Source organism: Syngnathoides biaculeatus, chromosome 3, assembly GCF_019802595.1.
Source record: "Syngnathoides biaculeatus isolate LvHL_M chromosome 3, ASM1980259v1, whole genome shotgun sequence".
Lineage (NCBI taxonomy): Eukaryota > Metazoa > Chordata > Actinopteri > Syngnathiformes > Syngnathidae > Syngnathoides > Syngnathoides biaculeatus.
The window spans coordinates 28707112-28779200 of NC_084642.1; the positions used below are offsets into that span (position 1 = coordinate 28707112).

The 72089-nt window shown below is 42.0% G+C and overlaps 1 protein-coding gene across 1 annotated transcript; it reads right to left on the minus strand.

The window, feature by feature from the left end:
* Positions 1 to 1422: 1422 nt before the first annotated feature.
* Positions 1423 to 51588, minus strand: kcnq1.1 (potassium voltage-gated channel, KQT-like subfamily, member 1.1). The gene is given in 17 exon segments (XM_061815173.1): positions 1423 to 7861; positions 8716 to 8771; positions 8876 to 8922; positions 9045 to 9139; positions 9258 to 9333; positions 16698 to 16824; positions 23100 to 23220; positions 23653 to 23766; positions 26255 to 26350; positions 26590 to 26700; positions 28403 to 28525; positions 34076 to 34172; positions 35117 to 35195; positions 35639 to 35765; positions 41822 to 41912; positions 51130 to 51388; positions 51391 to 51588. Coding segments are annotated over 17 exon segments (1869 nt in total). The 5' UTR covers positions 51446 to 51588; the 3' UTR covers positions 1423 to 7666.
* Positions 51589 to 72089: the final 20501 nt, after the last annotated feature.

Below are 72089 nucleotides of genomic sequence, written 5' to 3' on the forward strand. Positions count from 1 at the left end.
CGGCACCTCTTCGCTTTTGCACCGAAACGGGCATGGAAGTAGCACAAGCCTGTGCCAGCACGGCCGTCGGTGCCGAAGGGGCCCCTGCTGGATGCCACCCCCGCGCCCGAAGGTGAGTAACTGCGCGTCGTGGCCAGCGTCTCAGGGGAGAAGCGCTGGGTTGCCAGGAAAAAACGGTCGGCCTCCTCGGCCAGGGCCCGGGGCTCAGTGGCAGTACTGTTCGCGAGCGCCGTCTGAACATGCGGTGGCATATGCCTGAGAAACAGTTCCATGAAAATGAAATTGGGCTCTTCCGTGCCCAGCAGGTTTAGCATCGTTTCCATGAGTTCGGAAGGTTTGCTGTCCCCCAGTCCATTAATAGCCAACAGACGTCGGGCACGTTCCGGCCGTGAAAGCTCAAAAACCTTGAGAAGGTGAGCCTTGATCCCAGCATACTTATCTCGGGCCGGGGGAGAGGTGATGAAGTTCACTGCTCTGGCCGCCGTTGAGCTCCCGAGTGCTGAAACAACGTGGTAGTAACGCGTGGAATCATCTGAGATCCCGCGGAGGGCGAACTGAGCCTCAGTCTGTGCGAACCACGCTGCCGCGGACGTCTCCCAAAACTCCGGCAATTTGAGGATGGCGGTTGCCATGTTCGTTTCAGTCTCGAAAACGCCGGGACTGACGTCGGGGTCACCAGTGTAGCGCCGGAGAAAAGGAGTCGGAGGAGGAGTGTCGGACACAGGAACAGAACTTGCTTTATTGTTCGACATCACCAAACTACTCGCATAACGGCGGGAACTCTGTTAACCTTTCCTCCGGAAGCGCAAAAACAAAAACAGTCCGTGCGGAACCCCGCACCCCAACTCGAGGTTCCGCGGGTGAATTATGTAAACACCACATTACAATCGTTAGCGTAGCATGTTTGTTGCTACTGCACCAAAGATGAGAAACAACTGCCCGTGAGTTTGTTTAAACTTAAACCAAGAAAAAAAATGACGACCAGAATGGCTAGTTGTGCAGATGCTTTAAAAAGAAATGTCATCACTCGTGCCGATGACGCCGCCAATCCGGAAATAGTGCCGCAGTCCGAAACAACGATAGCTCATCTAAATGGCTTCAGGTGGGTATAAAAACAACGTGAGCTCAAACTACGTAATACGAGCGTCATGGGCACATTAGAAAAAAAAAAAAAACGGAAGAGCGCACACAATTGAAATGGTCGTTTTTTTTTTTTTAATGTGCACATTACCCTTGTTTCGACGTAGTTTGAGCTCACGTTGTTTTGATACCCACATGAAGCCATTTAGGCGAGCTATCGTTGTTTCGGACTGCGGCACTATTTCCGGGTCTCAGGTGGGCGAGAGGCTTCGCTGTGGAACCAAAACTCTTGGGATTCAAAAAATGTTTCCCCACAAATGCTATGGATGGCACAGAAGATGACATGCTGTGGGAGCAAAATAGGATCAGTGTTCATGAATTCAGGAGGCATCAGAACTGGACCAAGTCACCAAAGGTAGCTACGATGGATATTTTTCAGATTGGAGATGAGCCAGATGTTGCTTTTGAAGTCTTGGCCAAGGATGTGTAATGTAGAGGATAAAGCGCACAACACACGAATGTTTTATACACAAATATTGAATCCAAAAAATGTTTCAGTCAAACAGTGTTAAATATTTATTAAAGACTGTAATATATGTGTTATCAACAGTATTAATAAAATGTTATGCCATCATTGAGCATTTATTTTAGTTAGTTGAGGGATTCTGTTCTGACAATTACAGGGACCAGGTCAACTGCGTCATATGGCCTGTGCCGAGATTATATTACGGCTACATCAGCACGTGCACAATGATTATTATTAATGATTGTTGTCAAGACAAATTTGGAAAAACAAACATAAGTACAAACCTAACAAAATATAAATATTAAAAATATAAAATATAAATACAGATAATTCCCAATATTTTGAGCATATGGACAGCAGTAAATTGGTGGTGCGCATTGTACATTGGTAGAAGGGTTTTCCTGATTTTTTAGGTCAACTTTGGGGGTGCACATTATACTTTACATTATACCTGAGAAATTACGGTAATTAGAATTTGACAGAAAATAGATACAACATCATGTTAAGTTTTTTTTTTTAATTATTTGGGGGATGAGGTCACAAGGCTCTGTGTTAGCAAGGGCCCAGGGGGGATAAGATTCACCTAGAGTTCCTAAAGGCTCTGGATGTTGTGAGTCTGTCCTGATTGCATGTCTCTGCAACATCACGTGGATTATGGGGACAGTGGCTCTTGATTGACAGACTGGGGTGTTGGTCCCCCTTCTTAAAAAAGGGAGACCAGAGGGTGTGTTCAAACTACAGGGGGAGTACACTCCTAAGCCCATATGGTAAGGTCTATTAAGGGGTGCTGGAGAGGAGTGTCCATTGGGAAGTCCAAACTAGGTCAAAAGGAGAAGCACTCCGTTTACCATTCGATTTAAATTTCTACCCTCACCTATGGCCATGAGCTATGGGTCATGACCAAAAGGATAAGATCCCGGATACAAGTGGCCAAAATGAGTTTCCTCGGCAGGGTGTCCAGGCTCTCCCTTAAGGATAGGGGTGAAAAGCTCGGTCATCCGGGGGTGGTCAGAGTAGAACCGCTGCTCCTCTACATTGAGAGGAGCAAAATGAGATGGCTGGGGCATCAAATTCAGATGGTCCTGGACGCCTCTCTGGTGAGGTGTTCTGGGCACATCCCACTGGTAGGAGACCCCATGGATGACCCCAGACACGCTCGAGAGACTGCATCTCTTGGCTGGCCTGGGAATGCCTCAATATCTCAAGCTGGATGAAGTGGGTAGGGAAAGGAAAGTCTGGGTGTCTCTGCTCAAGCAACTGCCTCCGTAACCCGAACTCAGATAAGCAGTAGAAGATTGAGAGCTGGATAGAAATACATGGGAGATTTGACATCGGCCCTTAATTGCAAAAAGTCTCAGAATATAAGTTGGGTCTTATGAGTAAGGGTCAAATAAGTGCTGTCTTGAAACCTGCAGATACAACGTAAGAGGAGAGTGATACATTTGTAATATTTTAATTTAAATTTAAGTTCTTAATGTTTAAAACATTATAGCCAGTAGAAAGCAAGAACACACAGCCTTCCAAGACTGATGAAAAATATCTATCAGTGCCAATAAATACGACTCAGCCTTGTAACTGTCTGGATTTCATTGTAACCTGTTATTGTTTATACTCACCCAGTATTTTTCTGTATTTCTCATATGCACAACAGTGACAGTGGGATTAATGATGAGTTCATGAATGATTGGCAGTACCTTACAACTGTGAGCACTTTGATTTAAAAATTGCTCGAAATATTTTTATCCATGTTTCTGTCATCACACCTACACCTTGAGTTCCTCTGCTCTTATTATAAAAACACTAGAACCACTGGCAAAGTTTAGCGTCTGGAACAGGAGAGCAGGAATACAAAGATCAGAGAAAAAGAGAGTAAGCAAACGGTGCGTTTGTCTCATCAAAAAACTGAGGAAGAACCTCATCATTGTAGAGCTAAAAGATTGGCTTTATTTTTACCCTGTTAAAACCAAAATAACATTCTTATTCTGTGCATAACCCTTCATCATACGGACTTTTTGTAAAATGTAGGTGGCCTTTGCTGCACAGACATTGAGTTGTTCTGTGGCAGTAGTACTACGTACCCAGAGAGACCTTGGGTAAGTCCGTGAAACCACAGTCAAATTCATTGTGGTAATTCAACATTCAAATATTGTTTTACTACATATTCTTGATCTAATCAATTTTGTTTTTACTTAGTTGTGAAACTTACATAGTTGTTGGTCATTTGATTCCTTTATTATATACTTCTAATAAATGCACCCTTACAGGGGGCACAAGGAACTGCAAACTGTAGGACGCATCCAAAGATTGGTTTTTAGGAGAAAGGTGCTGGTGGATGGGGGTGTGTTGGATGACTGTACTGGTGGGGGTGTAAGATTAAGAAGATAAAAGCAGAGCAGTGAACCATGCGGTGGAAGCTGAGTAAGGAGTATGTTGTGCAGATTTTCAGGAAGAGGTGGGACAGTCTCTCTGTGGACAGAAGGAGCTTCTGCTACAGAGGAAATTGATCAGAGGCAAGAAAGTACTTGGTGTATCTTCTGGCAGGAAAGAAGAGGTGACAACTTGGTCGTGGAACCTCTAAGTACAGGAAATCATACAAGGACAGGTTAGCTAAGAAGAAGTGGTACACTGAAAGGATTGAGGATAGTAGACGAGAATCCTGTACATGGAGATGGGTTGTAGGATCAAGGAAGAGGTCGCAAAGGCGAAACAAGGCATTTGATGACATACGCCAGGTTGGGAAGGGGACAAAGATCACTGGATAGAGATGGGAAGGATGTGCATCAGATTAAGGTAATTAAGGATGGAGATGGAAATATGTTGACTGTTGACACAAGTGTGTTCGATATATAGAAAAAATACTACGAGGCTTTGATGAATGAGGAAAATCAGACAGAAGGAAGAGTAGAAGAGGCAAATGTGGTTGACCAGAAAGTAGGAATGATGAGTAAGGGGGAAGTTAGAAATTCATTAAAGAAGATGAAAAATGGAAAGACACTTGGCCCTGGTGACAATTGCAAAGAGGTATGGAAGCATCTTGGGGAGGTGGCTTCATAGCTTTTCACTAGGTTGTTCAACAGAATTCTAGCAAGCGATAAGATGCCCAAGTGATGGTGGAAAATTGTGCTGATTTCCCTTTTTAAGAAACAACAGTCATGTCCATAGCTGTGGGCGCTAAAGAGAAATAAAGTTAATGAGCAACACTCAAGTTATTGGAAATAGTAGTAGAGGCTAGACTCAGGACTGATGTGGGTGTTTGCAAGCAACAGTATGATTTCATGCCTAGAAAGAGTACCACAGATGCATTATTTGCCCTGAGGATGTGAACAGAAAAGTACAGAGAGGATCAGAAGGAGCTACATCGTGTCTTTGTAGCTATAGGCAAAGCATATGACAGAGCACCCTAAGAACTGTTGTACTGCGTTTGAAAGTTAGTGTGGCATCATTCGCCAATCATCCGTTCAGAACAATTAATCTTTTTAGTAAATGAACTGAATAGAATCCGTTTATGAAATAATCTGTTCTTTTTTTGCTCGGCCACCGCCTGCCACTGTGAGGCGGGCAAGTCGCCTGGGAGTGGGTACGAAACTGGTGAAGCGTTCTGTCACTCACGTCCTAATTTTAAACAGCCAGCGCGCATTCAGGGCCGGGTCATCATCAACCATCCGGTCATGTGATTTTCAATTTGCCAGCATTACCACTTGCTTTGGTTAATGAAGAATGAGAAGCCAACGTCAGACAGCACCATGCAGATGGGGAAGAGACTTTTTATCTCATTTTAAATGATTTATCTTTTTGTTTTAAAAAAGGCATTTAGTCATGTAAAGCACATTGTGTTGCCTCGTTGTATGAAATGCGCTTTACAAATAAATTTGCTTTGCTAGTCAGCAATAAATACACATACAAATTCCCTCTGTGCCTCTCGTGTGATTATTAAAGCCTTTTTTATTTTATAATAATAATAATAAGAAGAACAATAATGCATTAAATATAACACTGAAAGACACTTTCCACTAATCAGAAAACAACAATAATGTGAATGAGGAGGAAGCCCAGGTGGGAGGCTGTTGAGAGACTCGCTGGATGTAAGCGGAAGGATGTTTGGTAGCCGACCTCACTGCATCTTCTTTTCTTTTTGGGTTGTCCCGTTAATCATCGAAGTCTGCGCTCTCGAACCTTGTCTCCAAAACATCCAACTTTGGCTGTCCCTCTAATGAGCTCATTTCTAATCCTATCCAACCTGCTCACTCCGAGCGAGAACCTCAGCATCTTCATTTCTGCCACCTCCAGTTCTGCTTCCTGTTGTTTCTTCAGTGCCACCGTCTCTAATCCATACATCATTGCCCCCCTCACCACTGTTTTATAAACGTTGCCCGTCATCCTAATGGATACTCTTCTGTCACATACAACACCAGACACGTTCCGCCAACTGTTCCATCCCACTTGGACCCAGTTCTTCACTTCCTTACCACACTCACCATTGCTCTGGATTGTTGCCCCCAAGTATTTGAAGTCGTCCACCCTCGCTATCTCATCACCCTGGAGCTTCACTCTTCCTCCTCCGCCCCTCACATTCATGCACATATCTTCTGTTTTACTTCGGCTAATCTTCATTCCTCTCCTTTCTAGTGCGTGCCTCCATCTTTCTAATTGCTCCTCCGCCTGTTCCCTGCTATCACTGTTTATCACAATATCATCTGTGAACATCATGGTCCAATGGGATTCCAGTCTAACCTCATCTGTCAGCCTATCCATTACCGCAGCAAACAGGAAGGGGCTCAGAGCTGATCCCTAATGCAATCCCACCTTCACCTTAAATTCTTCTGTTTCGCCTATGGCACACCACACAACTGTTCTGCTGCCCTCATACTTGTCCTGTACTATTCTAACATATTTCTTCGCCACACTAGACATACAGTACCACAGTTCCTCTCTTGGTACTCTGTCATAGGCTGGCTGTTTCAGAACTTGCTGAGCGAGAGAAATAGGTAGGTGATAATTTAGATGACTTTTATTTTTTATTTCCCCGCTTCCTTTACAATTCATGACGACAACAATGTATAGTCCTCTGGTGAAAGTGAACATCAGGGATGGATCATGAATAGAATGAGGAAACTGCTAAATGATTTTATGAAAAAGAACTGAGCAATTCGGTGAAAGCATCTTTTGAAAGAACTGATTCTAGTGAATCAGGACAATCAAAAAAACTGCCATGCTCATCATTAGCGGAAGTTTGGAGTGACAGAGAAGTATGTTAGAATCATACGGGACAAGATTATTTCACATAATCCTGGTATTTTATTTTGTTTATCTAATTTACGAGTTGTTCAATACTGTGAAAAGCTGGAATCCCTGGCCCAAAGGGTACAAAATTCTGGTTAAAATTAAAAGTGGAAAGAGAAGTTGTTGACAAAGCCAGGAAGTACTTGATCAGTTGGATCATGAAAGAGGGAACACCTATTCACCATTTAAAAAGGTCTTTATTATTCTATATTTCATGAGACTAAAAGTCTATATCGGGTTTCCTTCCCTTGTTAGTGTCACATTAAAAAAAAGCTCTTTCATCTTGTTTAAATCAAGTTTATACGTTGTCCTGCCTCTTGCTCTCTTTCTCTCTCTCTCTCTCACTCTCTCCTTCTCTCTCCCTCTCCCCCACCTTCTCTGTTTAAATTTCTGGTCAGTGTTTATATATCAATACAGTGTGTATATGTGTATATTAGTCTTGTTCAGAATTTTTTTTAGTGGGTGGGGGACATTTTTAGGTAACGTAATGTACACTGGAATTATGCTTTATAGTTCCAACGCTTTCCATATATTATTATTTTTTTGTCCTATCATTAAGGTAGGTCATTGAACAAATGAAAGAAGTTAGTATTGTAAAAAAAATATCTCCTGAACAGCGATACAGATCCATGTATAGATACAGTTTTGATACACGATTGAGTTACAAGATGATAGATAGATAGATAGATAGATAGATAGATAGATAGATAGATAGATAGATAGATAGATAGATAGATAGATAGATAGATAGATAGATAGATAGATAGATAGATAGATAGATCAGGTACTATTCTTTGATTTTGTTGGCAGCTGCTCATAGCTTGGGAAACCATCCTGACTGCAGTTGACATTGCCAGTGTGGCAAGGCTGTGGATTCAGTCTTCCTTGACGCTCACTCCTACTGTCATCCCTCTGATCTGGCAGAATACTGAGAGCGTTTGCAATGCGGTTCAGCATCAGATCCATTTGTGAGATCTATGAAGTGAACGCGAATCATTGTTAATAAATCCAACAATTTTATACGAAAGTCTACAGCTCCAGTGTATCCAGTAATGTGCTGCTAGATTTCTCACCTGCTCAAAGCTTTGTCATCACACAATCCCAAACCCTCATTTATCTTCCGTAGCTCCAAATCAAGATAGACAGATTCACATAGTTCACAAACTTCACCAAATGAAAAAACGACTTTGTTACATACAGTTTTTTTAGTCTCCCAACAATCTTGGCATGGCAGTAGAAGGTCCAGAAATTTGTGGGATTTCTCGTGCTGCATAATCATCATCAAATATGCAACCACATTCCACAAAGGATTGCAAAGCTTCTGTGCATTGTGGCTGGTTGGAGTCATTTTGAGCTCGCAGTAACCACGGTGAATGTGAACATTACTGTGCCTGGAAAGGCTGCACTGCACAGTGATTTGCTGGTGAACCCACTGTTATTCCACCATCATAAATTGTGTTTTCACAATTATTATATTCCTGCATGGGATAGAATTTAGTTTTGTGTTGTTTTTGTCTATAAGTAAATGGATGGTGTACAAAAGTTATAGTCATGCAGAGTTCAGCTCAGCCTTATTGAGATTTCAGGTTTGAAAAAATGGATGAGTGGATGTATGGTCGCATTAAATTCGGATGACGTTGAATTTTGACAATGTGAAAAGACACCAGAACTACATTTCACATTGTCCTTTGAGTTAATTTTGAGGAGATTATGCAGCAAGAATACATGCTGAGTGTGGGTGCATGTGTGAGATTGTGAATGGGTTTAAAAACTGCTGGTAAAGGAAAGTAAAAGAAGTCAAACTTTTGCCAAAAATGACACAAGCCTACCTTGTCCTCCATTTGCATGAGTCGGGAGCCAATAGAATCGCTTCTCTTGTCTTTAACTTGATATAAAAACAGGAAGAGCAGTGAAAGGAAATGTGTTTTGCTATTTCTGCTCCAACAGTTAATAAAATGTATTTGAAGAAACTGTTAAGCGGTGAATTACCTGTTTCTGTCTGGAATAAAGTTAGCATCCCTAATGACTGGTCAAGTCTGGAGACATTTGAAAACTAATCAGATATTCAACAATGGCTAATCTCAAATATTCCTCATGTGGCGGATTTGTGAGATTGTCCTTCATTCATCATTATAAAGGCTGCCAAAGTGACAATCACCTTCTCTGCAGCTCCTTGATCTGCACCATTAGGTTGAGGTGACCTTGGGTGTATTGTTCAATCACATCTCGGACTTCATATGGTTTACGAGCTTGCTATTAGGATAAAAACAATAGATTTTCATTGATATGAAAATATCATCTGAAACATTTTCTTCAAACTATTTAACACACAAATGCAAATGTTTTTCATGACACAAAATAACTTACTGACCTGGAATTTGCTCTTCGCCACATAATAGCGCATTTTCTGGATCACACGGATGGCTCGTCTGTGAGACTCGGATAGTCTATAAAATTAATTTCACATCAAAACTGTGTCAAGTTTTTCATGTTGAAAAAAAAGCAATAAACCAACCATATCGGATTCATCAATAAAAACATGTTACAATTGCTATTGCCATTGTCTAACGTACACAAATTTGTATATGTACAGTGCATTTAGGTAGCAAAAAGGGAAACAGGTGATTTTTCTGGTTCAAGAATCTGTAAGTTGTTATGGCCTCCACTTTTTCATTAGAAATGTGGTAATTTAAAGGTGCATAGGAATAAATTAGACACATATAGTATGACTATAACAATGAATACAATCGCAATTGGTCAACCAGGAAACCCACCATGATAGTGACGTTAAGGTGGTGCAAAACAAATAAAAAAAAACAATAAAAAAAAGGTAAAATAAAATATCAGTACTTCCGTTTTACCACCGGTATGCATAGGGCAAATCGTTTGACAATATGCCGGTTTTATTGACATCCTCACCCACACAAAAAAGAGACATTCTACCACATTTAGCTGCAGTTATTATGACGAACTACTCCTTTCCATAATGGCTCGTTATATAAACAAAATAATGGTTCACTGGAAGGAAGGGGGCTGCATGGTGGAGCAGCTGGAAAGTGTTGGCCTCACAGTTCTGAGGTCCCGAGTTCAATCCCGCACCCGCCTGTGTGGAGTTTTCATATTCTCCATGTGCCTGCGTGGGACTCTTGTTTTCTCCCACATCTCAAAATCATGCAATTAATTAATTGGACACTGTAAATTGCCCTTATGTGTGATTGTGAGTGCGGCTGTTTGTCTCGATGTGCCCTGCGATTGGCTGGCAATTAGTTCAGGGTGTACCCCGCCTCCTGCCAGTTGACAGCTGGGATTTGCTCCAGCACTCCCCGTGACCCTCGTGAGGAAATAGCGACTATGAAAATGTTTGGATGGATGGATGGATGGATGGATGGATGGAAGGAAGGGCATTGTGTATTTTATATTAGGGCCTTCTTTTGTCTTAATCTAGAAATGCAGTCAGATACCAAACTTAATATAAGATTAAGTCAGGAATGCTTTGTATACTTGTACAGTTTAAAATAACGTTGAAGACGCAATTGGGAAAAAAAAAAATCACGATTCTGTATCTATTGTAACAGACATGCATCTGGTACAATGACCCCCAATCCCAATCCCTCACCAGGAGAGACAATAATGGTGATGTGATGTCTGATTTATAACACAAGGATGCTAAATGGATTACCAGAAAGAGATCATTAAATGTAGAGACCAGAAATCCAGATTTCTCACTTGATCTCTAAATAAACCAAACCAAAATACCTGGGATCCCAGTAACCAGAAGACCCCCTGTCTCTGCAGGGCTCGAGATAAAAACCCCAAAATTTTAAAGTCCGCTAGACGCACATGCCAAGATAAAAGTTCAAAGGACAATTTTTCCTTTGTAATGCAACTCAAGTCCTCTGGGACAATCGATGGAGCCCATTGACATGAACTGGCGGTGGATTCTCTGCAAATGGCGACAATACTTGAGAACACCTTCACTAAATGTCAGTTTGAATTTTGTGGGATATTAACAATTTTGCATGAAAGGTTCCACAGCCTACCAACACACTAATGTCACTAGTGATTATATTTCTCCTAATTTGAATGTCTGATAGTTAAATTTGTTTGCAAGCCTAATATGCTCATGTTTATCTCAAACCTAACACAGAAATGGGATACAAATAAACGGACGAAGCTCTGTGGGTTTCTTGCTGACTACATGGCTAAGAACTCCAATGGAAGCGTTCCGGCCACCCTGCACTTAGAGTGTGTCCTTTTTTCCCTTCTTTTCTTCAAACTAAATGAGCTGTTTTATAAATGGGTATAAATACAGTTAATATTTCAACTGATCTGTAAGTATCAGCGGTAAATTAAAACAGATTCATAATGTTCTTCATATTGCACAAATTTTTGTGACGACATCTGTTATTGCTTGTGATTTGAAACAAGATTTGAAAGAAGATAATCAATAAATGTGAAAAATTCCCCAAATGTAGTTGTCATGATGTGAAGCCCCCCCGAAAAGGTAAAATGATTGAATTCCTGTAATTTGTTGCATGTCAGGCCACGGATATACTGGTTTGGCTCAGAGAGATGAAAATGGGGTGAATGTGGCTAAAATGAAAGAACTGAAATGAGTTTGATACCTTCGGTCTCTGACAACGGATTTGGAACTTGGAAGCACATTAATTCTTCTCAGCTCGTGAAAGCTACTTGCCCAAGATGAGTAAAGTAAACCAAGCTGGCTTGGTAAATTTGGATTAAATGTGAAATGTTTCAATTATTTATTTTTTTGTCTATTTATTTACAATGAAGTGTTTTCTTTCTGGTCAGAATGGTGGCGCAATTGGTTAGAGCATCAGCCTCACTGTTCTGAGTACTGGAGCTCGAATCTCCCCCCCCCCAGCATGTTCTCCCCATGCTTGTGTGGGTTTTCTCCAGGCACTCTGGTTTCCTTCTACATCCCAAAAACGTGCATTGATCGGAGATTCGAAACTGCCCTGAGGGATGATTGTGAATGTCACTGGTTGTTTGTCTACATGTGGCCTGAGATTAGCTGGACTGGTCTAGAGTGTATCTCGTCTCCTGCCTGAAGATACCTGGGATAGGTTCCAGCCCCACCTCAGATAATGGATGTTTTTTTCTGTATTGGGTGTTTTTGTTTTTGGGTGTAAAATTCCTCCAAATAATGTTTTACTCTAGTGCTTCAATATAATGGACAAACACCTGTAACAGACAACCCCCTGCTCCAATTGGTTCATTATATCGAGGTTCCTCTGTATACCTATTTACAGGTCGTGGAAATTTCTGGCTGGCATGAACAAAGACAAGCTGCTTCTGCTCATTGTGGATGAGAGAAACATCCGTGCTCATGAAGCTGTTCGTGCAGTCTTGAGCCCTCTTCATAATCGTTGATACGGCGACAGCGCTGACGTAACTGGGGCTATCGCGTACATAGTTTTTATTTATACTGAAGAGCAACTAACGTGTGCAGTTTTGAAAATGTGCTGTAGTTCTTCTCCAAGTTAGCGGTGTCACTACAGCTGGTATTGGCTAGGACACCATAGGATGGTATTTCCTCAGCATTTTTTGTTCATTTCCAGTAGCCGTTTTTACTTTCCTTTCCGTAACAAGGACAAAAGCAACAATAACTGTGTAACAGTGTCTGCTTGAACAAATGGACCTAAATGACTGGATGATACATTTAATTATGCTGCAAAATTGATCAAGAACACGGTAACATAGGTGGTATGTGTATCAGGGAAGAACGGTGCGTATGTCATCACAGCATGTGATTAAAACAGACCCAGCATAAATGATGATCTCTGCAGCTTTGTCTCCGCAGCAACTTTTTTTGATGTGTGGGCAACAAGGGACACAGACGTGCTGGGCGGGGCAATACGTAAGTCACATGATGCAAAGCTGTCGTTGTAGACTATAAAGTGGCCTTGACAGTCTGCTAAATTGCTGGAAAAAAATTCATGCAAACCTGCATTTGTCCGAGAATGTCAAATGTAGAACACACACTTGCATATACCCACAACAAAGAAGGACAGACCCTTTAAGAAGTCGTCGTCCAAAAATGTTGCACTGTAAATACATTATTTTGCAAAGATATTCGTACAAACACACACACACACACACACACACACACACATACACACACACACACACACACACACACAGACACTTAGAGGAACCTGACAATAAATAGCGTGCCAATAGTTTCTGTAATCGTAACTTGACTGTGTAGTGACATTGGCCTGGTTGCCACTGCAACCCGCACACCCGCACCAACAACTTGATGAATTGCCTTATCCCAAGCCACCCTGCTTAGAATGCCGCCTACTGGGGGATGCCTGGTGCCTGTCAGGTGCATGTCTGCTGGACCTTAAACTAATTAGCGGCTGCCTTTCAAATTTGGATTCCAGTCATCAAAGACCCTTGTGATTAGCAGAACTGAGGGTTGGACCCTCTCAACCACTAGTAACATTACTGGTGTGCAGATGACACCTACTGGAATTTGGGAGCTGAAGCAACATGTGGACTCATTTGAAGTTTCTTTGACTGAAGATAAATGTCCATTTTTATATTTCACAAACTCTGCAGAAACATTGCAAATGTATGCCTTGGCATCTGTACCATTGTGTCAGATGTGCAGGTCAAGCAGTAAGATTTTGAGAGCTGTTTGTCTTGATTTAAAACCAAAAAATATAAAGCATTGAACAGAACCATGAGCAGTTAATTTGCCAAGTTTGAACAGTCATTATACTGAATTTGCTTGATCTATGAGTAGGAGTACAAAGTTGTCAGAATTTTATATGAATATATGATTTTTGCACCACTTTTTCCAGCTAGATTGTAGAGCCAGGACTGAGTCGATGGGTGAGGTCTTCTCAGGTTTCCCCGTCTCTTGGGCATGCCTCCTGGGTATTTAACCCTTGACTCCTACCACATCTCACTCTTTTGTGTCCAGTTTCTCAGTAGTTCTTACTGGCTAATGTCTCCAGCTACGGGGTGGCTTCGCCCAACCTCTTTTCATTTGGCCTTTGGTGCTCTCACGTGCACTAGCAACCGCTGGACCAAGACTCTGCCATTGCCCAAGGAAAGAAGCCAGCCATGTGGCTTTGATCAGTTTTCCGAGCTGTGACCTGTTGGCGGAGCCTCAGTAAGCAACTGCCGAAACCCTACTGGTCACCCACTCAGGCTGGCCGCAAGTTCAATTAGCAGGATAGTTACGGGCACCCCATGAGACTGGCAGAGAAAGCCCATTCTTAGGGACATCGGATATAACAATTCAATAAAAGAAGAGGAGCCAGGTGAACTATATACAGTAGTTTGGAATCAGGTAACCCCAAGGGCCCCGTTTTCCTGATAATGTGCAGGGCAATGCAGTCAATGCCCCATGGAATGAATAGCACTAAGCACAGCAAACAACAACTTAATTAAATTTAATGCAAAACCAATACACGCTACAATGGAATTTATTTTTTACCATCAAAAGCAATTTTTCCATTGTTGCTGGTGGTGTTACATAGAAGGAAAGCACAATTCAGATATTTGAGATGACTTAAACAAAAAAAAAAATACATTTTAAAAAGTCAAAGTCACTGATGTGCAAATCACATCACAAAATAGGCCCATTTTCTACTGTTGGTTACTAAGAAACAGAATAAGGTAGGGAATCTTATCTAGCGCAGGAAGAGTCTAATTTGTGATTTGGTGGTCTTTGTTTTTACACAGGGCTAACCCTGGTCAAAAACATTCTGTGGGCCTTTAAAGGCCAGTCAAAATAGTCTAAATCCGCTGGTGCTCAAGAAGTCTTTTGTGAAGATGGCTCACATTGAAAGAGTTACAGTTGAAATAGAAAATTTGAATTCATGTGGCACACACATGAATTCACAGGTGTTGGTTAAATACTTTTAAGATCAGCAGGAAAAAAAAATGATGGATAGTTTCAGATTTTGGCTCCAAGTAATTCCAGCTCCGCATCATTACCCCACAATTTAGGTAGGAAATCCCATGGGTCAAAACTGTAGCCCCATTTGTTTCAATTAGTCTAGGCGCTTACATTATGGTGCAGTTGCTTAACAGTCATTTCCTCTGAATAGACTCAGTTGCTCATTGTTCAAGTGCTTCAGCTTTCTCACGAAAGTGCCACTTTCCTTAATAATCATTTCAAAGCAATGCTCATCTGATGACTATCTCATGCATCTCAATTATAGATACTAAATATACTCTATTAACACACAGAATGAAATGTGATTTAATACAAATACACATAAAAAAAACTTGGCAGTCTTTTTATTGTAATCAAGAGTTACGGCTCTTTGGGAGTGCAACTTAAAGACGAAATCCAGTGCTTGGCCTAAGGTGGGCAGGGAGCTGAGCTTCGACATCCGGGGAGGCCTTTAGCCGCACTTCAGCGGCGGCGGAAGCCTTTAGCCTAGCTTTGGCGTCCGGGGCTAACAGCCTCCGCCGCCTGGAAGCTTGGCTTGCGGCCCGCAGCCGGACCTCACTCGTCAGACTCAGCATCCTTCCCGTCCGATGAACCATCCGCGGATGCCGGCCCGGGCCTTTGTTTACGCACTTTTGTCACGCATAGGCCTCCGAGTAGTCAGACTCCACGTCCTTCCGCCCGAAGAACCATCTGAATATTCAACATTAATTACAGCCACAGGTTCAAATTTGTATGGAAGTATTCCTCCGTCTTCCCGATCAACCGATACTGCTATTTCTTCATCAGATGAGGAAAAATACGAGAAATCGGTGCTGGGCATAAATGGTGCCAATTGTGCAGCGCTGATGCAGTCTCTTCGCAGATATTCTGCATTGCGCGCAACAACAAAAAAAATCCATAGCAGATTGAAAGTATAACTTACAGCTATTCAGTTTGTGGCATTTTGATATGTGATTCAATGAGTGAGGGATGACTGATTGTTACGTCTAATGCCATAATTCACATACGTACTGTAAAAAATGAAAAGAAGCCTCTGGTTTCTTTCAGGCAGCACATGGAACTTTCTCTAGCAACAGCCGCTGCTCCGCCACACTTACTTTTTCATAGTTTACCATAGACCCGCCCCCCCATCCTCGCTCTTAAAGACGTACACTCATAATTACAAATGTTACAGTTCTTACGCAGCCCATTAATGTGTTTTATAGTGACAGCGTCCACCACCGCTGCTTTAGTTCCCATCACAACGTAGAGCAAAGACGAGCTAGACATGCTGCTTATGTTTACTTTCGATATTAGAGATTTTCTCTTTTTGAGTGGGAAAGGTCTGGTCTGAAGCCAAAGTAGAAAGTGCAGGATGAGATGGTGTGTAATTTTAAAATTCCACCTTGGTACAGCCTGATCCAAGATGAAAACACAGACAATACAGTGCACAAAAGGCTAACTGTGTATTTTAAATATACATATTTATATGCAGTATAATATATCACATAACATTAATAATAACATTGGGAGCGAGAGGGTGGCTGCTTGAAAAGTAGATCTTGGGGTGAAAAAGTCTGGGCACCCCTGGTCTAGATATATACTTAAATTTATAATGTGTGAATATATTTACATATATGCCCCTGTGTAAAAGTCAGGGGTGTGAGGGGAGGAGGTTTGTGATCGTAGTGAGTGTGGAGACTACCTTCATCACTGTAACAACTAGTTGCAATCTCAAAATATTTCTCTGAAGTGAAACTCAAAATATCCCCCTCCATTCCAAAGCCAGAGTCCTTATGGTTGAGGCCATGTCACACTTCAGAATGCTCTTTTCCACGTTCTCATGGAATCTCTGTAACATGGCAATTGCAGAGTGATTGAGGCTAAACTCACTGGGATATGGAGGTAGCTGCAGTCAGTGAACTGTGTCGCTCTGACTCCTGTTCCAGGTCATCCGGAAGATTGCAATTCCTCTTATGGCCATTGGGAGGATGACTATCCAGAAGGGCCGGACCTTCATCTAGAAATAAACACCGCGTTGTAAACTAAACTTTATTATTGATTGCTTATATAGGGATTACGTCACCAGAAGAGACCATGGTGGGCCTCTAAGGTGTGACACTGAACATTTTCAAACAGCCTGTTTGGAATGGTAATGGTTGTCACAGACAACTGCTGGATGTACCTTAGACCTCTTTATTTTTGTTCAATTTATGACAACACAAGTAATGACAAAGATTATTTGAATAAACGTGAAAATTCACCTTTAAAAAGTACATTAACAGAATTGGCAAATAAGGATTGTCAAAAAAAGAGCACAGTGGTGATTAGGATGATCATAGTTCTAGCTAATGTTTTTTGTTGTGAAGCTGAAAATAGTGCTGTCATGTCACCCTCGGCTCATCTGTAATTGTCTAATCTGTTTACTAGGAATTTAAGCGAGTAGAACATTAGCAGGTTCCTTTCATCTGGGGCTGCATGTTCTCTGCTATAATTTGGACAGCGGATGCCTTTTCAAGCAGACAAGATTGAGCTAATACCGCGATGATTATGCCTGCGGCACAAGAGAGTGGCAATTTTAGACAAAAAAAAGAGAAATCTCTTACTTTTGCTGTGAAAGATACATTTGCAAGAATAACTGTTGTGAAGCCTCTGTGTGATTTGTATTTTTTTTTTTTTTTATGTGAATATACAAACAGAGAAATATGAGTGACGGTCCATGACCACTTCCCTGACGAGGGCTTGTGTCGTGTGGGTTGCAGGTTTGATACCTTCTTTGAATCAAGCCTACAAAATTGGATATGAGAACACTGATTGATGGAGTGATTCCTGTTTGTTTTCCTGAGCATTGCCAATGTGCCCTTAAAAAAAACAAACACTGCTGAGTGAATGAATGCCATGGATCTGTACAATTGTGTGGAATGTGTGTTTAAAAAAAAAAAGGCCAAATCTTACAGCATTGTTGTGCATTGCTACCTTCAATTTAGTTTTAAGTCACCATAAAATAAAGAGTACAATAAATGGCTGCTCAAATCTCATTATAACAAATTATGGTGACAAGAATGTGTTGTAAGAGTATTTCCTAACATGGGTTGATTGTGGTTAGAGACCGATTGTTAATAACAATAAAAGAGACAAGATGTGTAAGATGTGTCCCATAACAGCAGGTCACTGCCTCCTTCCAAAGGAAGACATCACGCTAAACCATGACAGGGTTCATACTCAGTCTGACCAAAAAAATTTAAGGGCTTTTTAGGGCCATTCTTAGGGGCTGACACGAAAAATTTAGGGCTGACACAGAAAAAATTTAGGGCCGACACGAAAAATTTAGGGCCATCGTGGGAAATCAAGAGTAAAGAAAAAAGACTCACCCAATGGTACCATCTTGGTTCATCAAAGGTTCCAGTACCTCAGTACCTGTGACAGTGATCACCTGTCGCCCCTTGTGGTAGTTCTCATTGATATGACCATTGTCAACGTCTTCACATAACAGTATACAGAAAAACAGATTCTAACTACAATTGCAACTATATCCACAAATGTGTTCTACTGATGTCTGTCTCAGCACCCCTACTCTAGCTCCTTGAGCCTACCCAGTGCCTCCTCTATTTGTTGCTGCAGAGGTGCCAAAGTGCCTCTCTTGTCCATTGCTCTGCCTCTGAGTGCATTGGCCTCGGTGATAAACCTCAGATTCCTCTTTTCTTCTGCCTCCTCACACAGCCTGTCAGCCTTCTCAATAAGTGAAGATATGTCAGTCTCTATTCTGGCTTTTTTGGCTTTGAGGCAGTAGAGATAAAAAGTCGGCAGCGATGCCAAATGTAGCCAGGTACGAAGTCTTCCTTTCCCCACATTGGTAGTTTTTAGCAATGTCACTGTCAGGAACATGACTGCAAACACTTTCAAATTATTTTCACAACATTTGTAACTGTAATGGCTGCAGATCACTTTTAAAGTCCACACGATCTCTGCCTTTAACGAGTCCATCTTCGTGTATTGAACTACGTTCATAAAGCCTGACTTCTGGCTGGACAACTGTAGGTGCGCATTAGGGATCGCAACCGGTTACAAATAACCGGTTGTCACCGGTTTTCGTGTTTTTTTTTTTAAACCGAAACCGTAATCGGATTTTCGAAATCAGTTAAAATTTCCAATCATTTCTTCCGGTTCCAGTACTCCACATTGCGCTATTTTTTCAACATCATTTCCACTTTTTTCCAAGTTTCGCTGTTAGATTAAAGTTGGACTCAAAAGAACATTCAGTTAAATCAAAGAAACATCAAACATGGCATCGAGGAAACGCTCGGTATACTTTCATGCCCTTTCTGAAAGTCCGAAAGAAGAATGTCAACATTAAAACATTTTTACAAAAAAAATAAAAATTTAACTTACACGAGTGCGTTGTTGAAAGCCACATTCAACAAGCTTGTTTGTCAATATTGTATACAAACTACCCCATTACTGCGGAGTAAATTAACGATGGATGGTGTAGCGCCGGAGAAAAGGAGTCGGAGGCGGAGTGTCGGACACAGGAACAAAACTTGTTTTATTGGCAAACATCAAAACACTACTCGCATAACGGGGGGAACTCTGTGAACTCGTCACTCCGGAAGAGCAACAACAAAAACAGTCCGCACCCCAACTCAAGGTCCCGTGGGTGAATTATGTAAACACCACTATGGTACCGGTTTTAAAACCGGTTAATCGGTTTTTTGCTACAACTGTTCGGTTAAAACCGGTTATGAAAGTAACCGTTTTTTTGCGATCCCGAGTGCGCATGCACTGCTAGTACCACTGCCTGAAGTTGATGCTTCACTATCTTGATATTTTAGAAAGAGATTCATACCAACGGAAGATGAGAGAGTCTTCGCCAAATCAGTGTGTCTCCTGTTTTTCCGGTGCGACTCCAGCGCTTTGACGCCCATCTTTTCAAGCTGGTAACTCTGCTTGCACAGATGGCAGTAAAACATGCCGATCTTTTGGATCTCGACGAACCCAGCTCCCAAACTCCTTACTTTCAACCCAAGCTTCTTGAAAAATGCACTTCCCCGTGATACAAGTTGGATCGATGAAAGAACTATGATACGTCGTAACGAAGACAAAGTGAAATGCCTACTCATGGAAACAATGGAATATTGACAAGCTGTCAACACGGTGACTTCCGTTGACAATTTCCGGCTGATTTGGACTCCAGACGGATTGTTATTTTTTTTTTACATAAAAGATTAATTTATTTTTTAGGGAGAATTTTGGCGGTAGAGGTCCTCCCTTTGATATTTATTTAATTTAAGGCCTTTTTAGGGGCTTGACCGGTTTTCGCGGATTTTAAGGACTTTTAGGAGCCCCTAATGCACCTTCGAAAATTTAGGGGTTTTTAGGGACTTTTAGGGCCGCGTGCGAACCCTGATGGAGACAAATATGAAGACAAAGGATTAAAAGATAGTTGAAAGGAAATCAGTCATCAAAATGAATGAATGATAAAATAAATCCTCCATGCAAAAATGTGCTGTGCTTCCTTTCCTTTTCAGTACTATTTGTCATGCTCCTGGCTTCCTGCCCAGGCTGGGCGTGGCCAGCCAATTAGTCAGCGCACACCTGCACCTTGTCCCGGCTGATTACTCTCAGTATATATAGGACCTGGGGGACAACTAGTCCTCCGCCAGATCGTTGCTCTTGATGCCTCGTTCCCGCACTCCCGTTTGCCTGACTTCTGCTCTCCGTGTACAGACCCATGCCTGTCCCTTGTCTACCCTCGTAAGCCTGCCGTTACTATTACCTTTGCTTGTTTGGACTGTCTGCCTGATCCCTGACCTTGGACCGAATAAAGGTTACCTCTGTACTGCCCGCTTGTCTCTGGAGTTATGCATTTGGGTCCGCCCTCGAGCCCTGTTTGTGACAGAACGATCTGGCCGTAACATGGACCCAGTAGACTCAGAAGTTATCCGTCGCTCCCTGCAAGTCCAGGGCAGATGCCGGGTGGAGCAGGAGGCTGCTCTCCAGGTAACCAACCAGAGGCTCCATGAGATCTGGCTTAAGCCGTGGCGAGCCTCCCAGGCTAGCGCGGCTGCCACGCCAACGGTGGCCACTCCGCTGGTGCTACCAGTTCCGCCCGCACCGTTCGCCACGGAGCTCCCTTGTACCAGTGTAAACCCGCTCTCCCGACCGCAACCATTCTCAGGCGACTCAGGGAACGTCAAGCCTTTCCTCGCTCAGTGCGATCTCCATTTCGAACTCCCTCCTTTGCTCATCGCGTTGGCCCACAAGGTCGACCAGCGACTGGTAATGCAGGGGCAACTTGCCGCGATGACCGAAGGAGAGAGGGAGGGTTCCAGTCCAACCGCTGCCCGGTCGTCCACGCTGCCCTCCACGGCTGAACCCATGCAGGTGGAGGGTCTCGACAGGCCAGGGGAGGAGCGTCTGCGCCGTCGACGGGAGGGTCGATGTTTCTACTGCGGGCGCCTGGGACACTTGATCGCCCACTGCCCGGTTCGACTAAAGCACCCCGACATCAGGATCTCCACGCCAGTGACTGTGCGGTATAACGCGGCGGAGTCAGGGAGGTCACTTCTTCACCTCACTTTGGGAACGGACTCCCGTTCATGCACTGTGACTGCGTTCATTGATTCCGGGTCGGATGCAAACTTGATAAATCCTTGCGTGGTCGAGGCGTTGGGGGCAACCACCTTCCCCACGCAACGGCACAAAGATTGGGCCACAGGTCAGATCAAGACATGGGGAGAGGACTGTTGCAGACGTTGTTTCGCTGTCCAGGAAAACGGGAAGATTCAAGTCACGCCGGTTTGGCGAACACAGGTTAATGTTAATTACGTGCACACATGGCAAATCCTAAACTCTGTCACATTGAGCAATCAAAGATTTGTAGGTGGTTGGGTTGTTGTGTGTTGTATGGATTGTACTCAAAAGTTCAGAGACTATTCATTCTAATGTATCATCCCCTTCTGATATTGCTTTATTTTCTTCTTTGAACAGTATCCATTAATGGCCTAAGGCATTAATGGTAGGTAATATTATTTTTGCACAGCATTTCAAAGTATCCTTTCAATGTGCAAAATAATGAAAGCATCAAGGAAAAAATGATGACACTCCATAGTAAGTTTCTTTCGCCTTGTCCTGTGAGGGGTCGCCACAGTGTGTCATCTCAGATGAACGCACATATTTGTTTGGCACAATTTTTACGCCGGATGCCCTTCCTGATGCAACCCTTCTCAGGAGCATTAATTCGAAACGTCCAGCATGACAAGAAATAAATACATACATTTAGCGTTCAACTCAGGCGACACTCTGTGGTGACCCCTAATGGGACAAGCCGAAAGGAAAAAAAAGATTTAGTATAAAATATTGACAAAGGGTGATAAAAGTGAAAAGCCTCATCAAACCGTTTTTCATCACCATGGACCTTTTTGATTGACTGTATTTTCCTTCCATCGACTGTTCCGAGGGGGCATGGTGGGGAGTGGTAAGGACGCTTCAAAGTTTTGAGATTCGGCATTCAAATCGAAGTTTTGCCTTCCTATGTGGAGCTGGCATGTTCACCCTGTGATTTGGTGAGTTTTCTCTGGGTCCCTCGGCTTCCTGCTGCATTCAAAAAGTAAACTGTCCTGAGGTGCGATGTTTATCTATATGTGCGCTGTTTAGAGCAGTTTTAGTTCAAGGTGTACCTTGACCAAAATTAGCTGTAACAGGCTCCAGCTCATTTCTGACCCAAGTGGGGATACGTGGTGTTGGAAATGGATTCTTAAAGGTTCTTAGGGTTCTTAAGATAAAGCATCTGTGTGTATGATTGATGAGAAAGTACATCGGTACTAAAACATATTTTTCCCATCTAATTATGAGTCACTCTTATAATCATGAAAAATAGCTACTGCATCACTTGACATGCACAGCAGACCAGATGCTTGGATAAAAATTAGTCATTATTTATTTTATTTTATCTCACATACTGTATGTAAGCCGACATGTTTGTTACATGCAGGGTGCACAACCTACATTCTTGCTCAGCTGTTATTGAAATGATGCCTACGTAATTTGGTTTGGTTCTTATCATCACATTCTTCATCATATACCGAAAGGACTTTTGAAGGTTCCGTCGCGCTATCACTTGTTCTGATGCGGCAATGTCCTCGTTTATGTGTGATGTAGAGAAAACCAAAACACATTTGGTGTGTTTGCACAGTTTGGATCCAAATGGATATGATATTCAGAAGAATGAGTAATCATGACTCACAATTTACACTGGACTGACACAATTTTGGGAACACATGGTCTTATCTGCCTTACCAAGGTCGACATTGCTGCTGGCATCAGAGCTGCTCAAAAAGTTGTTGCTCTCACTGTCGAACGCAGAGATACAAGGAACTGTGAGAAAATTTGAAGTGATGTGCTTGTTCAACTTCTTCGCCTGTCAATAAAACATAAACATCTCAGCTAACGAAAAAAGAAATGTCCTAAGCAAATAGTAAAGTCTCTTTATGTGACATGTGCATGCACCCATTCCAATGCCATTGGGTGCTATATTTTCTTAAGTAGTTATGGCATTTAAATTATTAAAATAACAGCTAAAATTTCAAATTTTAAACAAATCACACTAGCACGTCTGCCTTCCTGTATGAAGTTTGCATTTTTTTCCCTGCATCAATTTTTATAAACTCAGTAGGAATCCTGATAATTTTTTTGGGGGAAAATTACAACATCTTAGATGATCAAAGATTACATTATATTATATTATATTACAGATTCTCACAATTACTTGCAAGTGATCCACTTCTGGCTAAGTCCAAACTAACCGCGATCACATTTCTTTAAAGACCTTTAGCCATGTACAAGCACCAACCGATTCCTTGGGCGTTGGGGTCAATAGTGAGGAGTTAGTGTTGGATCTCTTTGTCAAGAACATCTTAAATGTGGCTGAATCACAGTTTTCCACTGCTAACCATCTCCATGATGTCTGTAGAGTAGAGAGACGAGAAATATGATGGTTCAGATAGTACTTGTTGTACAAGGGAGAGTCAAGGTCACCAATGTCCCCCCTAAATTTTTATGTGTCTGAGCAACACAGCCCCCTCTGAGCAACATTATACATGTGTCATCCATTGAAGTTACATGTCTTATTAAAAAAAAACAGATTACAGTATTTACATTCCCATTAGGACACTTTTATTGAAGTTTTTGGAAACTTACAGTGAAAATGCCAACAAAAAATTGTTCTTTTAACTACACAAAAAATACATTGCTATCCAAACCAAAACAACTATAAATTATGAATTTGAAAGCCCGCTTCCAAATTTATTTCATTTATTTAATTGGGGGGATTCACAATCATATCCCCATCTGTTGTTCTTGGTGTAAAAGTGAATTATTGCTTGCACAATATTCTTTTGGAGCGAGATGGTGACAGCTGAATTATGCTCCAAAAGTTTTATGAACGTTATTTTTTTTACTTGTATCTGAAATACAAGAACTAGCTTTTTGTGCAGTGGATTCTTTGGTTTCAGCCATTATGAAAATATGCCAAGGTGGAACTTTAACATTACTAATTGATTGATAAATTTTTCCATTATATTGACTGACTGAATTAAAAAAATCAGAAGCATAACTTTTGCTATGTCAGGTTTCTGGTATACTTGGGTACTCTGCCATGTGGTGGTGAATTTGTTGAACTGATAAAGCAGAGATGCATTCCTGGTGATGGCTAGCAGCAACACTGTCGATAGAATTTTAACCTGCTCTGGGTTCGATTTGTTTACCAGTGCCAGCGCTCCATCAACGAAGTACTGATCCTGATTCCCAGCTGACATCTGCGTATAATTCCAATTGACTCCTCCGTAACTTAACCACGCCCCCTGAAGTGACGTCACGCCACGTGCGCTGACGTAAGACAAACAGTAAAAATGGCAAATACAATACAATACATTCTGAACTGAGACAGACTCCATGCTTTTGATTTCATTCAAATCAACGATATATTATAGATTCTAAATACAATACATTCTTAACTGAGAGAGACGCCATGCTTCTGATTTCATTCAATCATTCACACGTAGCAATGTTATGCGAGCGGAGAACGTCTCATTCATTTATACGAGACGTGGATTAAAAATCAAATTTAGGGCATATCTTCGTGCAAACACAGTCTGGTTAAGCTTCTGGCCGCGAGCCACCAATAAATCAATACGTTTGTGCAGTCCGATCATCGCTAAATATCGCTCAACAAAGAATAAGTGTGTCAATCATTCACACGTAGCAGTGTTATGCTAGCGATGAACGTCTCATTCATTTATACGAGACGTGGATTAAAAATCAAATTTAGGGCATATCTTCGTGCAAACACAGTCTGGTTAAGCTTCTGGCCGCGAGCCAGCAAGAAATCAATACGTTTGTGCAGTCCGATCATCGCTAAGTATCGCTCAACAAAGAATAAGTGTGTCAATCGTTCACACGCAGCAGTGTTATGCTAGCGAAGAACTTCGAATTCATTTATACGAGACATGTATTGAAAATCAAATATAGGGCATACCTTCGTGCAAACATATGTGTTCCGGTTGATATTAGATGGATTTAGTTGATGATGCGGTCTTCCACAAAGTTTGATCCATCGAAGCCATTTTTCGTACTGGGTCTTCGGTTTTGGAAAGGGTACGAATCGAACTCCACCAACTAGCCTTTCAGGATACCTGTCGTCACTATTGCAAAGTCCGTGACTACACCTCTTAACCATATTTTTTGTTAAATAACCCAAATACGCGATAAAACGCTAGCTAAACCTATACTGGACCATTCAATGTTGTCAGAGAAAATGGCGGGAGCAAAAACGGGCTTTGGTCTATGCAGATCTCTGGCCTCTGATTGGTCAGTGACGCGGAATATCCACGGAGGGGTTAATTGCTTTCAAATGACTTGTGCAGAACGTGACACTTGGGGTAGCCCACAAGTAGCGTGTCTCAATCGTCTTCGCTCTACTACGCCCAGAGACTGATCTAAAAAAAAAAAGATGGATGGCTCATTGGCCACCAAAAATGAAGTGGCCATCAATCGACATACTGCTCGATCTGTATGGACTATCCAGTCTTTTTTTTTAGATCAGTGCACCCAGACCGCTTTGCCAACTCAACACCAGTGGTGGGCGGTGCATAAGAGCACTATCATTGTAAACATTGTTTGGTGGGCTGCGTATATAAGTATGTGAATTTGACGCAGCCAGTCACCCCTCACTCATTATATCACTTTGCAAAATGGCACAATCAGTTGTATGTTACATTATACTTTTAATTCAGTTTATTTTTTCAGCTTTTTTTTTTGTGCGCAACGCAGAATATCTGGGCAGAGCCCAATCAGCAGTACGTAATTGCGCATCTGAGCAGTTTAGAGGGAACATTGACGGTCATCGTATATAACGACAAATAAGACTGGCTCAATCATATTTTATGACCAAATACCTGAATGAGACGAGCAGCAGCAGGAATTTGTCTCTTAAAATGTTTCCGTCTTTGTTTCTGCTGAACCTCCAGTGCAAAGCCTGAGCCTAAAATTCCCTGTAAAGTAAATCATAATTCAGTGAAGTCCAGCAGCAGACAGCTGGGCTGCAACCTGGCCAAAAACAGTTCAGCCATGGTAATAAACATTTGTCTCATAAATAATTAGCTCATCAAAAAAGTAGTGAAACTTAATTGACAATTTTATTGAATATAACCCTTTGTCAAGAACAGGTATGAACCCTAGAACCAGAGAGCAGACGTTAGAGCTTTGTATTGTAATGCCTGCTTGCACTTACTGCAGGGAGTGCAAAGAAGCATATGGCAAAGACAGAGAAACAAGATGCGATGATCTTTCCAAGCCACGTCTGAGGTACGAGGTCTCCATAACCAATGGTCGTCAATGTTATCTTTGACAAACACATGGGATTGGAAGGAAATTAACCATAGGAATGAAACTATAACATAAAGAAAAATATGATCAAATCAATTGGGGAAAAAAAATCTTCTACACCATCAGCACTGCTAGGTTTGCTTATTTCACTTTCACTCCCAACGAGATGTGCCCAAAGTTTGTTATCAAATGTGTAGTGACTCTGACCCAGGTGCCAGAAGCTCTCCCCCACCTTCATAAATTGCCTTCCTCGAAGCTGCCTCCTGTCAGATGGTCTTTGTGGATCCTAAATTATTAACATCTACCCTCAAAGTCCGGACTGCCAAGCATTAAAGGCCCCAGAGGTGCCACTAATCCGGAGGAGAAAGCTGATGAGACATTAAACTGACCTAATTAGTAAGATACCCGTCAAATCTTGATTCCTGGAAGAGGGACATAAGGCGTAACCCATTGCTGTTGAGAGGAACTGCAAATTTGCCAGTAACGCTTATTAACTGAACAGAAAACTCCATTCCATTTTCCAAGCTGCTTATCCTCACAAAGGTCACAGGAGCGCTGGTGCCTATCCCAGCTAATGTCGGGTAAAAGGCAGACTAGATCTTGAACTGGTTGCCCGTCAGTTGCAGGGCACATATCAACACCACTGAGCAGGAATCCACCCCTGGCTGCCCCCACCAAAGTCAAGCGTGTGTAGAACTACACTATCAGTGACACTGAACAGGAAATAATTGGCTTTAATATTTCATGGATTCTGCAGAAATATTCCAAATGTATGCCCTGATGTCAGTGTGTCAGTCTTGAGCTTTTTAATTTTTTTCTGAGTAACTATGAGATTTGGGAAATCTTTGGGTTGATTTTGACTGAAAGCAACGTAACGTGATTTTGAAGAGTGAGCACCGAATCTGTCACGACCAAAGTTAAAGTTATTCTTTGCTTGAGAGAAACTATGTTTGGAATGTTTTACTTCATGATATTAAATCTACATAATTCAAATTCTACATGAGAGCAAGCCTGATGGGCGTGGTCTCGTCTCCCAGTTGCCCGTCCTCTATTTGGATACACCCTCTGCATATTTAAACACTGACTCGCTTTTTTTCTCTCATTCTTGCTGTTGGGGCTTGTTTATGTTCTCCTCCGGTCCTTCTACCAGCATGCTATCCCTCTTCTTTTCCCGTCTCCGTGTATCTCAGGTGCTGAGAGAAATACCACCGAATCAGTGGCGTAGGTCACACAATGCAATGCTTGCTAAAGGGATGGACACCAGTGCCTAAAATTTCTGTGTAAAACTTCTGAGGATAGGGGTTCAAATCCTGTCCCCACCTGTGTAGAGTTTTCATGTTCTCCCCATGCCAGTGTGGGTTTACTCCAGTTTCCTCCCACATCCCAAAAACATGCATTAATTGGAGACTTTAAATTTTAAAATTAAATCTCCCCGATGATAGCTGGGATTGGCTCCAGCACTCCCATGACCCTGGTGAGGATAAGCAGCTCGGAAAACGAATGAAAAAAAGCAAACTAACTATTTCAAAATTAAGTATGCAGCACATATGTTTTCCAGCATGTGATTTAAACATTTAGAATAACTAACTCCAACTGCTAAACTCGTCAGACCTCTACTGACGTGACCTGATTTTGGCACACAATTTTTCAACAATTTTAAAATATATTACGACCAAAACGACTTGACATAATGATGACATATTCTGACATATTCTTACCACTCCCCACCACAGGGAATCAGCATAGGTTTCGAAGTTGTTGCTTTCTCTTTCTGCCAGGTAGACAAAGTATGAGGCGAAGATTAGGCTAAGAAAGCCAATATAAAGAGTTGTGATCAGTTCCTGAAATACACACACAAAAAGACACAGATTGTTTGGAAAGCATTCATTTGCCCTAACCCGAGTCCAATGACACAACCACCAGTTAGTAGAGAAAAACAAGACACTGAGAGCTATGCTTGATATTGTTATACAGTATTTGGTCTCATTAGATTAATATTAGCAAATAATAAATGTGTATATAGTGTAGCGTATACAATCATGCATGCACATATCTATTAATACACAGGTTTTTGCCAACTTGTGCAGCAGTGGGAAGGCCCTTTCTGAACAAAAGCAATATTCTTTTCAACAATTTAAATCCTTTTTTTATTAAAATCTCTTAATTTTTTGACCAATTTGGATATTCTTGAAAAGTGCTGAATGAGTCTGGTGTTGGGATGAACCGCAGCACAAAGACAGCCCTCCTAAAAATCTGAAATGAGTTTGCATGTTCAAAAACATTCAACATTAATTGGACACTCTAAATTGCCCCGAGGTGTGATTGTGAGTTCGGCTGTTTGTCTCTGTGTGCCTTGTGATTGGCTGGCAACCAGTTCAGGGTGACCCTGCCTCCCGCCCATTGATAGCTTGGATAGGCTCCAGCACTCCCGGGACCCTTGTGAGGATAAGCCAATCAGAAAATTGATGGGTAGTTATGTGGGGTCTTAGTGCTACCTTTATACCGCATACCATACTATTCTTCTAAACAGACAAACACCAGCTTGGCCTTGCTGGTACTTTCCATAAATGGTTCTTATCCTGTTATCCTACCTTACTGACAGGACTTTTATGGTATCTTTGGATACATGCTATTCAAAAATTCATTAAATAATGTGGTGTGCTGCAGGGATCAATTTTAGCCCCACTTCGATTAAATTTGTGTATGATTCCTCTTGGCGGTGTCATCAAGAGGCATGGAGTGAAATTCCACAGTGTGATTGTCTCCCACATCTTCATGCAGCCCTATGGGGGCACAATTCCTGTGCGTCCTGTAGCCCGGTCCAGAGCTCAGATGAATACAGAGGGTTGCGTCAGGAAGACCATCCAGCGTAAAACTGTACCAGACAAATATTGGATGAGTCATGACCTGGGTTTATGACGCCCAACCCCGGCACCGCTAACCTGCAGGGCATCTCTGGAAATTTAGATACTGTGGGTTGAAGACAAAGAAGAGGAGGAACCTGGATTCGTCGGCAGAAGAAGAAGAGGAATGCACAGAGCATACAACTGTGTGTAGGGACTTTCAATGTTGTGACTATGACAGGAAAAGCTCAGGAGTTGGTTGACATGATGATTAGGAGAAAGTTGATATATTGTGCATCCAAGAGACCAGGTGGAAAGGTAGTAAGGCTAGAAGTTTAGGAGCAGGGTTTAAATTACTTTACCATGGAGTAGACGGGAAGAGAAATGGAATTGGGGTTATTTTAAAGGAACAGCTGGCTAAGAATATCTTGGAGGTTAAAAGAGGATTAGATCGAGTGATGAGGCTGAAATTTGAAATTGAGAGTGTCATGTATAACGTGATTAGCAGCTATGCCCCATTGGTAGGATGTGACCTAGAGGTGAAAGAGATATTCTGGAAGGAACTAGATGAAGTAGTTCTGAGCATCCCAGACATAGAGAGAGTTGTGATTGGTGCAGATTGTCATGGACATTTTGGTGATGGAAACCGGGGCAATGAAGAAGTAATGGGTAAATATGGCATCCAGGGAAGGAACTTTGTGGGTCTGATGGTGGTGGACTTTGCAAAAAGGATGGAAATCGCTATAGTGAACACTTTTTTTCAGAATAGGCAGGAAGATAGAATGACCTACAAAAGCGGAGGTAGAAGCACGCAAGTCGATTATATTTTGTACAGACGATGTAATCTGAAGGAGGTTACTGACTGTAAGGTTGTGGTGGGGGAGAGTGTAGCTCGACACTATAGAATGGTGGTGTGTAGGATAACTCTGAAGGTGGGCAGGAAGATTAAGAAGACAAAGGTGGAGCACAGAACCATGTGATGGAATCTGAGAAAGGAAGACTATTGTGCGGACTTTTGCAAAGAGGTGAAACAGGCTCTCGATGGATGGGAGGAGCTCCTGGAAGACTGGTTTACTACAGCCAAGGTGATCAGTGAAACAGGCAGGAGAGTACTTTGTGTGTTGTCTGGTAGGAAAGGGGAGAAGAAGACCTGGTGGTGGAACCCCAAAATACAGGAAGTCATACAATAAAGAGATTAGCAAAGAAGAAGTGGGATACTGAGAGGACTGAGAAAGAAATACATTGAGATGCGACATAGGGCAAAGGTAGAGGTGGCGTAGGGTAAACAAGAAGCATATGACAACATGTACACAAGGTTGGACATGAAAGAAGGAGAAAAGGATCTCTACAGGTTATCCAGACAGATGGATAGAGATGGGAACGATGTGCAGCAGGTAGCGGTGATTAAGGATAGAGATGGAAATGTGTTGACTGGTGCCAGTAGTGATCTAAATAGATGGAAAGAATACTTTGAGAAGTTAATGAATGAAGGAAATGAGAGACTAGGAAGAGTAGAAGAGACAAGTGTGAAGATCCAGGATGTGGCAATGATTGTTCGGGGGAAATTAGAAAGGATGAAAAATGGAAAGGCAGTTGTTCCTGATGACATAGCTGTGGAGGTTTGGAAGCAATTTGGAGAGGTGGCTGTGGAATTTTTGACCAAATTTATTCAACAGAAGACTAGCGGGGGAGAAGATGCCTGAAGAATGGAGGAAAAGTGTGCTAATTCCCATTTTTAAGAACAAAGTCGATGTTCAGACCTGTGGTAACTATAGAGGAATAAAGTTGATGAGCCACACAATGAAGTTATGGGAAGGATTAGTGGAGGCTAGACTCAGGACAGAAGTAAGTATCTGCGAGCAACACTATGGTTTCATGCCTAGAAAGAGTACCACAGATGCATTTTTTGCCTTGAGGATGCTCGTGGAAAAGTACAGAGAAGGTCAGAAGGAGCTACTTTGTGTCTTTGTGGAAGTAGAGAAAGCCAATGAGAGAGTACCAAGAGAGGAAGTCTGGTACTGCATGCGTAAGTCTGGTGTGGTGGAGAAATATGTTAGAATAGTACAGGACATGTACAACGGCAGCAGAACAGTGGTGAGGTGTGCCGTAGGTGTGACGGAAGAATTTAAGGTGGAGGTGAAACTGCATAAGGGATCAGCTCTGAGCTCCTTCCTGTTTGCTGTTTATGCGCGTGAATGATAGGGGTAGAGGGGAAAGAGTTAGGCTCCAGGAAAAGGAAGTGAAGAAATGGGTCCAAGCAGGTTGGAACAACTGGTGGAAGGTTTCTGGTGTGCTATGTGACAGAAGAGTCTCTGCTAGGATGAATGGCAAAGTTTATAAAACAGTGGTGAGGCCAGCCATGATGTATGGTTTAGAGACAGTGGCACTGAAGAGACAACAGGAAGCAGAAATGGAGGTTGCACAAATATAGATGTTGAGGTTCTATCTAGGAGTGAGGAGGATGGATAAGATTAGAAATGAGTTCATTGGAGGGACAACTGAAGTTGGATGTTTTGGAGACAAGGTTCGAGAGAGCAGACTTCAATGGTTTGAACATGTTCAGAGGCAAAAGAGTGAGTATATTGGTAGAAGAGTGCTGTGGATGGAGCTGCCAGGCAAAAGAGCGAGAGGAAGACCAAAGAGAAGGTTTATGGATGTGGTGAGGGAAGACATGAGGGCAGTTGGAGTTAGAGAGAAAGATGCAGGAGATAGGCTTAGATGGAAAAAGATGACACGCTGTGGTGACCCCTAACCAGACAAGCCGAAAGGAAAAGAAGAAGATTCTTGTACTGTTCTGCTGTCCTGGAAATCAGATAATTTCCTTCAACTTTCCCAGGACTAAACTGAAGCTTTAGTTAATTGCCCTAATACCCTACAAGAGAAACTTACAACTATATACTGTATCTCGAATCATAGGTCCTTACGCAAAGGGAGCATTTCAAACTCCCTCGTTGGAAAAAGGAAAGGAAAGGAAAAGGCTAACAGATCTACCGGAGAGGTTCAACATGGATGTCACAATACTAAATCGTATCAAATTTGACTGCATCCAAAATCTGACCAAAGTGGAGGCAATAGATTTAGAGTGGTTTATTTGGGTTTTCCTATGTATGGGTAAGGACATCTAAGGCAAGATGGTGGCTTTCGGGACAAGGAGTGTGCAGGAAGTGGGAGCGTTAGCAAGTGGAAGAGCTACACAACGTGGCGTTCACTGAACACTGGGTTTTATATCGATAGGTATGTTTTTGTGCGTTCATCCATCCAGTTTTAATATCACTTATCCTCACAAGGGTCCTGGGCATGCTGGCGTCTATCCCAGTTATCTTTAGAGAGTGGGGGGTACGCGTTGAACAGATCCAAACTACCTGTATTCACACTTGCTGGCAATTTAGAGTATTCAATCAACCTATTGTGCATATTAATGGGATGTGGGAGGAAACCAGAGTGCCTGGAAAAAAAACACGCAGTAACAGGAAACACATGCAAACTCCACACACGCTCGGCTGGGTTTGAATCCCAGTCTTCAAAACTCTGAGGCAGATGTGCTAACCAGTCGTTCACCATCTTGTCTGTTTTTTTTTTTTTTTTGTATGTTTAGGATTATTATCTTTCAGCGAGCTGCAGTGGACCATGGCCAAGGTCCTGCCTCATGGGGTTCTCAGTCGCCATATGTGGCTCCCTTTACGCCACTGCACCTGGGCTCCTTGACTGTGTTCTGTGGCTGCAGTCTGCTTTTGGTGCAGATGGCTCCCTGAGATGGCGTTTCTCACTTTGCATCTCTGTGGCCTGCCGTAGGTCGTTGCATTATTATCATTATTATTTTTGAACTGCGTGTGGGTGTTTGCAAGCACATGTATGTACTGTATCTGTGTGGACGAGTGGGAAGAGGGGATTGATTTTAACTATGTAAAGCGCTTTGAGATGTACAGTCTATATGTATGTATGAAAAGTCCTTTATATGATTGCTTGATTAAATAAAGTTTCGACAACTGAATTTTGTCAAGGAAAGGAAATAAATAATCCTTCTGTGCATTGGCTATATGTCCATTTCATGTTAGAAACACTAAATATGGACTGTATTTATACACTATAGTCATTATTGTCCTTTTTGCATATTATATTTGCAACAATGAGTAGTCATGTCTCAAAAAGAGTGAGACAGAGTGGCAGTGAAAGCACACTTTCTTTTTTTAATTACTTCAATCAGTGGCAGTACTTGACCAGCCTTATTCACGAGTAATTCAGCACAGCCTAGACTTTGAAAAGTAAAACTAGTGTGTTAATAAGGGCAGGTAATCATAGTCACCTTTCTCATCTTAATATAACTCAGGAGGAAGCTAAAATTCTTTTTGTGTCTTCGGTCCTAAACATTTCTCACAGAAGCTTTTTTGAGCTCGTCTTTCTATATTCTTGGGTGTCAAGTTTTTCCAACATTGAGACTTGACAAACTTCAACTGTAGTAATATCAAAGTACAGTCAAATAATTAATGCTAATGTTAATGAATATCAGAAGACCATGAGATTTTTGGACTTGAAAGAAAAATCAAGTACCTTGCGATGGGCATAGACAACAGACCCCAGGAGACGCCATGTCCCTCCCTGGCGGTCTACGTGGAACATACACAGTATCTGCAGGAAACGGATCCCCCTGAAATAAAAACATAATTGCATTTTGAAAAGGTGACACCAATGTTGTCATGCCTTGATGACTGTACTTGAGTAAAATCTATATTTATACTTCTGGCAACTTTCATTTTTACTACACTACATTTCTTCAATAAAATGTGGCATTCTACTTTTAATCAAACATGTCTCCCATAATCATCTTCATTATATGTTTTTATAAAATCAGAAGAAATTGTTTGTTGATGTAGCGCTTGAAAACCAGCGCACAAAGCAAATAATCGAATCACCCAATGTGGTAGAGATACCTGTAAGGGTAAAAATTCCCACCATTCAAATTCTTTTTTAAATTTACTTTTATTTTGAATTCCCATATTTAATTTGAATTCTTCAGTAAAGTCAGTCACTGTAAGATATTTACTCAAATAATCTACAAGATGACTAACTGGCAAAGGTAGCTTCTATTATGATACTTGTACTTTACTTCTATATTGCATACAGGTACGAAGGTACAAACATCACATGTGTAGTACAGTGTTTACCCACTATAGTATGGTTCTCCTACAGCAAATTGGTGTATCATTGGTATTTTGAGAAATGTAAAAAGTAATAATTACTTTACAGTATTGAAATCATAAATGTTGATTAAAAAAGACTATATGATGAACATGCAGTAACAGAGGAGTTTAATTTACTTGGGCATGTATTGGCTGCTAGTTACTGAAGTGTAATAATTATTGAAGCATATTTTGATTGATCAGAAAGAAAACCAATTCAACCAAAACATATCCAGTGTTGTTTAAAACGAAACGCATATCTACTTATTTCTTTAGTTGGAAATATTTTTATTGGATACACAAAAGAAAGCAAAGAAATAACTTTGTAGCCCTTTTCCCAATGAGCAAAATTGCACTTTTTCTTCATTTCCCCCACTTCCACATTATTTATTGAAAAATCTTTAAATCTTACCTAACAGCAGAGGTTGCAAACACCTGCCCGTTGGAACCAGCCGTTAGCAATATTACGGAGAAAACCACAACTATCAGATCTGTGCAGAGAATTGAGAATGGAAGGCATGAACAAATGTGATCTTGGTGTGCAAATGTACCAAATATTGCAATAAAGTTACAGTCCATATTTGTACTGATGAGACAAAAAACAAAATATTGACAAGTATAAGAAGAATACAGTACCAAGAAGCAAACTAACAATGGTTTTTAAGATGACAAAAAAAAATTAAATCAAAGACATAGTTCAGACATTTCATTGCCTAGTTTTAGTTATAGCATTAACTGTTCTTTTTTTATGTGAACAATAAAGACAATTGTAGCTTGATTTTATGACAATGAGTGGAAAACATTGCACTATTTGCACCATATTTGTATTTGCTTGGCTTTGTTGTGGCATGTTTGTTTTTTGAATGTTCAGGTTTGTGTGTGTGTGAGTGTGTGTGCAAGTTGCCTGTATATAAAGTAAATATAAAGTTCACACCTATAATAATTATTGGCTGTCTTGCAAATCGTAGTCGTCCACAGAAGCCAACATATATACTTTGGCAACCTGCCGACCAAAGCCGGACAACATATTCCACCCCTAAGAAGACCACAAGGAAAATCTCCTGGGAAGGGAGGATAGAGATTACATTCACAAAAGACAGAACACATTTATCAGCATTGGAAAGAACACTAGTAAGTAGTAGTCATAAGAGTGTACATCTAATAACGAAACTTCTCATTTAAATACCGTAATTAGTTTGAAATGAAGTCCATCTGTGAAAGTAATCTGCTAAAATATAAAGAAGCAGAAAAATGAAAATTTGAACTAAATGCAAATGGTGAATAAGTTATTGTTATTCACTCAGGGAAAAACTGAGGAAACAGTATAAGTGACTACAGCCAATGGTTACCCAATCTTTTGAGTGGCATTTCAAAATTTAACGTGATACATCTGTGTACGAAAACGGATCACCAACTACGGCCATATTCTCCTGCTGGTGTGTAAATTCGTTATTTATGTGGCTGGACTTGTACACTTTTGATTTCTGCTGATTCTGCTGTCTAAACTTTTGATACAACCACACCCACTACCAAAGAGGTATGATTCAATTTTATCTTAGGTCGGCTTCCAATCACTAAAACATTGACGTTTCCTGAGACTTGCGAATGCCATTGAAATCCATTAAAATAAATAAAAGTACACCTTTAAATTTAAAAATGCCTATTAAGAGTGGATGCAATGTGTAGTCAGCCCGTTGGGACAGGCTGACTGCTCTGGCTACACTTTGAAGAAGAGCATGTTTTTTTTTCATTCTGTACGAAATAAATCCCATCCAAATCCATAATTTAATCCAAGTACTGTTTTTATGATTTGCTGCATCCTTGGAGGTCTGGAAATCTCCTTAATATAATTATTAGCACGTGTGGTGTGTATTGTAACTGCACCCAAACTTGAATAGAATGTTACAATGTTACATGCAACCTGTGTCACAGACAAAAGGAAAAGTGTGTTAATCGATGGGAGAATCTACGTAGACAGATAAGTGCACAATTTTCAAAGATGAAGCATGCAGCAAACAAACAAGGAGTCTGGTATCCTGCACATATTCTGCACAGGTTTTGCGGTGTACAATCAAAAGCAATACAATCAAAAGGCCTAGAAGGATATTGTCTTACAACGTACTCTGTTGTGATTTCAATCACTTCTTATGAAGGCGATTCATTTAGAACGATGGTGGCGCAAGCTGTGTTGAAATGTGATTGCAGTTGCTGAAAGTCTTTGTAAATAAATCACTAGAATCCAAACCCGTAACCTTGATGGTACAAAGATAACCAGGATGTTTACCGAAGTCTGGCTCCTTCACATTTAAAAGACCTTGTGTGTATTTGGTGTTTGTCAGGAAAAGCATTTGTTGTGGCCATTTAAGTCATCAATGGGAATCTTCCCCTCCATGAGCCGTCACCTTTCCACAGTGAAGGGGTTCATCTGAACCAATGATTTTAGGAGCTAAACTGTCAGGGTCTGACTTCACTTTGTTTTCATTACGCATTTTTATATGCGCAACCCAACAACAATGAAGTTTGGACATTGTGTTAAACAAATAAAAGTGAAGATAATGATTTGCAAATTATGTTCAAATTATATTTAATTCAACACACAACAAAGATACGATATTTAATGTCCAAACTGATAATGGTTATTATTTGGGAAAAAAATATTAACTTGGAATTTTATGGCTGCGACATGTTCCAAAAAAGCTGAAACAGGTGGCAAAAAAGAAAATCAAGAAAAGCCCATCAAACACCTAATTGCAATTTAAAACTCTACTATGCAAAGCAAAAGCCATTTATTAACAACACTCCAAAACAGTGTTTGTTTCTCTGGTCCTGAGCTCATCTAAGAGTCATTATTTTGGCATGAGGGGTGCTAGGGTCAGATTTCCAAATAGTCAAAACAATCCATTAGATAAGTACAACTACTGTATTGTGGAACTCTGCTTTCTTTCACTTGTAACAAAATACAAAGTTTTGCATCCCTGAGTGCGTCATGTTTATGTTTTTAGACAGTTGATTTTCTGTTAAGCTTGTTATATTTACAGACTTTGTTTCGAACATAACCACTTTCATGAATATATTCCCAAGCCTCATTTATCCACCCACTCGCTCATTCTCCATAATTTGTATTCATAGGTGATGCAGTTTTCTTGAGATGATAATTTTCACTTTCTGGAGCATTGTTCCAAATACTTACTGTAAATATGTAAAATCACGTTTTCTTTCTTATACCAATGGAATATTAAAGTGGGCCTGTCATGAAATGGATGATTTTTGGTATATTATTAATGAAAAACCCACATCTAATATGGTCCCATGTGTTTTTTCACCACAAAACATGATTTTGACGGATACAGCTTTTTGTAACTCCCGCCATGAAAATCCTCTCAGGGATTTTTTTTCGAGAAGAAGCAGGAAGTGACATAAAGGACAGCGGCGCCCCCACGTGGACTCGTTTGTTTCCATTATTTTTACCTCCGGGAAGGTAGCTCGTTGTTCCTTCGTGTTAGCCAAAATGCGGGCTCATTGCATTGCTGGACATTGCTTGAACACTCGGGAGAATGGAATTACCCTTCATAAGTTTGAAAGAGACCCTGTTCGTTGTGAAAAAGGGATTGCACGGGTGCAGAGGACGAGAGATTCGTGGGTTCCAAATAACAGGTAGATTTGTATACAGCTACTAAAAAAAATGATAGTTTGGGGCGGACCACGTAATCGGTCTCTCCCATAACGTAGCAAAAGATCCTCGTATGAAATGTGTTGATGTGCGCATACAGCGAATAAAAAAAAATAATAATTTGGGGCGGATCACGTAATCGGTCTCTCTCATAACGTGACAAAAGATCCGCGTATGAAATGTGTCGATGCGCGCGTCGCCCAGCCAACAATGTCTCACTCAGCCTCGTCTCGATAGTGTTCATCGCTTACTGCGGTGGCTTTGAACGTACCCATAAAAGCAGCATGGCTCGGCTCCACCTCCTCCTTATATACCACGGTGCCGAAAATCACCCACACCAGCTGAGGCGCCGTGTTTGACGGTCACATGTTCTGCAAAGCTGCGCATCGGGCTTTGCGACGGGGGCGGCTCTGAAGAACCCAGCCGAGAATGCGTTACTCAGTCGCGTGTGCGCATAAAGCGCCCCGGCTCGACTGTGGGCACCCCCCTAAAGCAGCACCACTCGGATCTGTCATAAGCCACACCGGCCGGCTGCGATGAGCCGCAATGGCTCATCTCTGCTGCGGAAGTGGATCAGACGGGATGCGGTTTGGCCATGATCGGATATCATCTGAATATGGCTTGAAACAATAGTGTAATATTGCCCTGAGGGCTCGAAACAATAGTGTAATATAGCCCCGGTAACTTCACTCGGTTGTGTGGTGTTGTCCTTTTCGAAAAGAGCTTCGGTGTAAGAAGGGATAGGCACTGCGCGTTTTCAACAGCGGAAGTGACGATGATGTCGAGGACAGAGGACGCGACTAATATGGCGACCACTTGGATGTCGAGAGACACTCAATTGCGCAACTTTCTGCATGGATGATGGGCTCTCTGCTCACTTTTTTTTCATATAGACATTGAAGTGAATACTGTTGTATGTATTTTTCATTACATTTACATTACACAATGTTTATAGGGATGACAGTCCCACTTTCAGTATTATTATGCTCAGGCCTGAGTCAACTTGGGTTGGAAGGAGTAATCATAATATGAACAGTTTCTGAAAGTTTTTTATGAGACAAGAACCTTTTCTTAATGGGTGTTCAGTGAGAAGTAAACAAAAATTCAAAGGAAGTTGCTGTACAACAAATAAGCTAAAATTCAGAGCAGTAAGACATCGGTCGTGTCCAAGACGGTTACTTTATCTTTTACTGTCACTTTAACATTGTAAGAGTTAGAAACCTCTGCTCATACTTGTATGACCCTCAGGAATGTTAAAGTGTTTCTTAAATGAGAAATATGGGTATTGTGTATTGTGTATTTTGTTCACAGCAGTTACCATGGGTAATAAAAATATCATGAATCATATGGGTCATGAATTATGACGTTCTTTTTTACCATCTTGCTGAAATTAACCAGCTTTGAGGGAATGGTCCTGTTTCATGCAAATTACCCACTGGCCACCCTGCCTTCCACTGCAGCGGGCCCAGTGCAGTTTCAAGCGTTCATTATCATGGAAACCATGCGTGGAAGCGTTGTGAGAAGCTGAACGGGCACTTGTTCTTCAGCAGCCCAAAATCTGAAGAGAAAAGTGAGCCCCAATTTTTACACTCGTTGAGGCAGCACAACATCACCAAACCACGTCGATCTATATGCTTGGGGCAGATGCAGGGGACACATCAACAGCCAGAGTCTGGCGCTTGCCCGAAAAAGGTCGAATTTCACCCAGCCTAACATCCAAGTCACGTGTATAAGAAACTCGGTGCAGATGTGGTGTTATGTAAATCAGCTCCACTTTTTGGTAATAATCCAACACAGTATGCCACCCTTGCAGATACATTTTCAGAAAGCGGCATCAAATAATTAGTTGCTGGTTGATTTCACAATTTATGATTTTTTTTTTATACAAACAATTAGTATTTGCTCCCATTTAAAAGGTGAGGGTCAGATTATAGTGACCAGTTTGCTTATTATTTCAAATATTATTTATCTCAATCAACAAATTGGTCAACCAGCTTCGACAATCAGATTGTGTTCCAGTACTTTCTAATAACTCTGTAAGGCTATTCCTGTCTCTAATTTTAAATCTGTTAGTCATGGGCGAATGTGAATGTAGAATCTGTGATGAAGCTTGTTTCACAGTTGTTGCTAATTCCATGTTATTATTTTTCCTTTTTCTTTTGTCCAGTTATGTTATATTTGTCCAGTGGAGGCATGATGGTGCGACTGGTAAGAGAATTAGCCTCACAGATCTGAGGACCGGGATTTAAATCTCAGCCCCACCTGTCTGGAGTGTGCATGTTCTCCCCGTGCCTGCTTGCACTCCAGTTTCCTCCCACACCTCAAAAAGCATTTATTGGAGACACTAAATTGCCCTTAGGTATGATTGAGAGTCCAAACGCTTTCTTGTTTCTATATGCCCTGGGATGGAAACCAGTTCAGGCTGTACCGGCCCTCTTCCCTGGAGATAGCTGGGATAGGCTCCAGCACTCCCTTGACCCTTGTGAGGATAAGTGGCTCAGAAAAAGGATGGGTAGTTGTATTACATTTTTCATCAATTTTATTAGTACTATTTTGTTCCTAGTTGCACCATTGACTAGAATGTGAATGCCCCTTTCACTGACAATGGCAAAAAAACAATATTGATTCAACACATTTCAATCTGACATTGTCATGGTCCTACCGGTCCAGCCCTGGCTGTGCAGGTCCCCTGCCTACCTGCGTTGATTAGGAGGCGCACACCTGCGCCTCATCGGCTATCATGAACCCGAGTATATGTAGGACCCAGCAGACGGTCTGGCTTTGCCAGATCGTTGCCATCTATGCCACGTTCCCGCACTTCCACATTCCTGATCCTGAACCCCTGTGTACCGACCTCCGCCTGTCCTCCGACCAACCCCGTAAGGTTGACGCTACTGATACTACTGCTCGCTCTGACTGACTCTCCGGCATTTGACGTTGGAACGAATAAAGATCTTCCTTGAACTGCCTTCCTGTCTACTGAGTCATGCATTTGGGTCCGCCTTAGCGTTCTGGTTATGACAAACATGTAAGTAATAAAATCCTGCCAAAGAGAAGAGAAGGGCGATCATATACTAAAGAGAGAAATGGCTGCAAACTACATGGGCAATCAAAACAGAAGTATGGTATTATGTGGGGAAAACATATGCGCCACCTTGGACATTTCTTAGTTCAATCAATCTGGATTACCTTCCACGATGGCCTAATGAAACATTGATCAGAATCAGTCTTTGCTTCTCACCCAAATAACATTCTGTAGCTCATATGTGGAACTCAAAAGAAAGTATGTCGTTTGACTTGCTTTGGGTTGACATTCACTTCATATTACAGTACTCACATAAAGAACTTGGGCTACCTTTATCTTTGAAGTGAAGTGAAGTCCATAACTGCGATCTCATTTATTACGAGAAAGTCTCTCTCTATTTGAGACTCAGAATAAATACTTACCACCCAGAAGAGAATTGAGAGAGCCAATGTTGAATACAGGGGGATGGTTGACAAAATGTTGAGGATCAGGAAACCAAGAATTATGAGGAAGGTGAAAAGAGAAGGATGAAAAGATTGAAAACAGTGCAAAGGTCATTGTTTTAATAAAGGTTATTTGTTATGTTGTTGTTCTTCCTTATTTTACACCTACATCATATATCATTTTGCCATCACTTTCAGGAATAATGATGAACTACATATTGGACTAATATGCTTATTTTTTTCACTTATTAGATATACATTTAAAAGTAGCCTTACAATAAAAACATGTGCTCGAGACATTTGTCCCATTTTTTTATATTTTTACCATGAATATCCCACTCTTGGAGAGGGATAAACCAAAGTTTAAAAATGAATGTCACATACTTAACGAAAACAAACAAATGTGTATTAACACATCAATAAGCAAACTGTCAACTAACAATAAATTGCTTCCCAATACCCCTCGTGGAAAAGATGTTAAAGTTAGAGTAAGTTGCAATAAGGACACAGCGTTTATAAACACCAAACATGCTTCAGATAGATAGAAAGGCTTTTCTTGAGATCTAAGCACAAATGGGAAAATTATATGTGGCTATGACAGGACAGCTTGTTATTTCTCGAGTATATGTTGACAACCCATTCTTGAAGACATTACATTTTCAAAAACACTTCACTTGGGTTGGGGTGTGTGGGTGTGGTTCACAACTTCATATACGATACAGCTACAAGCCTGCATGCAAAAAAACAGGCAGGTAATTACACAATCACTCATGTACTTCATTCATGATTCCACCAAACAAGCCAGGAATAATGTAGGTAAGTAGTTGTATTTAGATCTTTTTTTGTATTCCTGCTGTTACCTGGGGTAGGCTGATTAGGTTTCTGTATAGTAGCATTTGTTTGAAAATCTACTTTTACAGCAATGGCTGTTCCAAAGACACGGAGGGACAGGAATGCAATTTCATAGGCAAGCGGCTGTTTCAGCGGCCAACTTTGTAATGGATGAATATAATTGATTAGAGCCAACAAACCCGTCCATAATAGCAATATTAACAATAAATTGAAATGGCAGTCAATTCTTAGAGCTGCCATGACTGAGCAATGTTGCAAAAAAAGAAATACTGAGGACAATAATGCTTGTAAATAAATTTTATTCATAAGGCACTATATAAATCAAGCTCTGCAGAAAGAAAGTGCCGAATAATTAATACAAATCAAACATAAAACACGAGGCAATTACTGTTAATATTGCAATGTTACATAATTGAAAAACAATGCAAAACATGAAGGTCCTCAGAACTGTGAGGCCAACGCTTGACAGCTGCGCCACCGTGCCACCTATATATATATATATATATATATATATATATATATATATATATATATATATATATATATATATATACACACACACACAGTATACACACAGTATATATACACTAAAACAAGTGTGTCTGTCTCATGCTGTGTTAAAAGCCAAGGAATATAAAAATGGGTTGTCAGGGTGAATTTTAAAAACAGACACTGACATTGCTAGTCTAAAGCACACTTGGAGGTCATTAAATAGTTTGGAACCAGCAAAAGAAAAAGCTCTGAGCTCTTGCTTGGACTTGAGATCCTCCAAAAGTAACATACTGTATTAGATGACCTGAGGCACCAGCCAGGAGAGGAGCGATGGCGCACTTCAGAGAGGTAAGGCAGGGCGAGACCATTTAGAGATTAGAAAAAGAGAGGAGTATTACAATGAAATCTCAAGTGCAAAGGCAGCCTATGGAGGGAGGCCAGAATGTCAATCAATTGATCAAAACTTTTGGTTAACCAGAAATGAAAAAAAAACATTAAGACCAACATCTTTTTTAATTGTCTGTCCAATTCACATAATAACAATCCCAATTTAAAATCACTGTCCGTCTTCAAACCTAATTTTGAGATTGGTGTGCAGTTGGGTGTAAACAGAGGAGCATTTACAAGTGCCACTGTGTCCAAACATTTTGGTTTCTTTTCATATATAATTTAAGATGTTCATGGCCGTCGAACTTTAGTGTCCTCAAGACATCATAAAAGCGGAACAGTATATAGATCACACCATATCGTAACAATCTTAAAATATTATGCAAATAGATATTCCACGGGCTTTAGCAGCACAGAGATAGAGATAGAGATACCAGTCCCCAAATACCTTGCAAATATGTTCCTAAGACCTGTGTGGCGCACAGGGAATTAAATCACAACCTTGTGCATGTTATCTGAATGACACCATCAAGCCTCTACGACAGGGGCAGAGCTGAGACCCCGGTGTGATCCCTGTGTAGAGGGAGGGAGGATGACAACTGAGAACAAAAGCTCTGGGAGATGGCCACTATTGTTGGCACCATGACCAGGTTCTGAAGACAATCACTATCTCCATTTGTTCAGCCATTGCCACAGCCATACAACAGAGGAGACCAGCCAAGTAAAACATCTCCTTTGCCAAGGCTGGAGAGAGGCTGAAGGTACAGAGAGAGGCAGTGATACGTGTCTTTGAAACAGCCAAGGACTGGACACTGATGAGCAATTTGGGAAAGAATCTCAGGTTACATGATGGAGACCAGACACGACACTCTTATCAAAAGGAACAAGGCAGGTGGTCAAGCTGGATCTCACAGTTTGATGATAGGACATATCGAAGAGGTGGCTGAAAGGAAAATAGCTTAGTATGGCAAGCTGATGGAGGATTGCCACAGTCAAGTCTGGAAAACCTGGTGCCTGCCTTCTGAGGCTTTGCTTGTCCAACCCTCTGCAAAGCCTACCATCCGTTGGACAATACAGGTGTACACAAAATGCAATCCCTCGTACAGAACTGACACAGCAGAAAACACCTTAAAGGTCAAGTGTCGTCAAACGGATAATTTTTGGTATATTATTAATGAAAAACCCACAGCCAATATGGTCCCATTTGTTTTTTCACCACAAAACAGGATTTTGACGTATACAGCTTTTTGTAACTCCCGCCATGCAAATCCTCTCAGGGGATTTGTTTTCGAGAAGAAGCAGGAAGTGACGTAAAGGACAGCGGCGCCCTCTCATGGACTCGTTTGTTTCCATTAGTTTTACCTCCAGGAAGGTAGCTCGTTGTTCCTTCGTGTTAGCCAAAATTCCGGCTCGTTGCATTGCTCGACATTGCTTGAACACTCGGGAGAATGGATTTACCCTTCATAAGTTTGCAAGAGACCCGGTTCGTCGTGAAAAATGGATTGCATGGGTGGAGAGGACGAGAGCATCATGGGTTCCAAATAACAGGTAGGTGTGGATACATCTACTAAAAATGTAATAGTTTGGGGCGGACTACGTAATTGGTCTCTCATAACGTAACAAAAGATCCGCGTACGAAATATGTTGATGTGCGCATACAGCTACTAAAAAAAATAATAGTTTGGGGCGGACCACGTAATCGGTCTCTCTCATAACGTGACAAAAGATCCGCGTATGAAATGTGTTGATGTGCGCGTCGCCCAGCCAACAATGTCTCACTCAGCCTCGTCTCGATAGTGTTCATCGCATATTGCGGCGACTTTGAACATACCCCTAAAAGCAGCAGAGCTCAGCTCCACCTCCTCCTTATATACCACGGCGCCAAAACTCAGCCACACCGGCTGAGGCTCCGCGTTCGGCGGTCACAGCTTCTGCGAAGGCTGCGCATCGGGCTTTGCGACACATGGGACCATATTGGCTGTGGGTTTTTCATTAATAATATACCAAAAATCATCTGTTTGACGACACTTGAGCTTTAAGAAGGATGTGGCCAGAGGAAATGCACCTTGCAGTGTTGGTATTCAGGCACAAATTGGGGGCCAGGATATGTGGAACATTTTTTAACTTTAATCATTCAATAACCACCATTCCTCATTTTTCCTGGATTTGCTAATTTTTGCTCAAGGTTACCCGAGAGAGGGTGTGTAATGTTCAATACCCGAAACACATATTGTGTCACTGCAGATGTGTCTGTACATGTATCGAGATGTATCAAAAGCTGATCGTAAATACGACAGGATTACTGCTGCACTATTGCGTTTCCTGCCAAAAATCCCTCTTTTCATCCATGTTCCCTTTTTGGGGAAAATATCATTAAATGAAATACAAGGTAGCAATGATTAAATAATTTGATTCAATCAAAATTGTGTCTGAATTAAAATATAACAATTGCTTTTTCTGTTGTTGTCAGGGTTAGGTAAGGGAAACTGTGATTACAATAAGTATTGCCACAAGGAATACATTAAAAATGCTTCTCATTGATGACAGCTCAGTAACCTTCTGTACAACTAGGGCATGAAGCTCTATATTGGAATGTCTTATCTTGGTAAAACAGTCTTCAGTGGTAGTGGGAACTAAATTGCTACTAAGCTGATAGCATGTTGACTATTTTTCCACAACCCTTAAAACGCTCCCATTCCTACTGTATATGAGCAGATGTGATAGAAACTATGTCTAGAGGGAGGTCTAGTTTTCACAGTGAGGACTCTTATCACCTCATTCTACAGCCTGAGCAGCATGAACCTTTCTGTGCTTGTGGATTAGCGGCTGACAAAGGTGTTTTTAGGGTATTTTCACAGTAAATTTAGAGTGCATTCTCTGATTCAAGTAAAGAATACATTTCATGTACGTAACATGACCAAATAACGTTCTATATCACTCCAATGAGAATCTGTAACACAGAAGTATTTACTTTCATCTAATGCCAAATAGAATTATACACAAAAGACTGACAACCTTAGCTCAAACAAACAACATCGCATTTCCTCCTCTCCACAACCGAATCAGGTCCCAGGGTCACTTGGGTTCCATCTACTGCTTATAGTGCATTTGTACATGTGTTGCCAAGTATTGGCTGTCCATTGTCAGGGCACATGTCACAGTATCACAGCATGCACCCCGTCTTGGGATAATGGAGGTTTACAAACAACATTTCGAAAAACTTCCAAGTCTGGATCTAACTGACTGTCAAGCCTGCCAAATATACTGTGATAGTGATACACACTGAAGCTCACTTGCCAAATACTCATATAATAATAATCCTCGAGCTTCCTGACTCAAGTGTCAAATTGATTTTGCATAGCGAAACAAAATTTGCCACACATGAGGTTTTAAACCACATGATTGCAAAAGGAAGGACAGTGTATAAACAAATTTGCTGCATGCTTTGAGAAGGCTGAATCCTTGATTTGTTCTTGACTTAATTATTCCAGACACATCTGCTCTGCTGTACAACTTTTCAATATAAGATGATATAAAACCTTTATGGTACCCTATTTGATATATTAGACTGCATATACCTGTACTTACTTAATTTCACATGTATCTTGCACACCCATGTGTAATATGCAGCCCCAAAGTTGAACTCAAAATTCTAGAAAGTCCTTTTTCCTATATATAATGCATTTTTACAATGCATGGTTTTGCTTCGACCTAGATGATTAAGACATGAAATATCATCTATATTTTCATTTTTTTTAATTATTCTGAACTATTTTGAAAATGTAATACTTATTTATTTACTTGCTCTTTTTTTTAAACTCACAGCCATAATTTTATTGAGTAAATTACAAAATGCACAGTTGTGCTAATGTTTTGATTACCCAGTCAGAATTTGTAAGATGGGTACAATTCTTTAAAGAGAACATGAAAATAAAATGTAAAAAATATTTTAATGGGTTTCAAATTAAGCACTCGAGAATTTTGGCAAAGCATTATCATTAAACAAAAAAATAACCATAATGAAATGAATGATGTTTGTCATTCAACGTCTACTGACATCCCTGTATACAGTGAAGAAAATGAGTATTTGAACACCCTGCTACATTGCAAGTTCTCTCACTTAGAAATCATGGAGGGGTCTGAAATTTTCATCATAGGTGCATGTCCATTGTGAGAGAGAAAATCGAAAAAAATCCAGAAATCACAATGTATGATTTTTTTAACGATTAATTTGTCTGATACATATTTGAACACCTGTCTATCAGCTAGAATTCTGACCCTCAAAGACCTGTTACTCCGCCTTTAAAAGTGCACCTCCACTCCATGTATTATCCTGAGGTCGTTAGCTGCATAAAGACACCTGTCCACCCCATACAATCAGTAAGGCTCAAACTTGCAACATGTCCAAGACCAAAGAGCTAAATGCAAAGGAGTTGCGTCAGGAAGAGCATCCGGCGTAAAACTGTGCCAAACAAATATGCATTAAACTGAGATGACACAATGTGGCGACCCCTAATGGGTCAAGCCCAAAGGAAAAGAAGAACTTTCAATAGAGCAGGGTGTTCAAATAATTCTTCACTGTACATTGCATGATTGATGTTGTTATGAAAATTACATATAATATTATTCACTTCAACGTCTATCCAAAAAAAAAAAAAAAATGAGCAGGGAGCGTGTCATTCAGGCTCAAAGTTGCGGAAGTCTCACTAGACATCCCAGCGGTAGCCAGATACCTGCTACGTCATTTACAGCTGTCACACTGGGACAGTCACCATTAAGAAGATGCTGTGCCACCTGCTGTGGGAGACGAACAAAAGAGATTTTCTGATTTTTACGACGCCCCTTCTGACACAGAAGCTCTTTTCGAAAAAGAGAACATCTCACAATCGAGTCAAGTGACTCGGGCAATATTACCCTATTGTTTCGAGCCATATTTAGATATATGGATCACTTCTAACTAACAACACACTCCCCGACAGTATGTACTGTATGACAGTAAGTAGCGTACTCAGGAGGACCCATGCCGGGTGAAGTAACTGGCCGCTGTGGGGGGGAGCTCCTTTCTCCTCCTGCACGCAGGCAAACCACCTCCCCGCCCGATCCACCTCCGCGGCAGTGATGAACAACGCTACGGCCGCGAGCGACAACAACGACGCAGCCGTGAGCAACGACAACACTGCGGCCACACACGTCGACACATTTAGCACCCCTGACTTACGTACTTTTTAAGTTATTATGACACGGATCTTTTGTTACTTCTGAGAGGATTACGTCCCCCCCCACTATTATTATTTTTTAATATCTCTATAGACACCTACCTGTCATTTGGAACCCACGAAGCTCTCGTTCTTTGCACCTGTGCAATTCTTTTTTCACGACGAACCGGGTCTTTTGGAAACGTGTGAAGAGTAAATCCATCCTCCAGACTGTTCAAGCAATATTCAGCAATACATTTTGCAATACCACTGAGACTGCATTTTGGCTCACACACAAGAAAAAACAGCTACTTTCCCAGTGGTAAAACTGGTATAAATACATGAACCCGCCAGTGTGGGTGTCACTTCCTGCTTCTTCTCCAAAATAAATGCCTCAAGAGGATTTTCATGGCAGGAGATACAGAAATCCATATACAACAACATAACGACGTGGGGTGGAAAAATGGATGGGTCCATTCCGGCTCCATTTTTTTTTTTTTTTTATGAAAAACATACTAAACATACCTTTCAGTCACGAGTCAGACTCAAAAGTAAATAAATCAGTACCTATGTATAATGCGCACAATTTACTTCTGCCATTTTTTGTGAGGGGGGGGATTATGCACAAGAAATTAAAATTATAGTAATTGAGAACGTTGAGTCGGGGAACACAGACTTCAGGTTTAGGAACTTAGAATTTTAACTCAAAAAATAAAATTGACACTAACGCTGCAGATTTAAAATAATTATATAAATAGGCACTGTTGTAACATAACCAAGAATGCAACCAGCAAGGTTAATTTGAATCTTGAGATGCATGAAAAAATAGCTTATTTGATATCTGCATACATGACTGTTAGTATGTCTTTTTTCATGAAATTATATTTTTAAAAAAAAGGACTGCACTTACAAACCCAATTCCAATGAAGTTGCGACATTGCTGGGTTTGTATATAGCTCTTTATCGACACTATCAGTGACCAAAGTGCTTTACAAAGCCTCACATTCATCAATTTACACGCACACACACCTTCATTCACCAATGGGTGACTGATGCCAATCTAGATTAAGGTTCAGTGATTTGCCCCCCCCTCCCAGAAAAAAAAATCAGATTTAAAAAACTGTTAAAAAAAAATTCTATGAGGTATGGCAACACAAGTCCAGCTCTGGGAAATACGACATTACCCCAGATCTCCATCAAAAATACAGTAAGTCTCAACCACACACATGTGTCTAATGATATATGCACATTTTATTCTCCCTTCCACTGAAAACATTCATTAAAAAAACAAAAAATCAAGGAGACAACACCTGTTCAGTTCTGAGGGACACTAGACCACCCCAGGTCTCCAACAATAGTCCCACCCAAAACTAATGTGGCATTCCAAAATAAATGTCTCCTTAACTCTGCTTATTTCACTGTTATTACCAGTGATTCAAAATATTCATTAATAAAATCTATGAGGTATTGCATCACCAGTCAAGTTGTTGGGGACAAGTCTCCATCCAAAGATGATAGGGAGACTTGAGGGGACACATATTTTGAAATCCCACACCATATTTGGGTGGGACCTCTTTTGTTGGAGACCTGAGGTGATATAGTGTCACCCAGAACTGGACTGGTGTTGGAATACCTCTACGAATTTTTTCATTTGTATTTTTTTAAATCAGTGGTTGTGACAGTGAAATATGCATATTTCAGAGAATTTTTAGTTTGAAATGCCGCATCAGATTTTGATGGGCCATTTCTGTTAGAGAACTGTGGTGGTGTAGTGTCCCCCAGGGCTTGACTGGTGTTGGAATATCTCATCGATTTTTTTTTAATTACATTTTTTTGATTAGTTGTTGTGAGTGAAATATGCATCTTTCAGTGGACTTTTATTTTGAAATTCCGCATCAGATTTGGATGGGACCTCTTTTGTTGGAGACCTGGGGTGGTGTATCGTCCCCCAGAACTGGATTGTTGCTGCAATACTGAATATATACTGAATACTTTTTTTTTTTTTTTTTTTTTACTAGGATGCATTGAAATCCACGTATTAGTCGGGAGCTTTTATTTTGAAGATGGCTTTCTTTGCTTGTTGATGCATATTACCGTAATGCCACAAAAATATGGGGGCAGCTTGCTTGACGTCTTTTCGAGTGGAGGCTGGCCAGAACGCAGTGAAAAGGAACAGCACCCCACAACCCTAGCGCCTAAAAACCAGAGTTACATGATTTTGAGTATCTATCTTTCTGCTTGTCTGACTGTCTAGAAATGAACATAGCTTTGCTTTGAAGTGACAATTGAAGTTAGGCTATATTTCCGTACACAGTTAATGCATCCATTGGTTGTTAGGATGATATTTATCATAAAACTCACACAGTCAAGTGATAAAGGAAGCACTTCCAGCCGGAGGGCCTTTCCAAAAAGTTGTAGACGCGTCCTTGGATACAGGCGTGAGTGACGACTGAGTGGCCTCCGCTGCCGTACGTGAGCCCCGACATGCGGGACTGAAGTAAGTACGGTTGAAGATACACTTGGGGTGCCCGTTGAGAAACCGACTTGGCGCTGTAAATCCCGAGATGGTCTGACGCGCAAGGGTTTGTGTCTGAGAGCTCCCAGTCCTGTGATCTCTTCCCCGGGGCGCATCTGGAGACCTGCGTGCGCTTTCCAGTGAGCGTCCAAAATTCGACATCGTGTCTTCTCGCTGTTCTTCTACCTCTCAGCTGCTATTTTGGGGTCAATAGCAATTGCAGATCCACTGTTGCGCAACACTCCTGGAAACAAAACAACCATCCTCCCCGCCAAGATCCGGGGGAGGGCGTTCCATGAAATAAACATTCCGGGGGCTTTCCTCCACCACCACCGCTATCACAAAAAAAAAAAAAAAAAAAAATCATGATTACATGTTGTTTATTAAATAGCCTTACTTAATATGGATACAAAATGAATAAAAACTGAAAGTTAACTTTACATGCACTGTGTACTGCAAACCTTTCTGATATTTGATCGAAATGAGCCAAACTGCCATCACAACTTATTTTCATGGGACGGACACATTCCAAATGTATTTTTTTATTTTTTGTATTTCGTACCCTAACGCTACAACATTAAAACATGTAAAACCACAGGAGTGGTTGGTATTTTTTTTTTTTAAACAAAAATACAAACACTCCCTCATTGCCCCCCCCCCCCCCACACACACACACACACACACACACGTTTCCCCAACTGGGCTGCACGTGTTGTACCTTTGCAAGGAAATGTGTCTTCCAGTGTGATGGTGTGTGTACCTGGTTTCAAACAGATTATTGGACAATTTCTTAATTTCAACCACACAATAGCATCACCAGTCCACATTTTTTTTTAACAGAATTTGATAATTTCTGCTATTTTGGCTGCATTTGCTGTAACTTGTAGGTTAGCTGGACCCACAGTACATAGCATTTAACAAGCATTTCATCAAACCATAGCCAAACAGCAAAGAAGGGTCACAACTGGGATGCTGCAGTTTGGAGTCGCTGTTATGTACCCTGCAATTGGCTGACAACAAATTGAGGTGTACCCCGCCCCGCCCTGCCTCCTGACTAAAGATAGCTGCACTCCTGGGTCCCTTGTGAGGATAAGTGGCTCAGAAAATGGATGAGTGGATGCTTGCATAATGACGGTAAAGCCATGCGCTTCCACAATTCATTGCGATGTGCAAATTTTAATTATTGCTGTAATAAAGACTTTCCTATTTGTAGTTAATGTCTGTTTATGATACCACTAGTTGGCTGTATGCCCTTTTTACTGTTCCATTTATGGTTTATGATACATATCATTATCAAACCGTGACTTTAAGCTGTGTGTAAAATACTGACATCAATTCTACCAATATTACCGTCATTAAAATCCTTTAAAAAAAAAAGTCCATTGGGGTGTGGTTGGCAATGGACCTTTCCAATCTGTCAGTCACTCGTACAATGATACCCAATCAGATAGCTGCATTGTCTTAACCCCTGGCTTGTCACGCCCCTCTTGCCGTATTGTCCCACAAGCAATGCTGGTTGTCAGTTGCATGTGCTTGGAAAAGGTTAATGTAATGAAAATGCTCCTCAGATGCGCTTGGAGAACGTGCAATTCTGATGAAAGATATCCTGCTAGGTTACAAGGGGCCCGGTTGATTCATTTTCCAAAGCCTAAAACACAGTTGACGAAGTGTCTATGATGGATTAAGGCTCGCGGAAGAACGCACGTACAACCAAATGTGGACAATATCAACAAACACTAGGCTGTATGTTCGAAGGTAAGTGAGGGAGAAGTAACTTCTCTGAGTTTGATTTAATTATTATCAGTGCTTTAAACATTGCAGGAGAACAACTTTCACTTTGTTAGTGTATCACTGACCTGTTGTATGAAGTGTGTAATGTTTTATGCCGAAGAGTCGGGTTTGTGATACATAAATGCGCGATGTCATGCAAGAGAAATGTCTATTTGCCTGTGTATCACATCAGACTTTTAAGACAGAGCACTGGGTTGGAATTACGAGACAAGTCAAATGATAACACCCACTCACTTATAAAGACTACAATGATATTACTCGGGATGTTTCCAAGAAAAAAGTACTCATCCTGCTTTACATGTGCAGTACGAATTTTATCCTGTTGGATTTCAATATGATTGTGAGGCGTCAAACTTTTTTGCATCAATTGCCAACATTTCGCTGTAACTCTGACATTGCGTCCTGCTCAGTCCAAAATCTTAATTCCATGCACATATCCTTGCGTGAAATTGTTGAGACCTCTCTCGAAAACTCTCATGGAGAAGTTTGACACATTTGGCAAAAAACATACCCCAATATTATATTGAATACATGACAGAGAATCGACTTCAAACATGTTCTGTTCATTTGCCATTGTGAAAGCTTGTGGAACATGGCTAAGGGGGCAGAGCTTAAGATCGCCATCGGAAAGGTCCATAGCTTTGGACTAGCTTCTGGACGAAGGAGAGTTCAACCTCACATTCCAGCTGTGAAAGCTATGAGTTAGTAACAATAGGCAACAATATTTCAATTAATGGAAGTCATTATGTCTGAAAACGAGAACGCAATAACGGTGTATACTCGGTAAATATAAATATTTCAGCTGTTCAAATTTTCCGCGCATCACTACTAATTTGAATAGTATCCATATGTGGATTTTTGGTCCTGATTTCTTGGACCCTTTAGTACACAATCAACCATCCACACATTGGTGGTCCCTTGTTTTGGTTATTTAGATCTCCATAAAGTTATTCACTAACATGGACTTAATTTGTGTCAGTTTCATTTTGTCATATGAGTGTCCAGAAAAGGCTCCTGTGATAGCTACATCAGTTATACCCAGTTTTGGAGCTAAGACCGCCGATCTTTGCTTGTGCCATAGATAAACTTTTGAAATTCAAATGACCTAATTTCTACAAGATCTAGAACTCAGGAATGCATGGACGATTTTAATTCATATTTCAAGTTTACTGAGCCACCACAGAGCCAATATTACATCCCAAATACTAGAAAAGGCAGGTTTAGTAAATTATTGCACCTTTAAATCGTATTTATAATTAGTTTCATGGGTGTTGAAAAATTTAAAAAACTGCCGACTTCTGACACGGACACTGATCTACAGTTGTGTCAACAGAACAGAGGCTTTGTTTTTTATTCTCATACCTGATACCAACTGATTACAGAGAATGTGGTACGCCAAGTTTTAAGTTGTGCTGAGTGTATGATAAATTTGTGGTTTGAATATCGTTACCACTAGTAGACAGAGAATTAAAGCTTGAAAGTGCTCCCTTATTGTACCAATTCAGAACAGTTACGAGAATGATTATGTTGTTGTTTTGTTTTTATAATTTGTTGTCAAATTGTATTTTTTCTTGTTGTTGTAACAATCTATTACCACCTTCTATTCTTGGAATCCTTTCATTCAAGTTATGCCTGACGGGGTGCTGACAAGGAACATGTACACACTGCATTTAGTGCCAAGGCCAAAACAGTGCAGTAACAGTTCAAGTTTTGCAACACTCATGCATCACTTTTTATTTTCACTTTTCTGCGACTAGAGTTTCCACATGACAGATAATAATGACATACCTTTCCCTGCAATGATGTTCCACAAAAACAAACATGTATCATGGAGAAATCCTTTGATGATAACAGTGAAACAGCAGGACATGGAAAACGCCCCCAGCAACAAAGTTGCAAGTGCTTGCATGTCAATTGTGTTTTACGATTTTATAGCAGGAGCAACAAGATTGTTACAATGGAATCTCAGCCCAGATTTGCAGATTATTTTTACAAGGTCGTTCAGCACATTTCTGTTTTCATGAGAGATAGACAAAGTTGATTTGCAGTGGGGGAGGGGGGACAAGTTCAATACAACAGATTTTAATGAGATAGGCATTCTTGTGATGAAAGGTTCTGTTGCTTAGAAGAAATCAAACATAACTTGGTTGTTCTTGTTTTCTAACCCTCATTGAGAGAGGAAGAGAGAGAGAGAGAGAGAGAGAGAGAGAGAGAGAGAGAGAGAGAGAGAGAGAGAGAGAGAGAGAGAGAGAGAGAGAGAGAGGGTACATTGATTGGAAATGTCACAGTAAATTTGAAACACAAACTGTGTTGGTTTTATGTGGATAATTATTTTATTTTTTTTAAACATCTTTGGCTGTGAAGGTACTGAAGCTGTTCCGTGAAGTTGAAATGCTTCTAAATGCCCTGCAAGATACTTACAGTAAACTTTAGAGGATCAATAAAAAGGCAGCAGTGGTAATAATGTCAGCTGCTGTATGTGAACAAGCAAATGATGTTGTGATGTCTTCAAAATGAGTGTGTCTGTTAATTTTTTTAAAGGTCCACTGACACGTAAATCATAATTTTTAGTATGCTTTTAATAATAATTAAAAAAAAAAAGTCAGCCGGAATGGACCTATCCGTTTTTTTTCACCACACATCAGGATGTTGTCGTATATGGATTTTTGCATTTCCCGCCATGAAAATCATCTCGAGGCATTTGTGTTGGAGAAGAACCAGGAAGTGACTTTTTGCAGACGCCCACATTGGTGGGTTCCTCTGTTTATACCTGTTTTACCGGCAGGAAAGTAGCAGTATTTTCTGGGTGTTAGCCAAAAGGCCATCTCCTTGTATTGCTGGATTTTGCTGGAACACTCGGGAGGATAGATTCACTCTTCACACTTTTCCAAAACACCCGATTCATCATGAAAAATGGATTGCACAGGTGCAAAGGACGAGAGCTTTGTGTGTTCTAAATGACAGGTAGGTGTGTATAGAGCTATTACAAAAAAATAATAGTTGTAGGGGACTAATTTGTCTCACAGTTTATAGCATATGTTACGTGTAAATTTAGAATAAATCCCCTTGGTCAAACCGACAAAATATAACAAACCACCTGTATTGAGTTTAAGACAATTCAATCACACACAATACAATACAACACAAAACAAAACCATAACAAAATAGTGTACAAAGACAGTATAGTAGCATGTAACACGAGCTAACTAGCTAACTAGACGTATAGTCACCAAACTCAAAAAACCTCTCCGAAAGCAACAATGATAAAAAGGTCTGTCTACATTCGATGACGTAATCCTTCTCTCAGAACGTAACAAAAGAGATGCATCATAATAACATCATAAAGTACGTAACTCAGGGTGCTAAATGTGTCGATGTGCACGAAAGAATGTTTACGTAAACAACATATTTAAATGTTTGATGATGTTTCAAGATTACAAAATAATCTTGAATGCAGACTTGAAGAGTCATATACAATACTTGATATCAACTGTGAGCATGTTTGAATTTATATTCATAACAACATTACACACTTAAACTACTGTATATGCTTTCTAATTTGCACGCAGTGCCCCAGAAAGCAATTATTTTTAGATTCATTGATCCTTCTTAAACACATACACAAATTGTGGAGACATACTTACAGTGCCCTGGTGGCACGTCATCTATAACAAGCGCCTTTTTTTTTCCAAACAAAAACAATAAGATGCAATTTCCGCTGTTGCTTCCTCAGACTTTTAATGCAGACATGCATGCAGACAAACAGAAAAAAAAGCTCGGCTTTAAGATTCTGTCGACGTCGCAGCACTGTGTAAGCATATTGTTACAACTTTGGGGAATGCTATGAATCTTTAACAAAATCTAAAGTTAGAGAAGGTTTTTCTGGATGATATGTTTTAATGGTATCGATTATAACATGTACTATTAAGTTTGACCTCCTGTCATCTCTCCTCCGTGTAACACAGCCACGATGCAGTTATAATGGAAGCATGCCACTGTGAATGGCGATATTGTCATTTAATCTTCGGAATTTTAGCCTGTTCTTTATATGCTTTTGGGATTCTGAAGAATTGGCTCAGCAGCATTTATTTATACAAAGGGACATTGTAATTGTTTTTGTATTGAGTACAATTCCTCCAGTAACATAAAATGGTTGGTATTGTGCTATGCAATGACTCACAGCCAATTAAATGAACACTGTGTGGGGATTTGAAACTGTGCACACAAGGATGTGCTCGACTGAGAGGAATTAAAGGAGACCATTTCTCTTCCGCCAAATTGGCTCAAGCGTTACAAGTGATCTGTCAAATACTGCAATCCAATCTCAAACCATCATGCAGTTATGATCAATAATACCTTCAATGCATTACCAATTTACTGAGTGCAATCAAGATTAATCCAATAAAGTTGACATAATAGCATTAATCTGTGTCTTTAAAAGAGACAAAATAATGGAATCATTGCTGGGTTTCCCACTATCACGATGTGAATTTTCCTTTCAGCCTGCTGATCAAGCATTAGTCCTTATATTTAAACATGACTGTACAGTACTATGATTGCATAACATCACCCCGCCACTATTTAAAGTAGAAAAGAGGAACTATTCACTGACAATGTTATTATGACACCGTGTAATGTCATTGCATTGCTTGGGCCTGTGCAACAAAGCCCATTCATTGGTAGATTACTTCCCATTAGCAGGTGGCTAAAAAAAACATGATTGGAACGCATGTTATCAGATAAAGGTTGTCATGGAAACCAATGATTTTGTTTTTTCTTTTGCAGGTAAAAAACAAAACAATAAATACCTTAGCTATTTGACCTGTGCAATATGTTAAACTGTCCATCTTAACCCATAACGCCGTTCCACATGTGCAGCCCTCTGAGTTGGGCATCATGTAGTTTTGTCTTGTGCTATGAAGCAGAAGCTGTGCCTTCCTGTGGCTGCCGAGATCACACTGCAAGGCCTCAAGGGTAAAAGATAAGGAGGGAGGGAAAAAATGAGAGCCACAGAAGAGCAGCAGCAGAGAAATGGATGGAGCAAAACACAATGAGGTGAGAATGTCTCAAAAAAGAAAAAAACAAGAGAGACGGGTTTGTATGCCACAGGGAGCGACAAAGCGTGAAACAACTTGACTCACATGTTTTTGTTGAGATTGCTTTATTCCAAGCTACTAAACTAATTGGATCAAGTGCAAGTGAATCATAGACCAAACCTTCATAATCTCTTTACAAATTTAGCTTTCTTAAATATTTCAGAGTCTGAGTGAATCCACATTTGTGTAGTGCATCAATTATGTACATATTCCTCATGGAAGGGATTACTGTAATTCTGACAAAGCCAACAGTTTAAAAACAAAAAAAGACAAAGGGCTGTTATTCTTCATTCCGCTGTGGCATTAGAGCATTTTAATTACTGGCATAAACTACAAGGCATGTGGGGATAAATATGGCACAGGTATGGCAAAAAATACAGTGGAGTTTAGGGTTACGAACGACCCCGTTAATGTACAGTTGGGTTCACGTTCAAAATTTTGGGAGAACAATTAGTTCTGGTTTCATATTTTTTCATTCTGTGTAGTGTCTTGGTAGGGATGAATGAAAGGATGGATGTTGTACTCATGCTGTGTGACTCTGTGGATAACCCATTCCTGTAACATCAAACTGAGTCTGCAATGCTTGGTGGCGTAGGCAGGAGTCTGTTATGCTTGTGGCGAAAGTTAAACCTCTGCATCGTCGATCATCTCGTTTGTGATCAATGTGGTAAAAGAAGCCCAAAAAATAGTTTTTTTTTTCATTAAAAAATACTATTTACAGTATATATGTTAGTTATTGAATTGTAATGTCTCTTTAACTAAGACAACATACAGTTAATGTTGGCGTAATTACGTCAAACTAGCTCCACATGCAGGGTTCTGCCTGCAAACATTCAGCCAATCCAGATGCGACCACCAGCATTCCATCCATCCTTCCATCCATCAATCCATCCATCCATCCATCCATCCATCATCCATCCATCCATCCATCCATCCATCCATCCATCCATCCATCCATCCACAATACCGCTTGTCCTGTTCAGAGGTAATGAAGAAGCTGTTATCCTCCATCCATCCATTTTCTTCACCACTTATCCTCACGAGGGTCACGGGGAGTGCTGGAGCCTATCCCAGCTGTCAATAGGCAGGACGCGGGGTACACCCTGAACTGGTTGCCAGCCAATCATAGGGAACATTGAGACAAACAGCCGCACTCACAATCACACCTAGGGGCAATTTAGAGTGTACAATTAATGTTGCATGTTTTTGGAATGTGGGAGTAAACCGGAGTGGCCGGAGAAAACCCACGCAGGCACGGGGACAACATACAAATTCCACAGAGGCGGGTCCGGGATGGAACCCGGGACCTCAGAACTGTGAGGCCAACGCTCTACCAGCCGAGCCATTGTGCCGCCCAGCTGTTACCATATTTATTTATAGTTTAGTTTCTGTAAAATTTTGTTTTTTTCATTTTTAACAATACCTAGAGATAAAAAAAAAAGGTAAGTATCACTTCATATGGGAGTTGGAACAGATGAATTGAATTTCCATTCCTTTTCCATGGGAAAGATTACCTCAGTTTATGAAGATTTAGGGTTATACAGGGTCATGGAACAAATTCATTTCATAACCTGAGGTTCCACTACATTTGAGACAATTTTTCATTTCTGAATAATTTTCATAAAATTATCATTATTGTGGGCAGCACAGTGGTTCAGATAGAAAGCGTTAGCCTCACAGTTTTGAGGTCCGTGTTCAATCCCTAACCCGCCTGTGTGGAGTTTGCATGTTCTCCCTGTGCCTGCGTGGGGTTTCTCCGGGCACTCAGGTTGCAACATGAATTGGACACTCTAAATTGCCCTTAGGTGTTATTGTGAGTGTGAGTGTTGTTCTTCTCTATGTGCAGGGCACATAGATAGGCTGTCTTGAAAAATGGATGAATGGATGCAATGATGGATGGGTTTTTACTGAATTATTTTGTTTATTGAAAATGCATCTGTACAGAAAAGGGCCTTAGCGGATAAACAGAGGAACAGAATGGAAGAGGAGAATTGGGACATGGACCACAGCAGGACGATACTTTGTCTAGATATTTGACTACATATAATGTTATAATAAAGTAAAACCGCATCCTTATATGTGAGGAGGAACACTCTGTGAGGATGTGGAACAGGCAACCCATAGGACAGGATGTGTGAGATGAGCAAGGGAGTGCTATTGATCGGTAATGTGGCGGAATGATTCTTTTCGTGTCTTTGAGATCAAATTCAGGGTGTGACAATAAAGAAAAGACATTTTGCCTGTCACTCTTAATCACTCAATGTCACCCCTATTCTGTGACAATAATTATTAATGCTTAATTTTTCTGGGTTTTAGGTAGCACGTCGCTGTCACGCTTTGTTTCACAACTGGAGATTGTACAAACTATGAACAAAGACTCAATTATAATTTTCTTCAGTTGACGAATGCCAATACAGAGCTTTTCAAACTGCTTCAAGAGGCTTAAGATAAGATGTCACTTCAGCGATGCTTTGAATGGCACAAATGCTTCAATAGTGGCATTGAGGAGTTTGACAATGATCCAAGTCAGGTTAGTCTTTCACAATGAAGACTGCTTAGACCACTGATGAACTAAACGAGATGATATGGAATAATGGCAGATTGACAGTGCAGTTTCAGGCACTTGTTTCTTTGCTCTATATTTTGCGACAACTCTAGTTATGGAAAAAGCGATGTGTGAGAGTGTTACAAAAGGGGATAGGAGTGTGCTACACAAAAATACACAGTGAACAATATTGCAGTATGTCATATGCCCCTGGAGAGACTGGACAGTTCCAGCCGATCAAGCATCCAAAATCCCCCACTGGCTATGACTGTCACCAATGCCGCTCTTTGTGTTAGTGGATAGGCAGGGTTTTTTTTCCCTCATTGTTTTGGTGGCTCTTATTCGCAATTTTAAGAAATGATTCACTGTTCCTCTTTGGAATGATTCGCCACAGAGTCTTGAAGGTCAGTGACTGAAAGTAAAAAGGCCTTGAATAGGCTTTCAATTGTCATGCCGTCTCTCGTCTGAGACAAGATTCTTTGACCAAGACTCATTTTCTTATAATTTATATTATATTTATCTTATAATTTTGTCAAGATTTTTTTGTGAGGTATTATCTGTTCCTTGAATCTCAGTTCAAGTCACGTTTTTTCTTCAACCTAAATGAAATGCTCTTCTATTTTAACACAAAGCTTACAAATTCCATCCTCTCAAATATGAAGTGCTGTTTTTCTTTCACAGTCGCTATCATTTATTTTTCAGTTTTCTTACAATGAGAAAAACGCACTACCATTTAATTTCGAGCTTCAAGCAAAATCTACTCGACTCAGTTTATTTTAAAGTACCAAGAAGAACAAAGAATAGAAACATTAAGCATATAGTGAGGAAAAAAAGGAAAAACACCATCCATCAGCCAATATTTAATTTCCAGCCAATGAAGCACCATTGCATCAGTCCTGTAAAAAGTGTCAGTCCTGTAAAATAAAAAAAAAATATTAAGAGTCTCCATCAAGTATTGTAATGTATTTTTTTCATTACTATATAGTACATCACTATTAGTTATCTGCATAATCGATTATGGTAGTTGGGGTCCTGTTTGAAGGGAGAGTTTTCAGTGTTAAAACTGCAAGCTAGCAAGATTTGGACATAGCCTCACTTCACTAACCCCTCACTCCCTCGATATTCTGACCAAAGCCATGGAGCTCACTAATGTGCGCAAGCGGCAATGTCAAAAATTACCATTTGTATTGGCATGTGATTCTAAATGTTCGGAGCCAAGTCATGAGAAATGTTGACCTAAAATACATATTGAGCTTCAAAAAACAAGCAGCACTAGAAATACTGTATTTAGCCAGGATTAAGTTTATGAATAAAACATAAAAAGTGAACTGACATTTTTCAAATTAAGGATAAAATATGGTAATATTTTTGGATTGCTTCACATCATTTACATATGTTCACTGTCTGGGTTTTCTCCAAGCACTGTCATGCTCCGGGCTTCCTGCCCAGGCTGGGCTTGGCCAGCCAATTAGTCAGAGCACACCTGCACCGTGTTACAGTTGATGACGCCCAGTATATATAGGACTTGGGGGACGACTTGTCCTCCGCTAGATCGTCATCCTTGTTGCCTCGTTCCCGCACTCCTGTTTGCCTGTCTTCTGCTCTCCGTGCACCGACCCACGCCTGTGCACTGACCACCCTCGTAAGCCTGCCGTACTATTACTTCTGATTGTTTGGACTGCCTGCCTGATCCTAGACCTTGGACCGAATAAAAGTTCCCTCTGCACTGTCTGCTTGTCTCTGGAGTCCTGCATTTGGGTCCACCCTCGTGCCCCGTTCGTGACAGAACGATCTAGCCAAAACATGGACCCAGCCGACTCCAAAGCCATCCGCCGTGCGCTGCAAGTTCAGGGCAAGCGCCTGGTCACGCAAGAGGCTGCTCTCCAGGTAACCAACAAGAGGCTCCATGAGATCTGCACCCGGCTGGAGCCGTGGCTAACCTCCCAGGCTAGGGTGGTTGCCACGCCATTGGTGGCCACTCCACCGGTACCACCGTTTCCGCCCGCACCGTTCTCCACGGAGCTCCCCTTTAGCGGCGTAACCCCGCTCTCCCGACCGGAACGATTCTCAGGCGACTCGGGGAATGTCAAGCCTTTCCTCGTTCAGTGCAATCTCCATTTTGAACTGCAAGGGGCCGCTTTTCCCACGGACCGCTCCCGTATCGCCTTTGTCATCTCCCACATGACGGGGAGGGTGGAGGCGTGGGCCACTGCCGAGTGGAGTCGTAACTGGGAGATCTGCCGTTCATGGACGAGGTTCGTCTGCGCGATCACCCAGGTTTTCCAGTACGCTGCTCCGGAACGCCAGGCGGCGTCCTCGCTCATGACGATTCGTCAAGGACGTCTCTGCGTGTCCGACTACGCCATTGAGTTCCGAATCTGCGCCGCCGAGAGTCGATGGAACGAGGACGCCCTGCACGACGCCTTTTTCCAGGGGCTTTCCCCCCAAATCCGGGGTCTGCGCATTGCTGTAGATCTTCCTCCCTCGCTGGACGCACTCATCGCGTTGGCCCTCAAGGTTGACCAGCGACTAGTAATCAAGGATCAACTAGCCGTGATGACTGAGGGAGAGAGGGAGGGGTCCAGTCCGGCTGCCGCCCAGTCGTCCACTGCTGAACCCACTCAGGTGGAGGGTCTCGACGGGCCAGTGGAGGAGCGTCTGCGACAGGAGGGGCGCTGTTTTTACTGCGGGCGTTTGGGACACTTGATCGCCCGCTGCCCGTTTCGACCAGAGCACTCTGACATCAGGATCTCTACTCCGGTGAGTGTGCGGTATACCGCGGCAGGGTCAGGGAGGTCCCTTCTTCACCTCACCTTGGGAACGGACTCCCGTTCATGCACTGTGACGGCTTTCATAGTTTCCGGGTCGGACGCAAACCTGATAAATCCCCGCGTGGTCGAGGAGCTGGGGGCAGCAACTTTCCCCACGCAACGGCTTCGTCACACCTATGCCACCAACGGCAAGTTCCTTTGTCGGGTTACACATCGCACTCAGACGCTACGTATGAGCTTTCCGGACGCTCACTCGGAGCGTATTAGCTTTCGTGTCTTCAACGCATGTAGTAGCGACATCATCCTGGGCAGCCCGTGGCTCAAAGAACATAACCCGCACATAGATTGGACCACGGGTCAGATCAAGACTTGGGGACTGGACTGTCTCAGTCGCTGTTTCCCTGTCCAGGAAGACAAGGGTATTCAAGTTGCTCCGGTTCGGCTAACAGAACCTAGTACCTCCCCGGAGCTGACCGCGGTGCCCTCCTGCTACCATGACCTACGGGAGGTCTTCTCTGAATCTAAGGCAAAGTCTCTGCCGCCACATCGGTCATACGACTGCGCGATTGAACTCCTGCCAGGCACCTCTCCTCCCAGAGGGAAACTGTTCTCGTTAACAGGACCAGTGCATCAAGCCATGAGGGACTACATCGAGGACTCGCTGGCAGCCGGACTCATTCGCCCCTCATCCTAACCAGCCGGTGGGTTTTTTTTTTTTGTCAAGAAGAAGGACTCCACGCTGCGACCCTGCGTCGACTACCGAGGACTGAACGACATCACAGTCAAGAACAGGTACCCTTTGCCGCTGATCGCTACAGCATTCGAACTCCTTCAGGGAGCCCGGATCTTCACCAAGCTCGACTTGCGCAGCGCTTACCATCTGGTGCGGATTCGGGAAGGGGATGAGTGGAAGACGGCGTTCAACACCCCCACAGGGCACTGAGTATCTTGTGATGCCTTTTGGACTGACAAACGCCCCGGCGTCTTTCAAAACTTCATTAACTACGTGCTTCGGGAGTTTCTGGATAGATCTGTCTTTGTATACCTGGATGACATTCTCATCTTTTCAGCAGACCTAACCTCTCACATTCAACAAGTCAGAGAGGTGCTCCAGCGTCTGCAGCAGCACCAATTGTAGGTGAATATGGATAAATGTGAGTTCCATCGGGCATCCGTGTCCTTCCTGGGCTTCGTCCTGGCTGAGGGAGAGATACGGATGGACCCCGGGAAGGTCGATGCGGTGCTGCGGTGGCCTACCCCCACCAACAGGAGGGACGTACAGAGATTTTTGGGATTTGCCAATTTCTATAGGAAGTTCATAAGGAACTTCAGTTCCGTGGCCGCTCCTCTGCATTCGCTCACCTCGCCACGCACCACCTTCGCGTGGTCCGGGACCTGCCAGGAGGCCTTCAGCAGGCTGAAGGCAAGTTTCACTACTGCGCCCGTTCTCATTGTTCCGGACCCAGATAACCAGTTTGTGGTGGAGGTGGATGCATCTAATTCAGGAATTGGAGCAGTCTTGTCGCAGAGGAGTCCCAGGGACGGAAGGATCCACCCGTGCGCGTTCCTTTCTCGGAAGCTGACCCCGGCAGAGAGGAACCACGACGTGGGAGATAGGGAACTGCTGGCGGTCAAGAGCGCGTTGGAAGAGTGGCAGCACTGGCTGGAGGCTCGCAAGTACCGTTCGTTGTCTTCACGGACCATAAATACCTGAAGTCTGCGAAGAGGTTGAACGCCCGTCAGGCCAGGTGGGCCCTGTTTTTCACCCGCTTCCGCTTTACGGTGTCCTTCCGCCCAGGCTCCAAGAACTGCAAGCCGGATGCACTCTCGCGGATCCACGAGGGAGGGCGCACGGATTCAGAAGCCGCTACTATCCTGCAAGCGGCGTGCTTCATGTCCGGCTTCACCTGGGCGGTCGAGTCGCGGGTGAAGGAGGCCCTGGGAGAGACGCCGCCGCCCGCGGATGGTCCGTCGGGCTGCCTTTTCGTCATTCCATCTCTGCGGGGAGACGTCATCAACTGGGCCCATACCAACAAGACGGTCTGCTACCCGGGTATGGCGAAGACGCGTTCAGTGGTCGAACAAAGGTTCTGGTGGCCTAACCTCAGCAAGGACGTAAGGGAGTTCGTCAACGCCTGCCCAGTGTGCTGCCAATAAGACTTCCCGCCTACGGCCTGTTGTTGAGTTGCGACCCTTCTCCATCCCCTTTCGTCCATGGACACATCGCGCTGGACTTCGTCACCGGCCTGCCGCCTTCACAAGGGAACACAGTGGTGCTGTCCGTAGTGGACGGTTTCTCCAAGATGGTCCACGTCGTGCCGCTTCCGAAGATCCCATCGGCCAAGCAGACAGCCCCGCTGGTGTTAGACGAGGTCGTCCGTTACCATGAGCTACCCCAGGACATTGTTTCGGACAGGGGTCCGCAATTCAGCGCCTGTTTCTGGAAGGAGTTCTGCAACCTCATCGGCGCTTTAGCTAGTCGGGTAATCACCTGGAGTCTAATGGCCAGACTGAGAGGATAAATCAGGAATTAGAGACTGGTCTTTGATGTCTGGCATTCAGGGACCAGAGCACGTGGAGCCAGCACATCAAGTGGGTGGAGTATGCCCACAATTCTCTACCCTCTGCCTCAACAGGTATGGCTCCACTCCATGTCATGCATGGCTATCCTCCATCCCTGTTTCCTCCACTGGTCACAGACTCCGCGGTCCCGTCGGCCCTGGCCGTGGTGCGACGCTGCAAACGGACCTGGGAAGCAGCTCGGAGGACACTGCTGCGCATGAGCAGCGCCTACAAGGCCGCAGCGGACCGCAAGCGAAGGGCTGCACCAGAGCTAAGAGTGGGACAGAGAGTGTGGCTCTCCACCAAAGATCTCCCGCTGCGGACGGAATCCCGCAAACTTGCTCCCAGGTTCGTTGGCCCGTTCCCGATTTCCAAGATCATTAACCCGGTCACCGTCTCGCTCAAACTGCCCAGGTCGATGAAGGTGCACCCTATGTTCCACGTCAGCAGACTTCGCCCGAATCGCACTTCGTCGCTGGCTCCTCCGGTCAAGCCCCCCCCCCGCCCTCCCGCATGGTCGACGGTGGGCCGGTGTATACTGTGTGTCGGTTGCTGTCTTCCCGCCGCAGAGGAAGGGGGGTCCAGTACCTGGTGGACTGGGAGGGATATGGCCCGGAGGAGCGCTCCTGGATCCCGTCCCGCTTCGTCGTGGACCGCTCCCTCATCAGGGACTTTCACGCAGCTCACCCTAATGCTCCTGGGCCGTTCAGAGCCGCCCGTTGAGGGCGGGGGGTACTGTCATGCTCCGGGCTTCCTGCCCAGGCTGGGCTTGGCTAGCCAATTAGTCAGAGCACACCTGCACCGTGTTACAGTTGATGACGCCCAGTATATATAGGACTTGGGGGACGACTTGTCCTCCGCTAGATCGTCGTCCTTGTTGCCTCGTTCCTGCACTCCTGTTTGCCTGACTTCTGCTCTCCGTGCACTGACCCACGCCTCTCCACTGACCACCCTCGTAAGCCTGCCGTACTATTGTTTGGACTGTCTGCCTGATCCTAGACCTTGGACCGAATAAAGGTTTCCTCTGCACTGTCTGCTTGTCTCTGGAGTCGTGCATTTGGGTCCACCCTCGTGCCCCATACGTGACAAGCACTAACCCTTTCCAAGCTGCTTATCCTCATAAGGGTCACAGGAATGCTGCAACCTATCCCAGGTAACTTCGGGCAACATCCGGACTACACCAGAACTGATCACCAGTCAGTTGAAGGGGGCATATCGACAGCATCCTCCCACATTCCAAAAACATGGATTAATTGAAGACTCTAAATTGCCCATAGGTGTGTGAAGAATATTCTCATCTGTTAAGGTTGTTCCCATGTTGTGATTGTATTGCATGTGTATAGCCATATCCAGCACAATGAGTGGCCATCCTTGTTTTATATTTGAGCACTTCTTTTACATACACGTCCAAAAACACATGGATTGTGGTGACACTTTTCCCACACCAGCTAAGCTACATGGAATGCACTGAAACTTTGCCCCGACAAACTTAGCAGCGCCGTAGTCTCTGACCAAGTGCTTGACTCGCTTACTTCCGCCTTCTTTTTTTGTTTTTATTATTTTATGATGAAATTTTTTTTTACGTCGTGTCATGCCAAACTTTAGGTTTTAAAAGCAAGAAGCTCAATTTGACAATGTAAGGGGTAGAAAGTATAGATATTTGTGTTTTTAAAGAACTAAGCTATAAAAGTAAAATGTCGCCAGAAAAATAAATACGCTAGAAAAGTACTGATACCTGAAATTTTCTTAAAGTGATTGTAATGTGTAATTTCTAATGCAAATGATCTTATCCAGATGAAAATATATTTTCAACTGGACCATAAAATACATATCTGTTAGATGTTTTTTTTTTTTCCAAAAATATTGGTGTTTTTAAATAAAACTCTGAACTTTGACCCAGTTTCCATCACCTGACTGGTGGGGTGACTTCCATGAGCACAGAGACTCGCTGGTTTTGAGAATTCCTCAGTGATTGTAAAATAAAACCAATCCATAACAATGGTGAAGATGTGTGTGGTCCAGTTTTGTAGCAATTGGAATAATTCTGGTCAAAATGTGCATTATTTTCCCAAAGACCCAAGCCTCAGAAGACAGTGGGTAAGCTTTATGCAGACGAAGAGGGCTAATTTTTCCAAACCCAATTCACATGCAGTGAGCATTTCACCTGAACCTGGACATGCTTTGGCAAGCTTACCCCCTACACTAAGAACCAAAACTGCAAAGAGCTTTTGTTAAAAGACAAGTTGCGGAGGTATGTCGATAATCTATTATTTCTTCAAAACATTGAACACTGTTTACATGGTTGAATGATGGAAGCACACGTCGTACTTAGCGAAAAATATTTAATTAAAAACAGGATAATATCTACAAATGGCGGCACCGTGGCGTTGCTTTCACAGTACTGAGAACCTGTGTTCAATCCCAGCCCTCCATGTGTGGAGTTTGCATGTTCTCTCTGTGCCTGTTTGAGCTTCCTCCCACGTCCCAAAAACATTAATTGGAGACTCTAAATTGCCTCTATATGTGATTTTGAGTGCGGCTGTTTGTCTTGATGTACCCTGTAATGAATGGATCTGTGCTGGGCGCCTAAGCCATGCCTACTTAGATACTGTTGTCAGGCACCCCAAGCTACCGATCAAAATGGCGGACGCAACGCGGCCGAAGCATGTTATGAGCGATTCATTAAAGTGAATTCCTGATAGTATTTCTGTTTCCTTTGTCCATGGTATCAGAAATATTGACAAAGAGTGTACGGAAAGACCTGAATTACTTTCAACAGGGACATATTCATAATGTCAAGGTTTCCCAAACGGGAACGCCATTTAAAGTTTCTGCAACGTATTGGCCATTTGGTGTGTGTTGGTGTGCTCCCATATTTTTGGTCTGGTTTAAACCCTACAAGGGCACAAACTCTATAGCTTTTCTCACGTGCCGTGTGAACAAAGCTGCACATCTCTGCCACAGCAGTGGAATAAACCCAGAGGGTCTAAAATCAAACCAGTGCAGATGAGTGAAGTAGTTGTAGCTCGACCAACAGAAAGGAGGAAAAGAAAACCAATTCTTTGTGAGACGGATATGAACTACAGGTTAAAATAATGAAATAAATAATTAATAATAGTCAACAAAATGGGATGGTCTTTGTCAATTTGTAGTGCAAGCCCCTTGCCATATTCCAGGAGATGTTCATCATCATTGTACTTTATAGCAGTTACACCGACTTAATTGAGTAACTTACCTCGGACCAGATGGATTTGTGCTGATTTATCTTGGATACGTTGAGTTGGTCGTGAGGTTGGCCACAAGCCTTAATCCACTGTTTGGATTTAACTAAATTACGCTTTGGGGTGGGAAAGCGCTCCAAATATCCTCCCAGTAATCTCTCTGAATAGCGCTCATCTCCATTACGTGTTCCCCAGCCACATCGAAGCACCATATTTCCGAATCAGATATAAGCAGGACTATACACTCGCAATTCATCGTCTTAAAGTAAGCACGCGCTCACTTTGTTTGTGGGTACAAGATCCCAGATGTGGATAGCATGGGCGGAGCTCAGAAAATGACGCTCACTGATTGGTCAAAAGGGACCTGTCCATTATTCTCATGGATCCATCCATTGGTTGGCAAGAAGCTCTGGGTGTACCCTACCTCTTGCCCGTTGAAAGCTGGTATAGGCTCCAGCCCTCCCGCGACCCTTGTGAGAATAAGTGGCTAAGAAAATGGATAATAGATACAAACCTTTTATTTGTTTTTTTATTTATTAACTTTGTTGCAAACTTTGTTGTTTGTTTTTTTGCATTTTAATCAAATATTACATAACATTAAAACAAGAAGTATTACATAGCAGTCACTCATAGGAGACCTGCAACTTATCAAAAACAATTTGGGAACCATTCAATAGAATGAAATAAACCTGTGTTTTATCAATACATCCATCGCACCATTCATCAATTTTCTTTGCTGCTTGTCCTCACGAGGGTCACAGGGAGTGCTGGAGCCTAACCCAGCTGTCAACAGGCAGGAGGCGGGGTACACTAAGAACTGGTTGCCAGCCACACCCAGTGCACATGGAGACAAACACCCACACTCACAATCACACCTCAGGGAAATTTAGAGTCACCAATTAATGCATGTTAATGGGATGTGTCACGACACCGGAGTGCTCGGAGAAAACCCACGCAGGCACGGGGAGAACATGCAAACGCCACACAGGTGGGGCTGGGATTGTACCCGGGTCCTCAGAACTGTGAGGCCAAGGTTTTACCAGCTAGGCCACCTTTTTATCAATACATTTTTTCTTATTTTATAAACTTTGAACCTCATTTTTCAATTAATTGCAGATGTTGCAGGAAGCATCTTCTGCACAAGAGGTTGATGTTGAACCAGCAGCTGCTGAATTTCCATCTTTGGTCCATTCCAAAAGTTGCCAGACTGAAGTGTCTATTCATGACAGAACACATCTTTCCGACAGCAGAGAGAATACTGCAACATGTATTTCAACCACAGGTTGATGAAGGTGCACCCTACACAGATAAAATAATAATTCTGTGCTAATGTTATGTAACATTTATACAAAATATAAGCATACAGTTCAATTAAGAAAAATGCTATGATTCTAGTTCTGGGGTGTACTGTATGTTTACTTAATATACAAACATATATATCAACATTTAAACAAAGGGGGGAAAGGATGGAAGTGGCACGCGGTTATTTCTGCAAAAAAATTCCCAACACCATCGCACAAACTGTTTATAAGCAGTATGTCGCATTGACCTGAAAATAATAAAATATGACAATTTTTCAGAATGGGACTTTGAACAAGCATTGATTGGACAAAAGCTGCTTTTAGTAGGGCGACGTGGAGGAGGAGCTGTAAAGCGTTGGCCTCACAATGATTCATCCTCACTATGAAGACCCGGGTTCAATCCTGGCTCACCTGTGTGGAGTTTGCATGTTCTCCCCGTGCCCGCGTGTGCTTTCTCTGGGATGTCCAGTCGGGATCTCCACTTCCTTTTGCTTGATGACAGCTGGGATAGGCTCCAGCACTCCATAAACCTTATGAGGATAAGCAATGAAGAAAATGGATGGATGAACATAGATGGGGAAAAAGCTGGGCTGATTAGGAGAAATTTTAATGCGTTTTTCAAAAATAGCTCTTACTCATCTTGTGGAAAATCCAGTCGCTGCCGATATTGTTCCTGGAATTGTAAGTAGGCAACCTCCAGTAGCCACAGGTTCAGACAGCTGGCAATAAATCCTGGGCGCTCCGTCATGTACTGTAGTTGGTCTGGATAATCTGCCATTTTCTGGTGAATATGTTGACTCTCATTGCAACAAAAACTCTCTTCTGTTGTTTGCAACGGAATGCAGCATTTAGATGCAGAACTGCGTGACGGAAGTTAAGACCAGCTATTGCTCTCAAACTAACTGGACACATTTTAAATGGATTTCATTCATTGAAATCCTTCTTTGTGGAAATATACCAATTTAGACTGTGGACTACGTTATCATCTTATGTGTGTTTTGGAGCAATAATAAACGAGCCTTGTACATGCAAAATAGTGATGCACATCGTGGTGCTGATAGTTTCTCAGACAAGCACAGGCAGATCTGTCACACTGGACGATGAACTATTTGCTAAATATGCCGTTTGCATATTTTTAAAACAAGACCAAAAACTTCATTTATACATTCAGGATATTGAACCCTTTACTATTTATCAGTTTATAATGAAACCAAACAAGAACTTCACAAATGCTTACCAGTCTTTGTTTCCAACACGAGGCATATCCTTCTCCCTGCATCCTCGGCACCTTCTTGGCCAGCCATTTCGTCTCCATTCGAACGTGTGTGCTGTCTAACTGGCTCAAATTGATAACCTTTAACGCCTTTGTGAAGCTCGTATTCTTCACAGTCTTCGTGGGACCCTTCAGATTAGTGTTCATCGCTTGAAATATCGGAAAAATCATCGTCGTTCTCATAATGTATTCCAACGGTCTCCATGTTGTCACCTTTAGTGATGTATCCTGTCTAGTCATCTAATT